At 50.4% G+C, this 69,597-nt stretch overlaps 4 protein-coding genes and 1 long non-coding RNA gene across 20 annotated transcripts; 2 read left to right on the forward strand and 3 right to left on the reverse strand.

Moving 5' to 3' along the window:
• Positions 1-1,787: 1,787 nt before the first annotated feature.
• LOC112590148 (mothers against decapentaplegic homolog 7-like) lies at positions 1,788-39,365 on the reverse strand. 3 transcript variants are annotated; one of them, XM_025305938.1, is made up of 7 exons: positions 38,764-39,365; positions 38,381-38,595; positions 31,056-31,264; positions 28,778-28,830; positions 21,101-25,552; positions 12,662-12,712; positions 1,788-3,270 (listed from the first exon to the last, which is right to left on the reverse strand). In XM_025305938.1, exons 5-7 carry the CDS (start codon positions 22,209-22,211, stop codon positions 3,092-3,094), a joined length of 1,341 nt encoding a protein of 446 aa, XP_025161723.1. In that variant the 5' UTR covers positions 22,212-25,552; positions 28,778-28,830; positions 31,056-31,264; positions 38,381-38,595; positions 38,764-39,365; the 3' UTR covers positions 1,788-3,091. The 3 variants fall into 3 exon arrangements, with proteins under 3 accessions (XP_025161723.1, XP_025161724.1, XP_025161725.1); XM_025305939.1 differs by lacking the exon at positions 31,056-31,264; XM_025305940.1 differs by lacking the exons at positions 38,381-38,595; positions 38,764-39,365 and having other exon boundaries at positions 31,056-31,429.
• Positions 39,366-47,151: 7,786 nt separating this feature from the next.
• On the forward strand, positions 47,152-54,684 carry LOC105184635 (xylulose kinase). 2 transcript variants are annotated; one of them, XM_011143530.3, is made up of 12 exons: positions 47,152-47,502; positions 49,973-50,055; positions 50,131-50,284; positions 50,688-50,867; positions 51,629-51,730; positions 52,284-52,415; positions 52,800-52,953; positions 53,057-53,201; positions 53,292-53,581; positions 53,700-53,797; positions 53,867-54,007; positions 54,131-54,684. In XM_011143530.3, exons 1-12 carry the CDS (start codon positions 47,443-47,445, stop codon positions 54,209-54,211), a joined length of 1,620 nt encoding a protein of 539 aa, XP_011141832.1. In that variant the 5' UTR covers positions 47,152-47,442; the 3' UTR covers positions 54,212-54,684. The 2 variants fall into 2 exon arrangements, with proteins under 2 accessions (XP_011141832.1, XP_011141834.1); XM_011143532.3 differs by lacking the exon at positions 52,284-52,415 and having other exon boundaries at positions 54,131-54,309.
• A 615-nt stretch (positions 54,685-55,299) lies between these two features.
• On the reverse strand, positions 55,300-59,787 carry Sac1 (phosphatidylinositol-3-phosphatase SAC1). Of its 2 annotated transcripts, none has more exons than XM_011143529.3 (8): positions 59,404-59,787; positions 59,198-59,289; positions 58,783-59,123; positions 58,579-58,690; positions 58,148-58,491; positions 57,518-57,826; positions 57,029-57,196; positions 55,300-56,951 (listed from the first exon to the last, which is right to left on the reverse strand). In XM_011143529.3, exons 1-8 carry the CDS (start codon positions 59,439-59,441, stop codon positions 56,673-56,675), a joined length of 1,683 nt encoding a protein of 560 aa, XP_011141831.1. In that variant the 5' UTR covers positions 59,442-59,787; the 3' UTR covers positions 55,300-56,672. The 2 variants fall into 2 exon arrangements, with proteins under 2 accessions (XP_011141831.1, XP_011141830.1); XM_011143528.3 differs by having other exon boundaries at positions 57,449-57,826; positions 59,404-59,784.
• A 310-nt stretch (positions 59,788-60,097) lies between these two features.
• Rheb (Ras homolog enriched in brain) lies at positions 60,098-63,364 on the forward strand. 12 transcript variants are annotated; one of them, XM_025305933.1, is made up of 6 exons: positions 60,098-60,116; positions 61,577-61,691; positions 61,868-61,939; positions 62,054-62,261; positions 62,349-62,478; positions 62,556-63,364. In XM_025305933.1, the coding sequence occupies exons 2-6, from the start codon at positions 61,637-61,639 to the stop codon at positions 62,643-62,645; spliced, it is 555 nt and encodes a 184-aa protein (XP_025161718.1). In that variant the 5' UTR covers positions 60,098-60,116; positions 61,577-61,636; the 3' UTR covers positions 62,646-63,364. The 12 variants fall into 12 exon arrangements, with proteins under 12 accessions (XP_025161718.1, XP_025161715.1, XP_025161721.1 ...); XM_025305930.1 differs by lacking the exon at positions 60,098-60,116 and adding an exon at positions 60,384-60,598; XM_025305936.1 differs by lacking the exon at positions 60,098-60,116 and adding an exon at positions 60,399-60,598 and having other exon boundaries at positions 61,577-61,695.
• LOC112590147 (uncharacterized) lies at positions 60,231-60,962 on the reverse strand. Its single transcript, XR_003114034.1, has 2 exons — positions 60,899-60,962; positions 60,231-60,282 (listed from the first exon to the last, which is right to left on the reverse strand). It is a non-coding gene; the product is annotated as an uncharacterized LOC112590147 (long non-coding RNA).
• Positions 63,365-69,597: the final 6,233 nt, after the last annotated feature.

The raw sequence follows: 69,597 nt of genomic DNA on the forward strand, positions 1-69,597 counted from the left end.
CGGAGCGGCGCGACGGACGTGGAGAGAGCGAGAAAGAGAGAAAGAGAGAGGCGAGCGAGCGAGTGAGCGAGCGAGCGAGCGAGCGAACGAGCGAGGTCGAGACACGCGGCAGCTGTCTGGCGCCAGGGTCCCCCTGTTCCCTCAAACAGTCGCGCCGAATGCCACCCACCTTAGTCGACCTATCGTGCCATTCTCAAACCTGCATCCCGGGAGCCGGCTTTCCCTCTCTTTCCTTCCTACCCTTCCTCCTGCGACGGCCTTCCCTCGTCCTGCGTCCTGCGACGCACCACGCTCTCGACACTTTTGACAGATCGGCGACTCGCATTCGTTCTCGCAGGCTTAGTTACTTTGGCAGGCCCGGCTTTTTTTTGGGGGGCTTTCTGAAGGATCCGTCTTGTTTGATGGTTCAATTTCTGAGTATCGAGCTATGTCTCGATAGGGTGACGTGGGATACTCGGCGTCCTCATCGTCTCTGAGTCTCCGAGTTATGAGACAAAGGGTCGGGGGGTGTGTGTGTGGTGTGTGTGTGTGTGTGTGTGTGTGTGTGTGTGTGTGTGTGTGTGTGTGTGTTTGGTCGAATTTACGCGAATATTCCCGAGCCGACAGAGTCAAGCCGCGGAATATTTCGATGCGAGGCGGGTTGCGAGTCGGAGGAACTCGCTCGCGATCGGCTGCTGATATTTCTGGGCTCTCCCGGAAGCAGCGCTCTATCTATAACCGACTCGAATAAAAAGACGGACCGTGCGCGTGTTTATGATTCCGTGCCATCCTCTCCCGGCGACTCTAAACTTCACGTATCGCGTATTATATTGCCTCGCGCAGTATCGCGCGAATATACGTGACGCGCGCTAAGCCGACGAAAGTGCAATCGCGTCGGCGACGACGACGATTCTCGTTTCCGGCAATCGCTGCTCGGCGCCGGCGACAGATCGGGCGTGCGCGATGCGTCGCGCGCGCTCTTAAACCCCGGAGGAATTCCAGCGCGCGAGTTCGAAACGAAAGCCATCTCGGAAATCCTCCGGCACGGGAAAAAGAAAGAGATATGTGCCGTATCCGTCTTTCGTCGCGGTGATCCCCCCGCATTAATCGTCTCTCACGTCGCAGGCGTTTAACTTTGATTACGTACAGCCAGCACACACAGGAGAACCAAAGCGACAAAAAGGAAAAAAGAAAAGGAAAACAATTGGCGAGCGATGTAAACGAAGAGAATGTCGACGACAAGTCTATGCGATTAAGTCGCCGGTCTAAAGACCCCGAGACACAGCCGAAGAATTTGCTTGAAAGCAACGTTTGATAGCTCCGGGCTATTACGGTACGGCGGAGATGTCTTCTCGATTTTGGAACGCCCTAGCGCAAATTGCATTCTACGCCGGCCACTCCCGCGTTAAGCGCGCGTACGAAACGACAAGCGGACATCGTTCGTCGTCGTCGCCGGCCGTATCTCGTTCTCTCGTGTAAAATCGCGAGAAGCTCGAGCGAGTGAGCGCGTGTACGCGCCGGGCACAGACGCAATTTGCTGCCGGCTTGGGAATGTCTGACGTCGTCAGAGCAGTGGCCTTTGCATTGGCAAAGGCAGATAGTAAAAGTAAAGGCCTCCACGTACGGGAGGAAAACTCCACCGCGACGTCGTCAACGTCGCGAACGTTCCTCGCCCGAGTCGATCGTTCGTTCTTTTCCACCGCCAGCGCTGGCGGCTACCACGACGACGGCGACGACGACGGCGACGACGATGATGATGACGACGACGACGATGACGACGACGACGGTGGGAATTCGCAATCGATCGAGCATGAACAAACGCCACACGCTCCAGGCTTGAACCCTTCCACCACGGATCAAATTATGTCTGTTCAAGGTACGATCGACGCTTTATCCATTAAAATACCTTCCGAGCGAGCCTGATAATTATAAGTAAACGAACAATCGTCTTGTAACAATGAGGTATAAAACTTCCATCGTACAAAATTTTTTTCTATCTCTCAAGACCGTGTCTCTCCATGCTGCTCGAATCGTTCGCGTCTCTGGTTTGCGTAGCGGTGAAAGAAATACCGCTGTAGTAGGCTTAATAATTACACAAGTAAACGGACAATCGCCTTGCGAGACGTCGCTCCCCGTCGTACGAATGTTTTTCAACACACATTCAAGACCCGTCGCGCGTCTCTTTTTTATTATTGTAATCGTCCGTGTTTCCAGTTTCCGTCTCGTCGCGAGAGAGAGAGAGAGAGAGAGAGAGAGAGAGAAAAGTCCCGCGACAACGGAGAATTATCGAACGACGTCGCGAGCGGAATGCAACGCGGGGAAACGAGCGTGGTCGTCGGGCAGTCGAGGGAACAGCGCGTTCGTTCGTTCGTCGCTCGCTTTCCTCGTTCTGACCGGGGCCAAAAGCGTTTCAGGCGTTCCACGAAGCAACGCGAGAGCGCGAGAGCCCGAGAGCGGCCCGAAAAACGACGAGTCCGCGATCCGCGCGGTGCGTCATGCGTGAAAACCTACGCGCGCGTCAGCCCCGTGGAACGTGCGTGCTGAGGAAATTTCTTCGGTGCGTCGCGCTGCGCCGCGCCGGCGATGCATCACTCCGGCCTTTCGAGAAAATTTCGCGGGCCGATGGGCGCGGATAAATCATTGTCGCAATCGTAATCGCGTGTCATCGAGCGCGAAATTGCCAGACCCGTCGTACTCTCCTCTCCCTCGCCGCTACTCCGATACCGGGGACGTGAATTTTTTCCTGCTCTTCTCTTTTTTTCCCTCGATACGGACAATTCCGTCGCCCAGTGGTACGAGTTCGCCCTCGTGAACTTCCGTCGCACGGATCGCCCGCCGGAAAAGAAAACCGTCGCGAAACGCAAGAAGAGATCGATCGCGGCGCGTCGATCAAGGTTACCCACGTGGACAGGAGCGTGGCGCCGTCGATCAGTGACGTAAAGCGGACGAATCTCGTGCGCGGTTGAGCGATCATTCGCGAGTCCAAGGCGAGGAGAGAGAGAACAAGCGACACGCGCGAGAGATCGTTTCGCTTTTTCCTGAAAAAGCTGGTCGATCGAAATCCGACGATCTCGACGATCCTCCGCCGCCGACGTCGTCGTCATCGTTATCATTATAAAGACCCTCGCGGGATGCTTCGTATATCTCTCGACGCAAGATCCGAGAGCATATGGGGGATACGTATAACCTTGAGGACATAGTTACCTTCTCCGTTGGTGGTAAGCGAGCCGGGAAGTGGCAGGGGCGTGCTGTTTTTGCACCGACGTTGATCCCCTTCGCTGGGCGCGCGATCTGAAAATAAACGGCAACCCCTTGAGAAGCTTTCCTCGCGCGAGGGACTATTTCTTCTTCTCTCTCTCTCTCTCCCTGCCCCTCATTTTTTCTCTTCCTGTCTCCTTTCCCGCGACACACACACACACACACACACATACACTCGCACACTCCCGTCTTCTCCCTCGCTTCTCTCTCTCTCTTTCTCCGCAAAGACGAAAGCACACATGCGTGATCGACCGTTTGCAATCGATCTGGAGTGCCCAAGGGAGACGAGAGGGGAGAAAAGGACGCGCGAGAAACGAAGCGGCAATCGCACGAGCAATATTGCAACGTAATGCATCGTCATTGCGTATATGACAAGGTTTGTTGTCGTACGCGAAAGAGGCTTCGATTTGCGCGCGGAACGCGGAGAATCTCGCGTCGCGTGCAAGACTTGCCGGCGAAAATACCGGCAGCGAAGTTCCACGTGGTGATCTTTTGCAGATGCAGTTAATTAATAAAAATAATAATAGACCGCGTCGGTGCGACTGGAGGAAGTAACGTTAATAATTACAAAAAAAAAAAAAGAAAAAGAGACCATACACATATTGTCGTGATAGACACTAGTCGCGGTGTTCTTTCTTCGCATTATCGAACGATCTAGATTTGATTCTTCTTTGCGCGCAAAGTCGCTAGCGATATTCGTCTGTGAGAGGCGCGTCGTGTCGAAAATTACAGGAATTCTCAGCGGGTGTTAATAACGCGCCTTGATACCGCGGACGCGCGAGGTCGTCGGCGGGAAGGCGAACTGAGCAACGAATTAGATGCTTCTCTCCTTCTCTCTCTCTCTCTCTCGTCTATTTATCGCAAAGAGAAAAACGATTCAACGCGGGACTTGCTACTCTTGATTCTCCAGCAGTGTCTTCGCGTCGTCGTCGCCGCGATTAACGGCGTCGACAATTCGCGAGAATTCATGATCGCTCGTCGCGGCGGGTGCGCGGCGCGGCGCGACGATAATTAAGCGCGACGATTTTCACGAGCCGAGACAGAAACGGCCAAGGTAATCGCGGACGCGTGATTCATAGTCCTCGCGAAAATTCGAGCGTTTCTCTCTCTCTCTCTCGCGCGCGCGCTCTCTCCCTCCCGCGCCGGCGGCACAAAGGAGGTGACAGAATCGTCCAAAATAATGATTCGCCCGGGACGGATAATTTATTCGCCGCGCGCCGTGGCAAAGGTCTCGTGTGTAACGGACGGGACCGACCGGCTAATTCGCGCGAAACAATGCTAATCTATCCGTTTTCCTCGTAAACGGCCCGCGAACGCCCGATTTAATGCTCACCGACGTTCGTTTTTGTTTTTCCTGAACCTCTCGTCGCAGCACTCCTTCTTGCCCTTTAATTCAGCCCACAATAGTCCTTTCAACGCGCTGAACGAAAGCCGTTTGTATCATCGCTTACAATCGCACGTAGCTTACAAAATTTACTTCGTCAGAAATGATGAAATTGCAATCGCGTGAAATTAAACGTGATAATTTCATAGTCGACGGCTGGGACTCGAGATGGTTGCGGTTTAAGGGTTAAAACCTAACCTGTTAAAATGTGTGAGATGTTTCCAAAATAGATATCTCGAAGGAGAGCGTCGCGCGAATAGCGAGGCGCTTCCATGAGAAAAGGTCTCAGGTCTCAGGACAAAAGTTGTTTTCTTTTTCTTTCGGCCTTTTCGAGGATCGATGGCACATTAATAGTTTTAGAGATAGACCATAGAAGGCCGGACCCATTCACTAAAAGAGAGGATGACGTCAGGAGAGACAAGTCGAGCGAGAGGGCGGTCGCATACCTTTTGGATTCCACAGGCTCGTTCCTGCGGGAGAAGCATTTCCTGCCGTCGCGCCCAAGAACATTAGAAAGCGATGAGGACGGGGCGAGAGCTAAGAGCGAGAGGGCTTCAAGGATCTTAGAAGACAGTCCTCTATTTTTAGGACGGAATTATTCGAAAACGCGCCGGCCGTGCCGCTCGTCGACGCAACGGGCGAACTCTCGGAGGAGACGACGACTGTCGTCTCTTCTTCCTTCTCCTCCTTTCGCCAAAACACCCATCCTGTTTCCCACGCGAGCGCCTGTCCGCACGGTTGTTACGTAAATAGAACCCGAAACTTACCCAACTCTTTCCCCTCGAGCGAATTTCTCCCGTCCCCGTCGCGACGAAATTAACTCCGATAATACCGAATCTAATAACGATGAAACGGCTGAAATGTCGGAAACGTATCGTATTATTCATCGGCGAGACATTTCTCCGGACGTCTTCTCATCTCTTTAAATTGTCTTCCATATTAATCTCTCAGTGATTCGAAACGATAAAAAAGAAAAAAAAAAAAATATTCCTCCGGACGAAATTACCTCGGCGAATTTTACGAGATTCGCGACTGCGCCTTGCGCAGACGGATCGGACTTGCGCGCTTTTCAGGATTTTCCCGAGTGGCGGAAACTCCGACGCGCAAGCCGCGGCAAACAATCGAAGAGGTGCGCGCGCGTGGACGATCGATGGCGCAAATATTTGTCCGATAAGGAACACAAGTTGACACGCGAACCCGCGGGCTTTTATTATACCCGGTGTCACATCGGTGCGGCCGATGCGACGACGCGAGCAAATACAATTTATTTACAAAGTGGCCGACGGGAGAGCTCGCAGCGCGGTTTTGGCACGCGCGTCACTCCACAAAGGGAGCGTAAATATAATTCCGCGAATTACGCGTGTCACCGTAAGCCGTTAAGTGCCGCGCGAATCTGCGAGATAGTGTCACCGCCGAGTTTGCAAAAATATATAGCCACGCGGAAGATTCGGCGGCGGCGGCGGCGGCGGCGGCGGCGGCGACGGCGACGGCGCCACCGCGCGCGCTCACCCACCAAGGTGAGCGGATTCGTGAATTATGAGCTTTAGCTTGGGAAACCGCGGCCGGAGGAGGAGGGAAGGGACGTCGCGATGATAATTTCTCTTCAGCGACGGCGACGACGACGTTAAGTATCGTTATTCGCGCAGATCCGCTGCGGCCGAAACGTTGCGCGCACATGAAAATTTCGACTCGGGTTATCACTATACGCTTCACGGAAAGTCACTTCTAAAAATACTCGCGAGTATCGATCTCGCCTTTTTCCCCCAAGATATTAACTCAAGAAAATGTTTACGACAGCACTGCGATTATACTATCTTTCGGTTGATCAAAAGATGGTATAATTTTATTTTTAGGTAAAAAGTTTTCTTTTTTCTTTTAATAAAAGAAGACTTTTGAGAGAGACCGTTTAACGCGTTTCACGCGACTGAAAGTGTCTAAGAGCCTCAGAATAACCATCGTAGATGTTCTCCGTTTTTACGTGCAAACGATGCATACATCTTGAGAAGGTAACCAATCGCGAGTTGCCGTTTCGCTAAATCGTGAGTATCGTATCACAACGTAAGTCGTTGTGAGGCTGAATGTCGTGACATTGGAGACTGACCGACGTCACACATTATAATGCGCCGTGGCGTGCTTGCGCATCGCGTCGTCGTCGTCGTCGTCGTCGTCGTCGTCGACAACGAGCAGCGGGCAAAGCTGCATCGAATTAGGATCTCGCCGGCGGATCTTCAAAAGCGTACGACGACGGCATCATCTCGTCGGGCTCCTGCGATCCGGAAATCGGCGAGCGAGCGAGCGAGCGAACGCGCTCTGTCTCTCCCTCCCTCTCCCTCTCTCTCTCTCTCTCTTTCGTTCTCTGTCGGTGCTCTCGGTCCGGTCACAACTCGCTGCCGGCGCGAGATCGGTACGGCGAAGGAGGCAGCGGAATGCGAGAGAGCCACTCCCGCTGATCGCGGCGATTCATGGCGGTCGAGCGGAGACGAGAGGAGAGCGAAAGGAGGATGGAGCGGAGAGGATGAGGGAGAAAGACGGACAGAGGGGGAGACGGAGACAGAGAAAGAGAAGAGAGAGAGAGAGAGAGAGAGAGGGAGAGATTTCATTATACGGAGTATGCAGCTCCTACCGCATAGCTCCGTCAATAACAGACTTCCCGATGAATTTCAGGTCAATCTTTTCTCTCGGCGAAGTTCGACGATAAGCCGCGATCGGTCGCGATCTCCCCGAGCCCTCGTGTATCTTTCGCGCGGCTCAGGCTACGCGACGTTTCACTCCGAGCGAAATCACCGAGTTTGTTTAGAGCTTCGTCATCGGCGGAATAAATGGAAGCTGCGTGCGCTGTGTGCTCGGACGGAAAGGTAAAATCAAACAAACCAACGCGCGCATGACGGAGAGGAGCGTGCAGGGAGACAGGAGGCCGGGCGAAACGAGGAAGAAGACAGAGGGAAGCCGAAGGGTCGTGTGTGCAAGGGCAGAAGGGACGAGGGGAGAATGCGTGCTTGGGCTTGGGCTCTCTCTCTCTCTCTCTCTCTCTTGATCAAAGTGGCCAAGGTGCTGAAAGACACACACACACACACATACAGAGAGAGAGAGAGAGAGAGAGAGAGAGAGAGAGACGAGGCGAGCGAAGCGAGAGCACGGAGCAGGGGAGAAAGGGGGCTCTCGCTAGAGAGAGAGAGAGAGAGAGAGAGAGAGAGAGAGAGAGAGAGAGAGAAAGAGAGAGAAGAGGAGAAGAAAGACCAGCGAGGAGGAGGAAGGAAGGAAAGAGGGAAGAGAGAGGGATGTATCAAGGACGCCGAAGGAGCGGGTAGGCAAGCGTATAAGAGCCAGGCGACAGGCGCCCACCGCTCCGTTCTCGGGGCCTCGTATTACCGGTGTACGTCAGCCCCACCCTTCGGCCGGCGCTAAGGGGCCCTATACGTGCCCTTAACCTCTCGCGGCGCGGCTTACGTGCGGGGACTCGCGTTCTCTCAAGGTTGTGTACGAAAGTACCGAACGGTCGCGCGCGCGCGCGCTCGCGACTCTCGACAGCGCCGCGATCTCTATTAGCGTCGTCAATTCTCTTATCGAGGACGCGCGCGCATGCGTCTGCTTTGCACGCGCGCATTTCATTCATTTCGTTACCTTCTTTCCGGCGACGAGACCGGCGGCGGCGGCGGATCGTCCCGGGAAATTCATTCAGCGACGCGGATTTTATTCCCGGCGAAGTATTACGTCGATCTTTTTTGGGATCGTTTCTTTTTTATATTCGCGTTTTGTTCGTTCCGGTCTTCAAGTCGGACGAGCGTGGACCGTTCAACCGAGCGCGAATTTTTCTCTTCGAGTCCTTCATGTGTGAATTACGCAGTGAATTTTGATCGAGATGACGAGACACGCTCTTCGGAATACGTTTGATCGCATTCCTATTCTATTTTGATTTCGTCTTTCCGCGAGACAAAAGATCGTCAGGTCACGCGTGGAAATTTATCCTTCACGCTTCTACTCGCGTCACGGCGGGACGCTACGAAAATCAGACAGCCTAGTGACGCGAATCACGGAGGGACAGAGAGAGAGAGAAAGAGAAAGAGAAAGAGAGAGAGAGAGAGAGAGAGAGAGAGAGAGAAAGATAGTAATAGAAAAAGAGAGAGGAATTAAAAACACGAGCCGCGCAGCAACGCCAGCACGCAGCTCGACGACGCTTGTCCTCGCGCGCGTTTGAAAGGGACTGTTCGTGCGGCGCGCGTTGTCCTTCGTCGTATTCGTTGAAATTTGCGCAATCGCCGGTGGGACTCCGTATCTGACACGGAGCGGACAACGCACGAATATCGAGTCATCGAGTCGCGAACACCCCGCGAGGATCCCCACAGTCGTTTCTGCTTTTTTCCGGTAATAAGGACACGCTCTTAGCGGAGACGGAAACAGGACAGCCGAAAGAAACGTCGTCTATCGATTAAAACTGCGCTCAATTCCCGCCGAGATTCGCAGGAAACATCGTCGCGGAGGGGGAAAGAGGTGGTTCTTGGAATATACCCGGCAGATAATGTTATCTATTCCATGTCTAATTGAATAATAAAGATACGCGGGATTATAAATAAATAGCAAGGAATCGGTAAAAGTGCAATTACTTGGAAGCGCTCGCGCTCGGAAAAGCGCCGAGGTGATGGCCGCGTGTTTTTCCCCGCCGGCTAATCCGCCACCCTCTTTCCCCCTCCCTCCGACTCTTTGTTTCACGATGAACGCGAGAAGGCGAGTTTCCTCGTGCGGAACCTCTCCGTCGGAACGCCCTCCAGTCAATTCGACTGAATCTCCGTTTCGCGGTACGAACGCGTCGCGCGCAGCAACAAGTGGCGGCGGCGGTGGCGGCGGCGCGGACTTTTATCTGTCGCCGCCGCCGTCGTCGTCGTCGTCGTCGTCGTCGTCGTCGTCGTCGTCGCCGCCGCCGTCGTCGTCGTCGTCGTCGTCGTCGCGCGCCTCGGCGATGGCCCAGTTTCCGCGACCGGGCGTAAATTCGCGCGGTCGAAAGACAGATTTACGGCGGAGTCACTTTGCTCCCGAGACGCACCGCGTTCGCTCCGCTTCCCTCCGCACGAGGACGAGAGGAGAGCCACACTTGGCGCGCTGCACGCCCGCGTTTCCCGATGCTCCAGCGGCTCAACGTCGTGTCGCAACGCGGCACGCGCGTAAAACAGCCGCGAGCAGCCGAGCGTTCGCGGCTGTTTGACGAACAGCAGCAGCGTGAAGAAAGCAACCGCTTTTGTCCGTGCGGTATATACTATACGCGGAGCTCACGACGCTACGTAGACGTACAATGTAGAATCGACGGCGAAAAATCGACATTGGAGAGGAAGCTCGATTCGCGAGGAAAAAAAGAGGGCCCTGCAAATTTCGAAGTCGCGCAGCCGAGCGAGACAGACGTTCGGTCGCGACCGTTTAAGCGCAAGTGCGCCAACCTCGATCGGGGCGACGACGTAGGCGGCCGGGTCCGTATTTATAACGCGCCCTGCGGATTTAATAATACCTTCAAGAACGCCGGACCTACTCTCTCGCGGCTGGATCCTCTTTATATAAATACGCGGGGAGCCGCGCGCGCGGTCCTCTCTATCGACAGGAGGTATTGACCTCGGGGCGGTACACACCGCGCGCGCGCGCGCGTACTCGGCAGTATTTCTCCGCGCCGTTGTGGGTGTGTGTGTGTGTATGTGTGTGTGTGTGTGTTGGTGCGTCCGACCGTAATCTATAGACGCGCGCGCGCGCACACACACACCACACACACACACACGCACGCACACACACACACACGCACGCACGCACGCACGCACGCATACACGTATATCACGTCGGCGAACGAACGCGCGGTTCTCCTAGCTGCAGGCGCTATTATTTCGTCATATTATGCTTGGCACACAAACGCGCCAGCGGTAACGCCGACCGGACGGAGACGCTTACGCTATCGACTATTTTTCACGAGTAACAACCGTCGAGGATGAAATAGAGAGGAAAGGAAAAGAAAGAAGAAGGACAAGACGATATAACGCAATACCCTCGCACGTCGCCGACGTCCGTTAGTCGATATCTGTAGTGTGGTTTAACCTGAGAGTACACAGCCGCGACGACGACAACCCTGACGACGTTGGACGTGTTCGCTCGCTCGGTTCGATCGCACGCAACGATATTTCGGAGGAGGACACCGGGATGAATGGGAGGAATCGGGAGAGGACGACAAGTGGTTACACTTGCGTGTAATTGCGCAACCAGCTCTCTCGTGAGAGAGAACCGCCGCCGCAGCGGTGAGATTTCTCGACGAACGAAAGAGGCGGCGGCGGCGGCGATGGCGAATCTATCGATGACCGGAGAGCCGATCCGCGCGCGCGCGCGCGCGTTCACTCGCTCGTTCGCTCGCGTCGATCCCGAGAGAACCAGTTTAGGATCGGACGCGGATGGAGAGAGAGAGAGAGAGAGAGAGAGAGAGAGAGAGAGAGAGAGAGAGAGAAAGAGAGAGAGCGAGCGAGAGGGAGAGAGAGAAAAGGGAGAAACGCAGGAGGCGGCAGTCAAAACCAGAGACGAGGAGAGCGCGCGACGGGAGAGGAGGAAGCGAGAAGGAAGAGAGGTGGACGTAGTCGGCAGAAAATATCGCCGCGAACATCTCGCTCCGGTGTCTTCCTGCGAGTTACGAAGCGCGGTTCCTCGCTGTTTTCGCTTTTCGCTTTCGCGCTTTCGATCGTCGGCCGAATTTCCGCGGAGGAGAATCACGTCGGCAGACTTGACGAGCGAGTCGCGATGTGACTTTGAGCGTCGGTCGATTGAGAAAAAAATATGCGATAAACTAGACACGAGGAAACGCCGGCTAAATGTCGGGGAACACGATCTCGCGATTTAAGAGGTCTCGCGCGACGCGGGATAATGTTTCATCCCGAGACTGCTCGCCAGCGTAAAAGGGTAAAAAGCGTGAATTTACGTCGCGCTGAATATCGATACGCTTCTCGCATCATCACGATGCTCGCGCTCGCGCTCGCGCTCGCGCGAGCGCGCGTGATCGGTCAGTCTCCAATCCGGTGGATCGATATTGGCTGGCGGTTACATTGATCAACCGCTGAAACGGCGATACCATGAAACCTATCGGCGTATCGCGATCAACAGGATCGGCTTACAGCGGCGCGTACTTGCGATCGCGAACAACCGCGCGAGCAAGTGTGTACGCTGCTGCTGTTTCTCGATTTTCGTTTCAATCGTTCGCACTCGCTCGACTTTTTCCCACCGCACCGCCGGTGGATTCCCATGAGGATACTCGCGCTCGTCAGTTTTGCAGTCGCGCTTGTCCGCGACTTTTCTCGAGCGCACCCGCTGTGTTCTCATCAAGGATGTTTGACTTGTCGATTTTGGAATCGCCCGCAAAGCGTGGCGCTAGGAGGACACACCCCGTCGTGTGTGTATCCACGCCGCGGTGTAGATTCTCACGGTGTCGCAGCAGTGAGATGCGCCGAGAGAAACGCACCGACACCTGCGATCTTGTTTATCGAGCTCTATCGATGCGCGCGAACGCGAATACCCGTCGGCGTGCTAATTCGACTCGTCAGCGACCGTATCGGAGGAAGATCGCGAATTTAATGTGAGTGTTAAGAGAAAGACGAAAAAGAAAAGAGGAAAGACGCAACGATCACCGCGATTAGCAGCAGTTTGGTCTCACCTTCTTAATCTTGTTGTGAGAATGACCTCACCATAGGGTGCGATATATTACACGTCGACTTTGTAAGCCGGGATTTCACCGGCGCGAAAAGCCGAGAAACAGAAATGGTGTCGCGCATTCTCGTCCCGGATTATCCCTAACCTTGCTTTGGGCTAGGTCGTGAGACACAACACGCGCTAGGAGAGACGAACCTCGCTGCTTGTACGGTAAACGTTTACAAGCAATAAACATGAGTTATCGCCGGCATGGTTGCACGAAGCACACGCTCGCTGCACGCGCGCGCATGCACACACCACACACACACACACACACACACACACATTCATACGTCGCAGGCACTCCTGATTACGGCGTGAAAGACGAGAAGAAGACACACTCACCTTCGGGTCTCAGTCTGTCGGTGATAAGGCAGTACGGGGGTGGCGGCGACTCTGAAATCAAAAGTGACAGTTGCTTGCATCGACACGTCAGAAATATTCAAGCGAATGAGAGAGAGAGAGAGAGAGAGCACGCTATCATTAATCTAGATGTAAGGTGCCACCTTATTTCGCGTATGCAAACAATTTTATCTCTATTTTAAGAGACTTTTTTATCTGTAATCTGTAGTACAAATCTGGTCAATTGTCAGAGGAGAAGGAGGGGGCGGCGGCGTCGTTAAACGATTTATATAACGTGTCTCCGGGCCGCCCGTATATACTACCGTTTCCGTCACTTTCAGCCGAACTTGTTCGGTGTCTGGTATCGGCCGCTCGCGGAGGAGGAGGGCATTGAGAAACGGACCCAAGGCCCCGCGGCTTTCGATTAAATCGAATTAATGGCATACGACGGCGGAGAGACGGAGCGACGTAGCGAAGTATCACGCGCGCGCGCGCGCGCGCTCGACGACGACGACGACGACGACGACGCGGTCGCCCGTTAGAGAGAAGTCCAGCTCCAAAAGCGGCGAGGGGTTCTATTATTGGCGCAGCGGCGAAACCGGTATGCCATTTTTCGTCCTTTTACGTATCGCCCTGAAAGTATAGAGGACAAACCGAGGCGCGAATATCTCAAACGTCAAGGTAACCCGACGCTTCGTACCTAAGAAAACGGAACAACGGGCCGCCGCCGTCGCCGTCGCTCGCAGCACATGGCCGAGATACGTACGTACAGGTAATTGCATCCTCGAGGAACTCGCCGTCGCGACCAAAACGAGCTCGCTACTCAATTAGCCTTTATCCGGACACTCGACTTTGCCTGAACAATATTTCTTCGCGCAAATACGAGTGTCCCGGTGAAATGAATTCCGCCGGAAAACATGCACGACGCCGATAACACAGATCGGCCACTTCATCATGTATTATCGATGTTACAATCCGAGCGTTTTACAAATCCACAAAAAAACATGTCTAAGGAACGAGGGATGGATCGTGAGTACGTCACTTCGAAGATTGGCTTTGTTCGAAGACACGTTGCTTCAGAGCATGAATACCTTTGAGTTCAAAGTCAACGAAGATCGATCGCTCTTATCGGTCCCGCTTCGTTCCCGCGAACAGTAACAAGCGCCTCACCGGATACACAACAGAGAATCATCCGGGGAAGTTATCTCCGGGCCCGAGCGCGCGGCCGGCTATTCGAAAAATAAAGAAAATACGAAATATTTGTCGAGCGGTGCGATACGACACGAAGAGTGTCGCCGGCCGCGTGCGTGAGTCGTCGCTTCTTGCAGGCAGGAGAAATCGCGCCGAAATTCCTAGACGATAACGGGCGCGACGGCGTCGCCTCGCGTCGCGTCTCGCCGACGCGTAATGGCCGCGCTTGACGCGCCTACACACACGTGGGAGATCGTCTCTCTTTCTCTCCTTCTTCTCCCGATCCCTCCAGACTCGCGGAGAAGAGCCGACCGGCTGCCGCCGGCGTCGTCGGGCTTTAATAAAAGCCGCCGCCGGCGGCGGCGGCGGCGGCGCGCGGCGCGCGGCGTGTCACTCATCGACGCACCTCGAACTTTGAGCCAGAGTTGGCACGATTTGAATAACAAGATGCGCAAGAGTTAAACGGCGATATTTTAGCCTCTAATTAAGGCACTTATAATAAACGCGGCGCTCCCGTGCCGGCTTATGTAATAAGCCGGCCGCCGCGCCGAGAGTGTCTCCGCCATCTCCTCCTCCGTCGTCGTCGTCGTCGTCGTCGTCGTCGTCGTCGAGGAGACTCTCTGGGCGAGGAGACGCGGCTCTATAAGCAAACCATTCCTACGCCTGTTTACGCGATTGTCAGTCACGAACGATAAATGTTAATGTACTTATTAACCTACTCGTCCCGCCTGGCGTCACGTATCGATTTCAAAGCACGAGAACGTCGCGCACGTGCGCGACGAGACGGCGATCAATAAAGCGAAGATTCGTGACACGCGGACAGTTTTGCAAAATTCGTCGGGAACGACAAAGAGCGCCAGTGGAGAGAGCCCTTACGTTATCGGATCGGTATTATTTTCAATGAATAAAGAGGATCATGGATCCTTTCTTTTTTTTCTTTTGGTGCTGAGATGCCGTCTCCGTTTTTCTCTCCGATGGAAAAACATGGAGGAATGCTTCGACGGAGCCTCGTCGCTTGCGAGCGGTCGTCGAAGACAGGTCGCTGTCGTACGCGCGCAGAGAAACGGGAAAAACGGACACGTGGAAATCGCTTCCTCGTGGACTTTCGGACATGAATGAATGCACGCGCCGCGGCGAAAGGGGGTGGAGAAAGTCGCGTACATTACGACGCGCCGGAACGCGGCGGCGATATAAACCTGCGCGACGGTTTGCGTAACGACGACGGCGACGAAGACGGCGACGGCAACGACGACATCAGCACGCCACCTCCACCGTCGCTGTCGCCGCCGGCCGATGATAATCGATTCGCCGGCGTGAATTATTAACGGCCGTCTCGGCAATGTTCGAACGCCGCCGAATGTAAAAACAGATAAAGACGGCGGCGCGTTACGAAAACAAGGCGCCACCGCGGGAGCGATTTACGCGGCGATAAACACACGCACGCACGCACGCACGCACGCACACACGCACGCACGCACGCGCGCCGCGATCCGATACGAAATTAGCGTACGCTATCGACGATCGCTGACAATGGCCGGTGGTCGTTCGGTATCCGAGTCGATGTTGCGCGTAAATCGAGCCGTCCTGAGAAACAGAGACAGACAGACAGACAGACAGACAGACAGAGGGAGAGAGGGGAGAGAGAGAGAGAGAGAGAGAAAGAGAGAGAAAATGCCGCCACCGCGATTACTTCGTCATCGCGCATATCGGTTATGTGGAACGGACGCTTCGCTCTTTGTTGCATCGACTACACGACGCGATACGAATATGCGCACTATTTCGAGCAACACAGACGCTAAATTAACCGCGTATCGCACAGATCTGTGTTAGCGTCGTGCGTGTGGGTCACACTGAAATATTCGCGGAGATCGAATCAAATCGTTTAAATCGACGAAATAAAATGTGTGTCAAGTACACGACGAGATTTTCTCGGGAGCGCGCTTGCGGCGTGTTTTTTTTTTCTTTTCTTCTCAAAGATTTATTCGCTTTTACGGATGAGAAGCTAAATCACGCGCTTCTCTCCGTCTCTTTCTTTCTCTCACAAACGCGCATTTCCGAGCCGCATACGCCACGGAAATGATATCATCGAGAATACGAACATGTGGATAGTCAACAGTCGCGCGACGAAAGCTCGTTTGGCGTGTGCGCGCGCGCGCACTCTCGAGGTCTTTGGTGTTTTGAACAAGGAAGTCTGATTTAAGTACCTACGGAATTCGCTGCGCATCGCGTACGAACGGCGCCGGCGATGCTCAATAATTCCCAGGAAACCTATTCCCGATCCGTCGAAACTACCAACACACACGTGTGTCCCAGAGAGACCGAGAATATAATAACATTCGGTAGCGGCCAAGATTCCCGACGCCTTCGCAGCGCCCAACTTTCGGTGAATCACAAAAATTTCAACGATCGAAGGTCGGCGTCGCGCGAATGGGCGCGTGTTTTGCGCGAGACTACTCCGCAAAAATCTGCGCGACTTACCCGATTGGCCGAACTTTCGGCCAATTTCTCACTCGCGACAACGAGTGCGCGAGAGTCGAGAATTCGAGAATCGTTCCACGGCCGAAAATTCAGTTCCGTCATACGAAAATTCCAACACGCAAATAATCAACTCTCGTTTCTCTCTTCGTCAGCCCAACAGTCCCTCTTCCCCCCCTCCCCCTCCACTCCCCCCGTCGTTATCGGACATCAGAATTGCAACATTCAATTTTGTCTGTCTAGACGAGTGGCTCCGTCGTGAAATTTTCATCGAACGAAATCGAAAGACGCGCCGCTCTACTTTAACGCGACGACGCATTCCGCCGACGACGGAGGCAAGACTCGCCGCGGTTTCCCGACCGAGACGAGACAAGACGAGACAAGTCAAAGTGCCCGGTATCTGGCTGCCTGCTTTCCTGCTCGTTTGCCTGCTCGCCTGCCTGCCTGCCTTCGTTCGTGGGGTTCGACTCAGTTCGGTCAGCTCCTCGACTAATGCCGGCTGGCCTCGACAATTAGCTGGCGCCAGCAATGACACGCAGCGGCGCCGGGCTGCGCCCCCTCTCTCTCTGTTCGCGTCGTCGTGTCCCACCTCGCCGCCCCGCGCGACGGTCCCGCCGGACGGCCGCGACGGACCGTCCCCGCTCGCGTCGCGTATCTCCTTCTTGCCGCCGCCGCCGCCGCCGCCGCCGTCGTCGTCGTCGTCGTCGTCGTCGTCGTCGTCGTTGTCGCCGCTGCCGGTGCGCCGCTGCCCTTCTTAACCGCACATGCTCGACGACCGGCGCCCCGTCCTCAGTCTGCCACCCGTTCCCTCTTGCCGCTGCGCTCGTCCGCTAAAACTCGCCTCGCGCTCTTTCTCTGACCGTCCGCCGTTCGTTCGTTCGTCTGTCCGTTGCGTTGCTCGTTCTTTCTCTCTCTTTACCTCCTCGTCGTCGTCGTCGTCGTCGTCGTCGGTCGACTAACCCTTCCCACTCCCGCGTCACCGTCTTTCCGCTAGTCGCGACTGACTCGCCCAATGTACGTTTTATTTTTAGATTCATTTCCTTTTGTGGCCATAACTTTGATTGCGCCGCTATTGGTAAGCGCCGCTCTACCCCCTTCTCTCTCTCTCTCTCTCTCTCTCTCTCTCTCTCTCTCTCTCTCTCTCTCTCTCTCTCTCTCTCTCTCTCTCTCTCTCTCTCTCTCCCTCTCTCTCTCTCTCGGTCTCTTTCTTCCGACGTACGTCGCTTTGTTCTCCGAGTCTTTTTTCCCAACGCCGGCGACTCTGTCGTTTTTTTTTTCTTTTTCAATCGCGGTCAGGGTATCTGTCTCTCTTCCTCTAGCTTTCTCCCGCCGCTCTTTCCTCAAATGCCTCGGCTTTTTCGGCATGCGTATAACTCGCGGTGCGAGCGAGCGCACGCTATTATTAGGCGGAGGAAAGCTCAGCGCGAAATCCGAAATATCTCTCGTTATTTCGCACGCTGTTAATTACGAAACGCACACCCATCTGCGCCGCCGTGACTTCATCTCCGGGGGCGCACAAAGTCACATTGCGATCGTTGCTTCTTCTGGCCGGAGGAACGTCGCCGACTCGCTCGTGCCTGTCCGATACGATTTTCCAGCAGCAACACGCTCGATGTTATCGATAAATCGCGCGCCACGGTGCGCTCGACTGTGACGAATCGTGCGTCGTCGCGCGATTAGGCGGCGCCGATGGACTCTCTCTCTCTCTCTCTCTCTCTCTCTCTCTCTTTCTCGCGCGCGCGCGCATGAATGATCGCGTCGCGCTAGAGGTCGTATTTCTCTTGCGCAGCGGTTAGAAGAAAAAAAAAAAAGACGGGGGAAAATAACAAAAGAACACCTTCGATCGTCGGAACGGTCGGGGTACGCGAATCGATTCTTTCCCGGCCGCGATTTTATAATTCGATCGCGTTAAACGTCGGTGAGCGCACAGCGACAGCACGCAACAGCATGCATTCGTGCTCGCGAGCTCGCCGTCGCACGCGTTCGATTTATCGCGACACCGACGTAAACTCTCTATAATCCGTCGCAGAAACATCGCCGGCGCGTCCTCGTCGAAGCGCGAGCGCGCGCCCGCGCCCGCGCCACGACGACGACGATGTAATTAGCTGGCATTATTTATCGGCTCAATTAACGAGGCTTACGAGAATGGATCTCTTATCCGAGAAATAAATATTTATCCGCGCACGGGGCCGAGACGTATCCCCGGCGCCGCCTAACGCTCGTTAATTTCGTACCGGCCAAACTCGTTATCGGCCATTTATTATGCACATCAAGTTTCCTCGACATTTGTAATTCGGAGTACGAAGGCGCGGTGCGCGTGTTGCGCGCGACTCTCGGATCAACGTCTGAGCTGTCTAAGCGTCTCTCTGTACACGTCGCGCCGAATTAAAATTACGGAATAAAGGCTATGCGGTATCGGATCATTGCCGACATTGTTCACAAGCATTTCAGGCACTACTTGGACACAGTGCGCGACTTCGCGAATTCAACCTTGCAACCGACAAATACCGACGACCGCTCTCTCTCTCTCTCTCTCTCTCTCGCAGCATCAACGCTCGCGCTCGTGTCGTTTAAAGACGGCTTACTCATTACTTTAGCGGCTTTGTTACGTATTATTATATATACCCGAATATACAGGAGACGATTCGAAATACCAAACATAAAAGATATTAAACAACCAACCTGCGATGAAATGAGAAAACGCTTCAGAATACACAACGACGAGTCGCTACGACCGAAGCGATATTCTTCGACCCGAGTTCGCGCACCTCGCGGACGCGCGATCGAATTCGCTCTCGTCGAGCCTCACGGCGGGGTAAACCGGGGGGGGGGGGAAGAGGAGGAGGGATCAGCCGGGGTTACGTAAAGTCGCGTTTTGCTGGCGCCTGCTCGCTCCTGCACTTTATAGGACGCGGCGCGACGCGGCGACGCTTTTTTGCGCTCGTAATCGCGTCGTCAAGCGCGCAACACGGACGTCAGCGGCGCCGCGGGACAGGACAGGTTAATACCATAAATATAAATTTATCTCGGAACCAACGAGAGTGCTCTCTTTGCGTGAAACGTGAGACACGCACGGTCGCACGACGAGAGGCACTCCGTTGAGAGTGTTTTTAGAAAAAAGATCTTCGACAGACGAGCGTCGAGGATTCCGTCATACGTTGCTCGTCAGTATCGAAATGCACGAGATGGACGTGTGATCATTATCAATAACCATGACGTGTTCGGGCATTGTGAGTTAATGAAAGAAAAAACTTATCGTGATTGTAGATTCTTTTTTACAGGGTAAGACATTTGTATCCGTAACGCGCGCACGTAATCGTCGCGACGCGAAAAAAGAACAAGAGCGCCGGTATTTTTCCTTTTTCGCGTCTATATTTAGAAGGGCGCAACTACGCGCAAATCTGTTGTCGTCCCGGACCGCCGGCTGAATGAGTTCCTGCCCGACTAGTTTGGCATTTCCGACCGGCTCCGCTACCGCGAGGAAGAATTCCTCGATAATGGCGAGAAGTTCGAAGTCGACCGGTGAATGCCGGCAACAGCAGGCGACCAAGTTCGCAAACAATGCAGGCGCCTCTCTCTCAGCTGGGGAGGACTTTTAGGTCATATTCGAGCACGGTCCCAGGCTCGGAAAGCGCGTTCGGTATGGTGAGAGAGGCGCCGATGGGTCATTTGAAAGTCTATAGCTACCAAGTGTTGCTCCCTGTTGCTCGTAAAGAAAGGAATCACCGAACGCGTGTCGAATGCGTGTTGACGTTTCCAGTCACATTAGATTGCATTATCCGCGTCGAAGTTAATGTCGTAAGAGTCTCGAGCGAGTAATAATAATTGACACACGCAAACGTGAGCGATCGATGCTCGTCCTGAGCCTCGCAGAGTTGCGCGCGCGCGTCGTGTTAAAATTCAAGGAGTGCGATTTATTTTCTTTTCTCTCTCTCTCTCTCTCTCTTTTTTTACGCAAATAACACGTGTCTCAGGCCGCCCGGCGGCTCCTCGGCTTTCGCGTTGTGCTTCGGGAGATTGCCGATATTGACGCTCGACAACGCACTTCGGACCTCCTCGGCAATGTATGTTGCCTGTCTGTGTATTTCGAGTGGAACGAGGTGGAAGACGCCGGGCTAATCCTCGCGTCTATCGGCAATAAATTACCGTTTTACACCGACCCGGGTCTTTAGGCTCGTTAGCGTTACCGAGCGAGACGGCCCAGCTGACGAGTAGCGTTCGACTTGCGGTTTACTGCCGTTACAATGCCGGCTGGCTGTACACGACGCTAAATTATGCCAGTGTCAACGGCTAGACACACACACACACACACACGCGCGTGTCTGTCCGGCAACGCGAAACGCCAGCGCCGCGGGCCCGGTTCCTCGTGTATTTTGGCGATTCGCGACGATGCGACATTAGAATAGAAAAGGCCGAGGAATTTGGAATCGCGAACGTCGAAGCGAAATTCACGAAGTATTCAAGACGCGCGCTCGGTGGCAATTCGACCAACTCCTCCCGACAGGACAGACTCCGAATCATCCGGACTAAAATCCCGCTTTTCATCTCGCTAAATCGACGACGACGAAATTTCGATAAAATGGAAACAAACGACGCGATCGAGTGGTGAGTCGCCGCAACGTTCAGCGCGGCGTTGCGAAATTCGCGACGTCGAGTTTCCAGGTTCATCCCCGGCGCAGGCGGTTCACCTCTCGATCAAAAGGGAGGGGAGGGGGAGTGATGGGGAAGCAAAGAGGATGTGTATCACGAAGATGAAGACGAAGGGTTTGCACTCACCGAGTTTGCAGAGCCGGCTCCAGTGGTAGGGGTTGCAGCATATGTATACGGGGTCTTTAGCGGAATGACAGATAGGAAGTCTCTTGAGCTCCGAGGAGTGCTCGAGATCCGGCCACCGCCAGATCTGGCAGCAGAGCAGGTGCGGGTCGCTCGGTGCGCTGCTCTCAGCCGCCGACGATCCTCCTCTCACTGGCGCGACGACGACGCCGCCGCCGCCGCCGGCTCCCGCTTTCCCGCAGTACCTCTCGTCCGCCGACCTCATCGGCGACGTGGACTCCTCGGACGCGGAGCAGCTCTCCTGCTCGTCCTCGATGGAGGACGAGCGATGGTGCCGGGAACGGTGGTGACGATAATGACGATAGCGCTGATGATGGAAATGACGGGGGTGATGGCGATGCGGCCTGCCGCCGTATTGCTGTTGTTGTTGTTGTTGTTGTTGTTGTTGTTGTTGTTGTTGCTGCTGCTGCTGCTGCTGCTGCTCGTGTTGCTGATCGTACGAGCGGTGGTGATCGTCGGGTCCTCCTCGCTGCTGTTGTTGCCGCGGCACGAGGACGCACGAGCCGAGATCGGCGCCGTAGCTCTCGACGGCGTTCAACAGCATCTCCAGCTGATTCTCCTTGAGCGTCTTGAGCAGCTCCTTGCACCTCATCAATCTGCTGGGATCCTCGTCGTCATCTTGGCTCGAGTCGCCGCCGCAGCAGCCTTGATGGAGCCTGCTGGACGTCGTCGTAGCGGTGCTGATGCGACCGTATCCCGTATGCGCACCCGTTGACAACGCTGCCGCCGCTGCCGCTGCTGCTGCTGCTGCTGCTGCTGCCGCCGCTGCTCCACCACCAGCACCACCACCACCTCCTCCTCCTCCTCCTGCTGTTGCTGCTGCTCCTCCTCGCGCCGCGCTGCTCCGGCTCACTCGACCCGCCGTCGCGTTATTGTTGTTATTGTTGTTGTTGCTGCTCGTATCGTAACCGCCGGCAACGCCGCTCGTGTTGCTAGTGCGATGAATACGTGACGAGTCCTCTTGAGTTTCACACTCGGTTTCATGCTCCCCACGGACCTTGGCCTTTAGCAGACGTTTAGTGAGCACCGTCCGTTTGCTCCAGAACATGAACATGAAACAAGATTTGCGGTACGTGCATTTGGTGGCCAGTCCTTTTCAACGTTGCCGCCTAGGAAAACAAAGAGACGAGGACTAGCGAAGTGGTGGGTTTTCTCTCTTTCTCTCTCTCTCTCTCTGTCGCTGACCACACACGCACGCGGTCGTCGAAGCGATCTCTGCCGATAGTTCTCAGATGTCTCGTAGCCCGAGAAGACCGTAGCCCGCGACCACCCTCTCTTTCTCCTTGAACACCCTCCGCTAGACCTTTCCTTTTCTTTCTCTTCTCCTTCTCAGTTTTCTCCTTTTCCTCTTCTTCGTCTGTTCAACAAACACGAAGTATACGCACTGTCAACGGAAAGCACTTTTTTCCCGCGAGAACGTGCAGCGCACACGCGAAAAACCGGGGGATCACAGACAGTGGAGTAGCACGTAGCGCGCACATACACACATACACACAGATATATATATTATATGTACACACACAGTCGCGCTCGCGTATATATATATTTATTTATGCCCGCGCGTATCTCGCGCGCACTTTGGATCACGGTCCCGAAATAGTGTGACAGTCCACCGCGGCGCAGCAGAGAGCTGCTCCGTCGCCGTTTCGCGTCCCCTCGCGGATCCTCCTGCTCCTGCTCCTCCTCCTCCTCCTCCTCCTCCTCCTCCTGTCTGCCTCTTCCTCTTTCTCTGAGCTGTCCTCCCCGGCCGGCGGCTCGCGGTAGTTACGGAACGATGTGCGTGTCTCCTAGCCGGGAATATTTCCGACTTCTTCCACCGAGAACGACGACGACGACGGCGAGACGAGCAAGAGGAACGTGCGTCGATCCCGTTCGCCTTCTGTCGCTCGAATAAGTTCCTCGATCGCGTAAACGTGCTCTGGTCCAACACCACCACCACTACCGGCAGACCTTGAACTCTCATTTACGCGCCTCTCGGGCCGGCCAATTGCTGACTGTTGTCTTCTTCCTTCCCTTCTTTCGGGATCGTGTCCCGACTTAGGTCCGCCAGTCGCGACCCCTACTTCTCTCTCTCTCTCTCTCTCTCTCTCCCCCTTTCTCCCTCTGTTTTGTGTCTCGGGGGCTTCGTTTTTTTTTCTGAATTATCTGCAGCCTCCGTTGATGCCGTACAGCCTGGCGAAAACACTCGTACCTCTTTTGCTCCTGTTCCACTTGATTACGACCGGCGAGACACCCCCCGCTGTCGCAAACAATCCGTGCGACGTCTGTGAAGGCGAGCGACTGTCGGCATCGCGGCGACGGCGACCCGTAGACGTCAGTCACCGCACGTTGTCGGTCACGGCATGGACGACAATGATGTATGGCTCACAGCACGCGTGTGAATCGACGAGCGAGCGAACGAACGGACGATCCTACGTACGCACGCATGCACGCATAAACGGTGCAACGGTCACCGCCGAGGTTACTGACGGATGCGCACACTGCTACTAGTATATCGTCGTACACTTCTTCTTATCCGTTACATGTACGGGAGAGAGAAAGAAGAGTCGCGCGATGAAGCGAGGGTGAGGAGAACCGGCGGGAGGGGGGAGGACTGGTAGGGGCGGCGGAGGAGAGGGTAGGCACGAAACGAATCGGTCGGCGCACGCACGACACCCGGCCTTTACTTTCCTCGGCCGTCGCGGTATCGAGGGCGACGCGCGGTGCCTTAACCTCGCGACCCGGCACCGACACGCACACACACATACACACACACGCACACGTACAGATGGACGGACGAGCGGCACGTGTGTACGTAATACGGATACGTGGTGCACGTAAGACGTCTGTGCGTGTGTATATACACACACACACACATACACACACACCATACACCGGCGACGTCGCGCCGCGAAAATCTCCCCGCGGCGGCGTCGCTGATCCTCTTCAGGAACTCGCCGGCGCGACTCTCGCCAGCTGTTGCTGCTGCGACAACGATGAGCACGGCGACAACGTTGCCGTGGAGCAGTTGTTGTTGTTGTTGTTGTTGTAGTAGTAGTAGTAGTAGTAGTAGTCCGGCCTCGGACCCGCTCGCGACAGAAGAACGCGATAACGTCGCTCCCGTTCCCGGTGATCCCGCGCTCGTGCCGTCGCCAATGCCGGCAACGCGCCGGCACCGCGTAGCGACGACGACGACGAGCACAACGACGACGACGACGACGACGACGACGACGACGACGATCGCCACCAGCACCGTCGCTGCGACGACACTCTTCTAACAACCTCGAACTCGCGATCGTCGCTCCGTTGATTACTCCCCGTCATCCGTGCGCGCGTATCACCGAGTGACATTTTCCGCTCGCATCGTCCGTCCTTCTTTCCCTTCTTCCGCTTCTCTATCACAGTCTCTCTATCGCACTGTTCCTTCCCTTTCTCTCTTTCTCTCTCTCTCTCTCTCTCTCTTTCTCTCTCTTTCACCGTGACGCGCCGCGATCCTCGGCACCCATCGCCACCGCGTCGGCCGCTCCGCTGCTACTACCGCTCGCGAAAACTCGTTCGTCGCGCGAACCGACCGACCGACCGACCGACCGCGAGGACGCGCACTGTCACATTCTTGAAATCGCTCGGTCGCTCTGGATGGAGAGAGCGCGAGCTATACACCAGCGCGGTATACTCTCACTGCCGAGGGACGGGAGAACGAGCGAGCGAGCTAGCGGGGAAGGGGTGCACACACACCGCGCGCAACGGAGAGATAGTGGGAGAGACCGGCGCACCGGGCCGAGATCGGATGTGTAACTCGACGGAGGGCGAGAGAGGTCGTACGTACGTACGTCTCGTAGGTAGGTGCGTGCGTGCGTGCGTACGCGAGAGAGAGAGAGCGGCACTTCTTCGCTCACCACGACACGATGACGAGCGACGACGTCGAGAGAGAAACGAGATCGTCGTCGGTACTTGCTACTACAAAGCAAATCTATTAGCTCCGTCGATCCTGTCGATCTACGTCGCTCGTCGCCCGATCGTCACCCTCCGCTTCTGCTTCTGCTTCTTCTTCTTCTTCTTCTCCTCTGCCTTCGCTTTCCTTTCTCCCGCAGCTACTCGTTCGCAGCGGTTCGCTCACGCGAATCGAATATAACCGACTAGCTCGTCGCGGGACGAACTGTTGCGCGCGACTGACCACGGCGCGGCAACTCCGACTCGGCTATGCTCAGCAACGCGACTGGCACGCACGAGGTCTCGCACGTACGAGCGTGCTCACCGATTTCCACCGCCGCCACCGCCGTCGCCGCCGTCGCCCTCTTCACCGGCTATCCGACCCCACCGTGGACTTCTTCTCCCACTTGTGCGTCTCGCTTCCCTCACGAGTCGTCGCGTCCCGAGCGGCGCGTCTCGACGTGCCGATACACCGACCGCAGCATACTAAACACACAAAGTAGAGACTGTCAAACATGGCCGCGCTGGCGGCGGAGGCGCCACGGTCGCCAAGTAGCGCGCCGCCGGAGTCTACTCTCGTGGCTGGCGGCTCGTTTTATCGCGCGTGGCGACGGCGCCTCGCCGGCGGACTCATCAAACGTGCGCGCACGAAAAGTCCTTGTCGCCGCCTGACTCGAATTCGAGTAGTCGAAATTCTGATCGCGCGGCCAGAATGAACGATGATGACCCCTCCCTCCCCTGCCCGTGAGAGCGGGATTCTTGTGTACCGTTACGACCGTTTCCCGTTTCTTCGCAATTATCGCGACGAGTTTAAATATCGTTTTAAGTTTACTCGATAAGGATCGCGCGCGCGCGCGCGCGCCAACGTGTCGCGGATCGCACGGTTTCCCAAATGGAATCGTCCTCCGCTCTCGCTTTACGTCCAAACAATGTTACTCCGAGCGATAATTGAATTTTATGTTCATGTTTTCACACGTAATCGGAGGTTTGTTTGAAAAGATAACGGTCATATCGATCATGCATACAGTCCCACTTTTTCGACATTCCGTGTATCTCGAGACTCGGGAGATAAGGCTGAGTGGGCCCGGAACCGATAATAGGCGAAGCTTTCGATCCGGCAATAGAGCAAAGATAGAGGATGCGGAGAAAGAGAGAAAGAGACATAGCACAAAGGTAGGAAGAGGAAACCGTTAACGACGAGCGGTCGCTCGCCGAAGCAGACTGACGCCAGCCAGCGTCTCGACGCGGCAGCTTGGCGTCTCAGCGCAAGTCGCCGGGTTACGTCTCGTCTCGGAGGAGGTCAACATTCCAGGACGAATTTTAGTCACGGTATCTTCCGTACCCAACTCACCCCGACGGTCCCCGTCGACAAAGAAACGTCAGCGAAGGACGGACGGACGGCGAGCTATCGGATGACAAAGGAAATGGCCGGGAGACGCCGGGGACCGGGTCGCGTCGCCGGGAGCGCGCTGTTTTTCGAACGGCACGGCGCGACATTTGCGCCATTAACACTATTACACCGCGATATGGACTCGCCGATTTTTGCCGATTTTCGCCGTTCAATCACGCACGGAAATGGCAACCTTACGCTTACTTCTCGCAGTTACACGTTGCGTACATTAAGCGTTCCCGACGCATTTCTCTCGTCGGCGACGCAGTTCGAAACGCGCCGGAGACTCAACCGGAGAGAACTTAATCAGCGGGAATTTGCATGTACTCGGCGTCGCGAAACGGACGAAAGTCGCATCAAGGACGGTGCCCATCGTGTATCTTTATATGACGCGAATGTTGAATTCGTCGATAAAACTCCGAATTCGTGCTCGGACTTGCCGAATTCGCGGAAAGGATACACCGGACGAAATCGACTGGTCCGTCTTAACTAGAGATGTGCGAACTATTCGAATCCGAATCCCTATGATTCGAATCCGAATAATTCGAAAATCTCGAATCGCGAAGATTCGAATACGAATCAAATATATTAGCGTTTGTGCGTATCAGTTATAAAACGGGCCATCTGGGCCTGTGTATTTGAACCCTTAACTTATATATTAATTAATTATTAATTAATAATGTTTAATTACCGTAATTAACCTAACTTAAAATTAATAACTTAATTATAAATTACTTTAAATATTTAAATATATACTTCACTTTAAGATGATATTACAATATTATCAATATTCCCTTTCATATTAAAATCTTCCATCATTATTTGCACGTTTAATATTCATGTTAAATTTTGTAACGGTTCGATTCGATTTGATTCGAATTCGAATGAAATTTCATGGATTCGATTCGATTCGAATTTGAATTTAAAAAATGAGATTCGATTCGACATAAAAATTCTTGATTCGCACATCTCTGGTCTTAACCTATATACGCGCGACGATCCCCTGCACACACGTATCTACCTCTGAAAGACCTAGTCTCTATACTTGCCATACGTACGGATAATGTAATCGCGCTCGATTCTCGACGCTCGCCATCACTCGTTCGCGCGTGGGACGCACCTTCGACGTGCAAAAAGGACGCTGCAAGTGCGTACCGATCGCGATTCAAGACGAAACCTACATGGCGGAACTACATGAAGTGACGTGACGTCGTGCGATAATCGTCACGAGGTATCGAACATGTCGCCATGTTGACGAGTAAAATACAGCGCGATCGCGATCGCGTGTCGCGGTAATTAACGGTACGAATCGTCGGCCTTTGCGCTTTTGACTCGCCGGCGGAGACTCCCCGCGCTCGAATTGTCATCGTCGGGAATGTCGGGAACAAGTTTCACGCACCCGGCGTATGCAAAATGCGCCCAAACGGCCCCGCTAAAGCATACCTCGTGGAACAGGGTTGTCCAGAGGTGATTGCCGTGTCGTGGAGGTTAGATACCCGCCTTCTACGTTCCGGACTCAGCGAGAAGCAGCCGCTTCCACGAATGACCGTCGCCAAGCGTGTCGAAAGTAAGTCCCGTGCATTCATCGTGGCAAAATACCGCTCAACAGCCATCAAAACGTATCTCTCGCGGGGACGAGGGTGGTGGCAGCCGGTCGCGGAGGTACCGAGTAAAGTGCGATATCGAGAATCGCAATATGCGTCTACGCGTCTACGTTAGATTTGAATTGCTTGCACTTTTGACACTTTTACACTTCACGTTGCACCCTGGCCGCCTCTCTTTAGGAAGAAGAGTTCTCATTGGTTATCGTTCATCGCGTTCGACGTGCAACCGGCATCAGATATAAAAGTGTCAAAAGTGCAAGTAACGCGAACGAACTTAATAGCATAGTTAGTTAAGGTGCGTGCCGTTCCTTTTTCATCGTTTCATCGGAAGGACGCTCCGAATTTTTTCGCGACCCCGGCTCGCTGAAAGCGAGTTTCGCGCTCGAATGATCGTGGGCCAGGAGTGCCGGTAGTGAATGTCGTGCATCCGTGATGATGTGGAAGTCGTCGAAAGTGGATGAATCGCGTGAAATCGGCGGTCGAGCGAGGTGCCGCGCGATTTTCGTGTCGTAGAGGTTAGGTCGCGTCATATCCCGCCTTTCGGAACTAACGGAAGCGCGTCTACGGAATTATTGTCGCTGGATGCATCGAAGGTAAGTGCATCGTTGTTAAACAATAGAGCGCAATACACGAAATATTCGTGAAGGTAAAGACATCGTTTCGAGCGCGTTAGTTTTTGAAATGACCAGTGACATAAATATATCATCAATTACTCACAAAGCTCCGAAGATCCTTGTCGCCCGCACTCGTTGACGCAGATCCAGTCCGGTCTGCAACAGAAATTGACGGCGTGCTTGCCTTTTTATTGAAATAATATTAACATTTGACGTCAGAAGCGTGGTGAAGCGTAAAATTCACGTTGTGAGTCGTAGAAGTCATCATAGAAGACTGACCGAATCGGCCGGGAGTTAGTGGTAGTTTAACTTTCGACGGCGATCTCCTCGTCCGAGCGTCGGGAAAAACTTCCGCTTCGACTTTATCTTCAGCTCGGGCAGATAATGTTGCGTTGTCGTTCGGAGAATTGTTTTCGAGAGGAGATCTATGTATTGCAGCGCACATTAATGCGCACGACGCATCGGACGCGTGCCCTGTTACAATTTTAATTTATTGCCACGCCATATTACAATCGCGCGGCAATAATGCGCGGTTATCGCAACGTCAGCCTATTGTCAGGGAAGAAAATTCAACATTCTATTGTCGGGCCGGAAGTAACGGCGTGCTGTCTACTCGTTGACTCGCTCGTGAAAAAGCTCGATGAGCGGCGTGCGCGCTGACGTCATCCTCGCGTCGCGACGAGAGCTACGAGGGACCTTCGAGACCAAGGTCGAGCGAAAATTCAGAGATTAAATTTTCGGAGGTGACGACAACCAGACAACCGACCGACCGGCCGGCCGAGCGTTGAACTCGGAAAAATTTCGCTCCGGCAGGTGTGTGAGATCCTGCGCGTCCTCTGCTCCTGCTCGCTCGGCCGTTGACTTGGCGCTGTATCGGCGCGTCGCATCGGCCGCTGCTTATAATAACGCATAAAAATGCGCAGTTTATGCTTGCTCGAAAGAGAAGCGCCGCAGCGCGTTCAATTTGGATCGCAGCGGCGTCGGTCGACACTAGAGCATGGCGAGCCAGGTATATGTCGAAACACTGAAAAAGGATCACGAATAGCATACCAGCGCGCGCGCGCGGAGCCGAAAGGATCGTCGCTCGTAAATTTTCTAATTTTAGAAACCCGTTTCGCGATCCCGCGGACGAAATTTTGTAATAGGCTGCATATAGCCTCGCCCAGTCCCAGCGCCCGTCCGGCGACGACTTTATGGTTACGGGAGTCTGTAATTTCGTTTTTCCTCGTCGAAACGCCGTCGTAATATAGCGTAACACGCGGATCGCCGCGGTCTCGCGATATTCCGTATCGGTCACGACGTTTGTGGAAGCGCGATCGTATCGAGATTCCATGAAAATCAGCATTCCAGTCTAGTCGGATAAGATTTCCTCGCGCAAGAGTGCGCTCTGCATGACTCCGACACGCAGGCAGACGTTATTCGGTCGGAAATGACGAGAAACGGAAGACGCGGTTCGCGCAGTGACAATTAAAATAACAGAGACAAAGTCGCGCGGTTTATACGGCGCGCGTACATAGCCCGACTATCTCGATATATCGTTCCACAATCGCCTGCCTTAAAATAGTAAATGACGTTAGATATTTATGCGACGCATAATTCGCGCGTCGCAACGCGCGTAGTTTTTAACCGCGCACACCGCGACTCGACGTGAAGCCGCTTTGTGAACTTGAGACGCGCTAAGCGGTGCGCAGCATCACCGTCTGGGCATATGCGTCCGCGCGAGTGATCTAATTTTTAATAATATTTTAATAATGTAACTCTCGACCCGAGCTTCTGCAGGCCGAATCGTAAATTCAATCATTCTTACTGGACAATCTGGACAAATCACGCATAATATACTACGACACATTTTATAAATGCGATAAAATATAAAATATTCGATATGGGATTAGATATGGGATTATATATATTTGCTATAACATGGAATGTACGATATAAAATATTGATATGATTATCATACATTCCTGTACTGTCTTGATATTTTTGTACGCAATGACATGAAAATTGTGCGACATAGCAGTAAAATATTAGCAGTAAAAATATTAGCGAGATGTTACATTGTATAAAAAATAATACAACCGGCATCGTACTTTTTGACCCTTAATCTCTGCGAATCGTGCAAAATAGCAGTCACAAATTCCGCCAGATTCCGACGCGCGAGTGTCTCTAACCCATTCGGGTCCCCTCTCTGTCTCTCTTCTCGCGACGGGTCGCGACGAGGGTCTAGACGCGTTATTTCACCGTCGGAGCCTGCTCCGAAATGATATAGAATTTAGGAAGTTATTTAGTTATGTACGTCTGGCGTCCTGCGCTGGCTAGTAATCAGACGCCTGGCCTCCGCGAACGCTGTCCGTCTCTCTCCGATTCCTTTCCGCCCTTACCTTCCCGTCCCGCGCTCCTCCTCGTCCCACGCTCTCGTTCCTCGCTCTCCCCTCTCGCTCGTCCGGCCGGTAAAGCTCGCGGTAAATTCTTCAGGGCCGTCCGCGTTCTCGGTGCCTCGATGTCTCGGTCCAATTAAATGTCGATCAAGGCGGCCCTAGCCCAAGGTATACGGACGTTCCGAACAAAAAGATCTCGTTTAGTCCGCACGCTAGGAAAGAAGAGAGAGGAAGGGAGAGAGAGAGAGAGAGACTCCGGATGAGGTGGAGAGTATTCGTTTGTCCGTATATCCGTAACGGGACGCACGAATTATTCCCGCTCTCGAGGATACAAGGCGCCTTTCAGCAGTCGCGTTTCCTTTGACGAATATAGATTTTACCGTGAGAGCAAGCGAGAGAGAGAGAGAGAGAGAGAGAGAGAGAGAGAGAGAGAGAGGAGGAAGGGAAGAGAGAGAAACGACTGAAACCCTTTGGCCGCAATGACAGCCTCTTTGTGCCGTAAATGCAATTTTGGAGGGATAATCGTGTTATTATTTTGTTCCGAGGTATCCTTACCAACGCTGAATTAAATTAGAAATTATTGAATGAGTACAAAAGTTCTGATACTTCTCTGCTCTTCACGATTGTCTGGCTAATATGTATGTGTGTGTGCGTGTGTATGTGTGTGTGTGTGTGCGCGCGAGGGTGATTTAATTGAAATTTCGTCTTTGCAGTGATCAATGAATCATCATTTAGTTAGTCGACGGCAATTACGCGTACGCGTACGTTTCTGCGAGACTCGAGTTCGAGACGCGAGCGAAGCACGCGAAACGGCGCAGGATCGCGCGCGCGATCGTACTTTTATTTTGTTCTATTTCTAAACGTGAAAATTACTCGCATGCCCGCCACCGCTCCGCGGAGCGTGTGGCGCCATTCTTGACATATCGCAACCGATGGCGCCGAGGAATGCTCGAACGTCGTGCTACTCGACGGAATACCGAAATTCCGTCGATACCGAAAAAATTCCGCTTCCGACAGCGCGAACGAAATAATCGCCGGGGCTGTTTACAAAACTGCCCAGAGCTCGCGAGGCGCGTGTGTCCTTAAGTAATCACCGTATTGCATAATTGCTACGTCTCCGCAATCGGGACGAATGAGCGACTCTTCTTAGAACGAACGGCTCGTAGGCGCGATCTCTTCTAAATTATCTGATCGCCAGTTGGACAGTTGGATTTTTCAAACGAACCACATAACAGTTAGAAAAAAAAGCACCGCTCGTCGACGGGTCGTAGTATCCATATAAAATCCGCGTGCACGTGTATGTCGTGTGCTCGTGCGTGCATTACGCTCGTTCTTAAAATGGACATCGCCGAGCCGCGGATCGCGCGAGCCGCGTGGGGACGAGCGACGCCGTCGCGGCATAAGCACCGGCGCCCGCTCGAAACAATGCAGCGCGATAGGAATGCCGAGCTCGCGCAAATAGAATGAGACGAGGGTCGTCTCTTCCCGAAAGGTCGTGATGTCACCTTTCGTTTCGACCGAGCTCGCTCGCTCGCTCGTTGTGTCACTCGCGCGCAACCTCCTTCCTCTTTGCAGGCCTCGTCGCAACCGAAGATTATTAATGAACGGGCCGGTAAAGCAGCCCGCCGCCAATTACCGCCGCTGAACGACGTGCTTTCCGAGCCGGCTCGGAGATTAACGCGCGCACTCTCGCGTATTCGCGATCCGGCCGGGCCGAGTCCGGGATTCCCCATCGACGGCGGCGGCGGCGGCGGCGGCGGCGACTAATCGATCGCGATCCACGAGCCCGCGACGTTCTCTACCCGACGGATAGATAATTGAAATTTCAGCGGCGACCCCGCGACCAATTTGCGAGACGCGTGAGAAGCGGAAAAAATGCGCGAGCACGCTGACGAGCGCGCGTCTCCGACACTTTCCGAGAATACCCGCTCTTTCTCTCTCTCTCTCTCTCTCTCTCTCTCTCTCTCTCTCTCTCTCCTCTCCCTCCCTCTCTCTCTCTCTCTCCCTCTCTCTCTCCTCTCCCTCTCTCTCTCTCTCGGCGGCGCCGAGACCGCGACAAGGCAGAGAGGTATATGATGATTGACGACGCGCTGACGTTGTCACGCCGCGCACAAACGAGGGAGCGGCCGCCTCTCTCGCATGGAAAACATTTTCAGCTGCGGCATTTTTGCCGCGTCGCCATTAACCGCCGCGCCGCGCCGCGAGATTACGAACGGCAAGTGGGTATATCGCGGATCCTACTCGTTTCTCATTTGTGCTCGTTCGTATATGTTATCATAATTATCCTCCGACCGCGCGAGAAACGCGTACCCGAGTTCTGTAGTTTCAATTGCGAATGGAAAAAAAAAGGAAGGAAAAAGAAGGAAACAACATCGTCTCTCGTGTGTCGTAATGCCTCGCGATTAGCGCGTTGAATACCGTGGCGGTTACCGTCGGCGACCGGGGCGCTGTGATATTATCGTATCCGAAAAAAAAAAAAAAAAAAAGAAACACAGAAAAGTTACATGCAAAGTACGATTGACCCCGTCTACGCGCGCTGATTCATAATCGCGTTAAATTAGCAAAAAAATAGAGCAGATAGAAATTTGCTGTTTGTAGTTATTTATCTAGAAAAGTTCCATCGTCGACGCAAAAATACCCAAGTGATATGACCTCGATTACGAGTGAAGGATGTACGCTCATTACCGAAATTACGTCTCTTCACCGTATCTCCGGTGAATCGGTCGTCGACGGAGCTTTCAAAGCGATCAAACGGAAATTAACGCGGCGGCGAACGCATTAAAAAACGGCGCGTTTCGCGTTAATTTTACTCGACCGGAGGGCACGGGCGGATATCGAAAAGCGCTCCGAGATAGATAGAGGGAAAGAGAGGGAGAGAGAGAGAGAGAGAGACATGAAGTGTCTCTCTGAAACTCTCTATGTAGGAGACCGTCGGCGCCGATGTCAACGCTCCAAATTCCGAGCGAGAGAGCGATCGTCGTCGTTCTTCGAAGCGGCAGTGGCGGCGGCGGCGACGATGGCGGCTTTGCGAGCATCCCGCTCACGATTCCGCTATAATTCATCTTCCGCGAAGCGCAGAGACGTTTCGGGCTATTCTCGGGGCAGGCGGAATCTTTTTCAGCAACTCCCCGATGGACCGAGACGACACGTTGGAACGCGTGTCGTCGGTGGTATGACCAATCATTCGGGGCTTCTAGCTGTTTATCACCGTGTGCTGCATTGTGCGTGTGTGTGTGTGTGTGTGTATATTTGCTACGCGTACCTGCGTCGAACGTTGCGGAAAACTTGGACGAGCCTTTATAGCTAATAGCGTATTATTATTACGAGTCTCGTCGCACGCTAGTAAACACTTTGATCGTCCGATAAACAGATCCCACGAGAGAAACGTGTATATTTATATATATTTATATATATTACACTCTCCAAATATCTCTCGAAGTGAAGTCTCGCCGAGGATGCGAGGGAGAATTCAATCGAAGCCTAATTAATTCTAGATAATCACTTCAGGTGTCCACGAGGGCCAAAATCAGAGCTTGAATGTCCTCCGAACAAAATGAATAATCTCTTTCTCTCTGTCTAAACCTCGTCAAACGGAAACTATAACTCTGTTCAGTTTTATATATGTATATATAATCCACAGTCTAGTGATTTTGTGTTAACAAAGTCACTCGAAATCGAGTGAGTCGGCTGTCGGTCTAATTCTCCGAGTGGAATTTCACTCGCAGAAATCTAGAGAGTATTCCGCGCGAAAAGCACACGTGACGTTGAACGATTCGAATTTCAGTCCGGCGTGTCCTCAACGCGTCCGCTAGACGAGTGAGACGTCGGACGTGCCACCGACATTACGAAGCGTTCGTAAAATTTCTCTCACAAATGACAGAGAAAAAGCGTCAAAAAGAGAAAGATCGAGAGAAAGGGGTACGTCCATTGTAAAGTTGATGCGACCCGAGTCTGTGAAGGATAAAACGAACGCGCGACCGTAACGGCGCCTCATTGTTCGCGCTCGCTGTGTTAACAGCGTTTCGCACACCTGTCAGTCAGCGGGACGGGAGGCTTTGTGCCGGTTATGGAAATTCGGCTGGTATTAACGACGATCGTTTGTAAACGGGAAACCCGGTCGCCAGGTCCGTGGCAGTGTGTCGCGACGCGACGCACGCAACACGACGCGACGCGACGCATTGCACGCTCGACGGACTCCGAGGACTCGGTACGTAATCGTCTGCATCGCTGGCGCCATGTCCCTACTTAACTCGTCAGGGATTTAAATATATTCGATCAAGTGGTCGCGCATACGATTAACGATTGTTCCATAAAAACGGAGCGCACGGGTGTGTACGCGCGCGTGGAAAGCTGCCGATGGTAATAGCGCTGGTGGCAGCAGTAGCAGCAGCGGCAGTAGTAGTAATACTAGTAGTGGTAGTAGTAGTAATAGTAGTAGTAGTAGTTCCAGCTCTCTCGCCTCGCCTTCGTATTCGAGATATTTCTGCCGGTGGTTGCCACGAGGAAATACGCGCGTTTAAGTCGCAGCAATAAAGCGTAACTCGAGTTAATCTGAGCCTCGCGCTAGAGAGAGAGAGAGAGAGAGAGAGAGAGAGAGAGAGAGAGAGAGAAACAGAAAGAGAGGAGGAGAAACGCGAGGTAGAAATATACACGAGGTACCAAGATTCATCAGAGACTTTCAAATTCATTGTTAAAAACACGCCGAGATTATTACAAAGAGTAATAAGAGAAACCAGCGGCAATAACCAGTTTCCCCGTCGACGACCACCGCCGTCGTTCGATTGAACTCCGAACGACGTCGCCAGCTCGTGGCTCGTGAAGACGATCTCCCTAAAACCGAGCGGATATACGGCCACCCGATCATGCCTCTCTCTCTCTCTCTCTCTCTCTCTCTCTCTCTCTCTCTCTCTCTCTCTCTCTCTTTCGCCCCTTTTTTCATTCCGGACACGACGGCTGCCAACGGAAGTCTCCACTTTGGCGCGACGCGAAACCGCCGGCGACCGGGCGGCTGCTCGGCGGAACACCTGCGACGAGCGACGACGTTCGTCAGCGGCGTTGTGTCTGTCGGTGGGCGCGAGAGCGTAGCAACGACGGCCCTGCGAAAGCGGCAGCGGCGACGGCGACGAGGACTAGCGAGCGCGCCGGCGACGTGGAGGAGAGAGACGAGAGGGGGGGGAAGGTATGACGGGACAGGTGCGGCTCGTAACTTCCTGGATGATATCGGCCGGTCCGGACGCGCGACCGGCGCTAACGCTGACGCTTACGTTAGCGCTGGCGCCACTCGGATCCGCGCCGTAGGCGCCTGTCCGTCCCGCTGCCTCCCTCCGTGCCCCGCCGCGCCCCTCTCGCTCGATCGCTCCCCTTCTGCCGCTCTCCGCACCGCCGCAGTCCAGCATCCGTCCGTACCTCTTTGGCCCGCGCCGCAACCCGCCCGGGCCCTCCTTCTCGCGGCGAGCACCACGCGTTCGGGCCAAGCGAGCGGCGACGACGGCGACGGCGGTTCGCTCGCGCGAGAGCGAAATCGTCGGCGAAGACGACGCCGCCACCTTTAGCCGTGCGCGCATCGGGGCCCGGTCTCGCGTCTCTATAGATGCCGAATTAAATATGGGGGTGGATAGATAGGTAAGAGTAGTTTTTATCAACATTCTGGAGGCTTCACTCTCTGAGAACGTAGGTTACACGCGAGACAAAGTACTTGGGACAAACATGAAGAGACGCGGAAAGAAGAATATGAACGGAGGGGAAAGAGGAAGAGGAAACATCGTCGGCTGAAAATCCCTACGTACGACGTAGGGCGTAATCTATTCGGGCGCGCCGTTGTTATGGTCGAGAGCGCGGGGTCGCCATGAGAAGCGCCACGACAAGCACGAGCGCGATATCGGGGGACTGAATTTTCGGAGATGACGCATGTGCGAGCCGGGAGCTCGCACGCTGGGAAAAACCTCGCGGCACGGCGCGCGGCCAGAGGTGGGTAAACGCGCCGCTCCCTGGCAGGCGGCGGCTCGCGTAAAAAAAAGGTGTATCGTGGGATACACCCACGTCAAGGCGTCGTCCGTCTAAACGTTGAACTCGACAAGGTTCGACGTTGGCGCGTTCGACGATAACATCGCGTGTCGTCTTGGCCGAGAACAATGATCGACGGACGCAGCGCGTCGTCGTTAATGCAATCGGCGATCTTACCGCTGCTTCGTGCACTCTGTAAAGTCGTTTACAGTTTAACGCCAAAACTACCGACGATCAACGACCCGAGGGCAAAAAATGTTTTTACTTCTTTGCTTTCCTTCAACGTTGATGAAAAGCACAAAATGCATCGTTACAAGTTTGAGCAACTTTCCCGAGAAAATCCACCTTGACTTCTTGGGTGCTTTGAGTGTGAAAGAAAGTCTCTTGCTCGCACAGTTAGGACAACCAAATAGCTAATCCTGCGAAGGCACCGGGGATGATGACCGTTGGACCTGGGGAAGGTTTCGGCGGCACGACGAATCAGCCGTGCGCCGCGGAGCGACGTGTTTCCCGGCCGATCGCTCCCGCGAGATGCGCCGCTACTCCGTGCCGGCGCGATATGCGCGCGCGTTTAAATTTACACACGCTAAGTCTAAATACGGCGCGTCCATCACAGCGCGGAGATAATGGGGATAAAATAGAGTCTCCCGTGGCGGATGATATTTACGCGTCGGCTTGCGGCATTACTATATTTACACCTGCCACTCATGCCACCTCGATTGACGGAAACTATGCGGGGTAACGATTACATCGATCCACCTTCGAAACGCATTCCGCAATCGGCGCCTGACGCAATCGCGTCTTTATGCGCGCGCGCTCGCTCGCTCGCTCGCTCGCTAATCGCGCGCGATTCGACGTTGTCGCGGCGACGTTAATTTATGCGCCGGTTATTACGCAAGAGGGAAGAAAGAAACACGACGATGCTCGGCATAATTATCGCTTCCCAAACGCAGCGAAATATTTATTCCTCTGTCGCGGAGAGCCCGAGTCCTTCTCCTTTCGGCAACCTGTCTCCTGTTCGTCAATTAAACGATAATGTTGCAATAATCATCTGTGCTCGCTCATATCCGTTTTTCTCCTCCCGTATCGCGTGTCGTTCGCTGAGTGTCCTCGGCGGGGGGGAGGGGACAAGGGAAATCCGCGGACGCCAGAACGACAATGGCTGAATTTTCATTCTCTCCGTAGTCGCGTGTTTTTTTTTTCTTTCTCTCATTTTCGGACACACTTTCCATCCATTTAGCTCTCTCCCTCCCTCTCTCTCTCTCTCTCTCTCTCTTTCTCTCTCGACGTTCCCGTAATATCGCTGAACTCACGTTGTCTCTTACCTGTTGCCGACTTTCCACTATTGGTCGAGATACCGCGCACGTGCCACGCCGGCGTACAAAACACCGCCGTCGCCGTCGCCGTCGCCGTCGCTGTCGCTATCGCTGTCGCTGCAAGATCTCTGCCGCCGGATCACGGAGAACTCCGCGGGTAAAGCACACCGCTGAATTTTACTACATATGTTCGTTATCCCGCCGATCTAACGAGGCACACATATCTGAAACACATGTCGATATTTTTCCTATAATCAGTCCGAGTTCTCTTCATGCGGGGTATATCTTGAGTTGCGCACACAAAGAAACTCTCGCGGAGCGATCAACTCGTAGCGTAATTGACAAATAGCGAATTATTTACATTTAGTATTCGAGAAAATACATCAGTTTACCCTATGTCCGATCGTTCGTGTATCCTTTCTCCGATAAGACGAGCATCGAGGTACAACTTTGGCGTCGAAAAGAGTGTCGATTAACTTGGATTTTAAGTTCCATCGGCGAAAAACAGCGGTATCAAAAACCTTTTGCACTCAGTAACTTGGCGTGAGAAGGCCAGAGTAGAGAGACAGATAGAAAGAGAGAGAGAGAGAGAGAGAGAGAGAGAGAGAGAGAGAGAAAGAGAGAAGGAGAAACCGGCGGCGAGCGAGTGAAATTGGCTCGGCTCGAAAGCCGAAAGCGCCCGGGAAGACGCCGCGGAATAGCGGAGAAAGCTCGCTTTTCAATGAACGCGCGCTTCTTCGGCGGAGTCCGCCGTCGAAATTGCTCCTTGTGCAATCTCCCATTCGAGGCGCAGAGAGCCCTCGACGAGGAAGAGGCTCGATGCGCGCTCACGTTGGCGGTGCGGAAGACGAGTCTCGCGCGATCAGCCAACGCAGCACCCGACACGACTCTCCGGATCGCCAAGCGTCGACTGGCCGCGATCACGAGAGTCGCGCAATATGTAGCGCGTGCTGAAGCGTCCGCGCCGTGCGGACGACTGGAGCCGGCGGTCGGGTCGTCTCTGCTCACCCCTGCGGCCATCGTCGTCGTCGTCGTCGTCGTCGTCGTCGTCTCCTCTCGTCTCTAAGGGCGGCCGCTGTGTTGCCGGCGCGCGTAGTGGCGCGACGCGACGCGACGCGATGCGACGCGACGCGACGCGGCGCGGCGCGAATCCGCGGCGACACGGCGAGCGGCGGCGCGCCAGTAACGTGGCGACGCGGCTCCTGACGCCACTCGCCGCCGGCGACGGCGGCGACGGCGGCAGTGGCGGCGGATACGCTCGCGCTCCCCGTCGTCCGATACACGTACATGCATACGGACTCGCACACATGAGGAGGGCCACACGTGCGAACGGCGTCGCTTTTATGTGTACTTTATGCACGTGTATGTATGTATGTATGTATGTATGCACACGTGCGCGCACGGGAACGACGCCGGGCACCGTAGTGGCGGCGGACGTCGGCGAGAGCGAGCGGGGTAGTTTCTGGCTGGCGCGCATGCATGGCCAACGAGGACGTTGAGACTGCTACACACACCAGGGTGCTTGACCGAGTCAAGCCAAACGACCGCCGCCGCCGTCGCCGACGACGACGACGACGACGACGACGATGACGACGACTCCGGTATATATATATATATATATATATATGTTTCGGGCGTCTCTTCTTGCTCTCGCGCCGGATAAACAATGTCATTTGCAGCGGCGGCGGCGACGGCGGCGACGGCGACGGCGGCGACGGCGACGGCGGCGGCGGTGGCGGCGACGGCGTCATGTCCCTTCGTTGCTCGATATTTCGCGCCCGAGAAGCCGGAAGAGCAGCGTCGACTCTGCCTTGCGTCGCCGAGGATTAGAGTCGGGGTGCTATAGTCGGATAGCTTGTGGTCGATTACGTAATCTCCATCAAGCAAGTTCTGATGCCGGGAGAACTCGGCTAGTAGTTCGGGGTGAATAATTGATCGCCGTTTCGAAAATATCGGAGGCCTTACTGCGAGAGCGTACTTTGTGTCGTCGCTTGAACTTTTTGTCCGCCAATCTCCACAATTCTTTCTGAACGTGATCGTTAATTGATAAGCAGTTCCTTACCTGCTGCATTTCTCTTCGGCGCTGTAGAGCACATTTATCGCTCGAGAATTATCGCTCCTTACTACGCGCTGATTGTTTCTCCTCCCTTCAGCTTGGCAGATGCTGTATATACTGTCATGAAATTAACAATCAATTATCGTCGTTTGAGTCATTTTAATCAAGCAATGTGCACTCTCGTTTCTTTATATAATTGTTTCCTTGATCGATTCCTTAATGTTCATACTCGACTCGAGAGGCGGATTTGATCGATCGAGCGACTTTAGCGGCGACGAGATTATTTTCGTCCTTCGTCGCGTCCCGATCGATGTCTGCAAGTCGCGCAAATGCGATGTGATCCGAGAGACATTAAGGGTGATTCCTGGATTCGATGTGTATCCTTGATGCTGGTGCTTTACGATGCGCGAATTAAACGGTCGGTCGCGACGCACGAGCGAGCGAGCGAGACTTCCTGCGCCTTAATAGCGGGAAGCGAGTAAACACCGGTACCGTTCTCGTTTTCGTCGCGTTGCTGCGCGAAGCTCAGCTCTATTTCCGTCAAGTATGTACACTTAAATCTTCCTCCCTCTTCGCGGATTGTACTGTAAGAGAGGAACGCGGATAACGACGAGAACGAGGTGAAACGTAGCGGAAACGATCATTAGTGTTTCTGGCTTTCTCGGAATCTCGCGTGCGTTCTTACAAAATTCTTCGCGTCAAATTCTCAAAGAAGTCTCAAAGAAGAGAAAAAGGAAACTGGCGCGTCTCGCATTCATTTCGATGCGAGATATCATAAAGGCTCAATTTCAGGACGATAACTTAGCTTCACGCGAGTCGCGCGGCACGGAAGTCTCAAGGACAAAGGTCGCGGATCGCGAGCGAAACTAATCGACACGTTTGGACGGTCATCAACAGATTCTCAACATATTTGGCAGGAAAGAAATACTCGAGAGCGCGGTTTATCTTCTTCAAACGACCTCACTTCACCTTCCATGCGGACGCAGCTCGCCCGCCGAATTATTTACGAAGAGCGAGTGTGGAAAATGACTGACGCCGCGACGCACGCCAACACGTGCGTGCCACACGCTGTTAAGTCCGCGTATCCTCCTGGGCGAAGGAGGACGAAGAGAACGGCTTCGAAGTCTCGACGGTGACACTTCTGCTCGAGTCTGTGCGCCATGACCCGAAATTTCCGATATCGCGGGACGCTCGAAAACCGCGTCTCCGGCGCCCCGGCACCGTCGCTAACGACACGAACGGACGCCCCTCACTCACTCTCTCTCTCTCTCTCTCTCTCTCTCTCTCTCTCTCTCTCGCTCTCTCGCTCTCTCGCTCTCTCCCCCTTTCCTCCGGGACTCGCGTTCAGGACAACAAGTTAGAAAAACGGAATGACGCCGTAGTGTCAGGACATCAATTCTTTCGTAATGACACGGGCGCAGCCAGTCGGTCGGTCGGTCGGACGTCCGTTCCACTGTGGCGGTGGGCGGAGGGCGACGGTGATGATCCCGGGTCCGGCTCCGCCGGCTCCGTTCCTCCATCCCGTTGTTTATCAAGTTCCCCTTCGCATAACAAGCATCAAAACACTTGGCGCCCCACGCTGGAGCCGTCGTAGTCGTCCTCCGTTTCTCACCCCCTCGCCACCGATGCCGGTCGCTTGTACTTTTCGCGGATGTTGCCGGGGGGTAGGCGCTCTCTCTGGCATGGGTTAAAACGGCGGGTACAGAAACGAGGGGTGAGGAAGAACAGGAAAGAGGGAAGGGTGTCTCTCTCTCTCTCTCTCTCTCTCTCTCTTTCTCTCCCTCTCTCTCTCTATCCACACAGGCGCCGTCTATACCGACCCCCATCCAAAAAAAATGAGTTATCGTCCTGGATCTAGGAGCGCGGTGATTGCGATCGCGCGTCGGGATTTCCTCGACTTCCCTTTGTAAAGTGCGCGCGATCAGCGGGAAATTATAGGGTTTTGCTGTTTGCGGCGGATTAAGTACGGCGCCGTGAGCTCGACTGATGCGCGGCCGCTTGACGAGACAAAAGACGAAAGAATGGGAGTGCGAATGCGAATTGCTGCGCATACTAATTAATTTTTAGTCACTCGCGTCGTGTCAGCGTGCATCACGATCGTTGATCATTCAACGACGACGACGACGACGACTCGACTGTATTATTCAGAAATCCCGGAGTTTGCAACGTAAAAGACCGCATCGTACACACGCGGGAAGAACAAAGACGTTTGACACGTGGCCTCACCGTATGTATCACCGTTGCAAAATCACCAAACGATCGAACGTATCGACGTATAATTAGGAGCTCTAAAGTTACAAATCAAAATGGCAGGCGTTACCTAGCAGCGAATGCAAAGCTATCTGGCGGATAAAGTTGTCCTGCAGAAAGTTGTATCCGAGATCCCGCGAGAGAGATTCACGCGCGCGTATCAAAGAGAATTCGAGTCGACGGACGCGTCGTAGGGCGCGACGAGGTCGTGGCGCGCTCGAGGGGAAACAACCCCTACTAATTTGCAGCCGACCACCGTCTCGGACAAACAAGACGCCTCGTCGTTCGGTTCCTCCGTCAATTATTCTCGTATGGAGCTCGATGGCGCTATTGACATCGGGGATTTCGGATGACAATATCGTAGAGGGGCAGAGCGAGGGTGTGAGTGCATCGTGAAAGAGTGGGAAAGAGGGGTCGAGGGTAGGCGACGAGGCGTCCCCCGGCTTGGCGTCCGACGACTGGGACGCGTCCCACCCTCTCGACCGCCTCGTCGTCATGGCGGTGCCAGAAGAAGTATTCTTACATTGGTGGTGGTCGTCTTCGTCGTTGTCGTCGTCGTCGTCGTCGTCGTCGTCGTCGTCGTCGTCGTCGTCGTCGTCGACATCACCGTCGTCGTCGTCGTCGTCGTCGTCGTCGTCGTCGTCGTCGTCGTCGTTACCATCACCGTCGCCGTCGTCTTCGTCGTCGTCGCTCGCAGCCGATGGCGGCGGCGACGTCGGCGACGCCGCTCCACGCTTGGCGTCGTGGTTAGCGCCGGCCGGTCGCTGGAATCGGCGCCTGGCTGTCTCTCTCTGTCCTTCTCTCTCCCGCACGGTTTCGTCTGTCTGCACGGGGGAGAGCCAGTCGTCGTTTCATCGTCGTCGTTCGTTCGTTCGTTCGTTCGTTCGTTCGTTTGTTCGCTCGCTCGCTCGCTCGCTCACTCGCTCGCTCATCCGTTTGTTCGTTCGTTCATCCGTCCGTCCGTCCGTCCGTTCGACGGCGACGACGAGGCTCTGCCTGCCAGCCGGCTGTCGCCGTCGCCATCCGCTCTCGTGCACGACCCCAACCCTTCTCGCTCGGTTTCCGGCACCCTGCCCGCTCCGCTGCCTGTCTCCACCGGTCTATTCCGCGACGGTGGATGCGTTTAGGGTAATGAAACGCCGTTCTTCGAAAAATTGCTGCGCGCTTACGCACCGCGCGTCTACGCGTCGCCTCCGTTTAGCGAGCGTTGAAATTACCGCCGATGCGTGTCGTATCCGCCGCGCCGCGCCACGACCGCCGTCCGACAAATAACTTTCGCGAGCTCTCGATCGAGTCGCTTGACTCTGAGCGGTGCTCCCTTTTGAAGAGCGCGACGGAGATTCGCTTTCAGGCACCTCTTTGTTCACTCCTGCGATCGATGACGCGATGTTTCCATCGAGGACAAGCGATATGTCAAAGAAATGAACTTTGGCTCGGTCTCCCGACCGAGAATGAGTCACCTTTAAGCGTTCTGTCAAATTCGCATCATCGCGATACGTTTAATCAACGAACGACGAATTGATAAAAATTAATCTTCTCCAAGAAAGAAGAGTAGAAAAATAGCGAGGAAAATTAACGTCTTATTAGAGATGTGCGAACTATTCGAATTCGAATCGAATCGAATCGAATCTAATGATGTAATTCGATTCGATTCGAATCCGAATTCCTATGATTCGAATCCGAATAATTCGAAAATTTCGAATCGAAGATTCAATTACGAATAAAATATATTAACGTGCATTATATTTACATGCATCAGGTGCAAAACGAGCCATCTGGGCCTGTATATTTGAACCCTTAACTTGTAATTAACTCAACTTATAATTAATAACTTAATTATAAATTACTTTAAATATTTAAATATATATTTTACTGTAAGATGATATTGCAATATCAATATCCCCTTTCATATTAAAATCTTCCATCATTATGTGCATGTTTAATAGTCATGATAAATTTTTTCATGATTCGATTCGATTCGAATTCGAATGAAATTTCGTAGATTCGATTCGATTCGACATAAAAATTCTTGATTCGCACATCTCTACGTCTTATCATTCTCATTAATTTCCCATGCGCTCTCACCTCGGACTGTATAAAACGCACCGAGGCCTAATTCCGCGACGAGATGTCGAGGCGGATCGTCATAGCAGTCATAGCAGCCGCGCCGGAGCGACGCTGCCGCAAGCCGTTCGCGTAATTAGATCACGATCCTGCGGCGCGTAAGAGGAGCCGAGAAGAGCGAGGATCGTTTGGTGGCCGAGGGTCAGTCAGGTAATGGGAGCTCTCGCTGAAACCGTGACATGATTCGGACGGCGGCGAAAGGATTCGCCCGATCGCTCTTCCCGTCGATCGTCTTCCGTCATCATAGCCCGCAAATCGGCCCTCCGAAACTATGCGGCTTATGTTTTATGAAGGCAACCGCGGCCTGTCCCGGCGCCGCTGTCGGCGGCGCGTACGCCTTCCTTTTCTCTGATCTCTCACTCGCGCTCGACGTCTTCTCCCCGGTGCCGGTCCGGCGTGGCGTGGCGTGGCATGGCGTGGCGTTCCTTAACCCAAACCATTATCCGTATGCCTCACGATTATAGGGCAACGGGACCGACAAACAGGCATCGGCTAGATCCATAGGCGCCTGTGAGAAGGGACGTGTGCGCATTCCTCGTTTCGTTCGTGGAAATTGATCGCGCGAGCAAAACTTGTTGACGAAATCCCCCGGCGAGTCTCCGCGAAAATGAGCGGACGAGACGCGTTAGTGGGGGGAGGGGAACGGAGGTGCCTACCACGGGAAAGTCAATGGGAGAGTGTTCGGGAAATCTGCCGAATCCAAAGTGATCTCGATACCAGGAATTCGTCGGATCTTTCGACGCGTCGATCTTGTTACCTCCGTGGAAAGTTTTCAGCGGGATCTCGCGGTTGCCTCTCGTCTCGAGAATGCCGCTTTTGACGCCCATGGCGCGGCACCCCCGGCGTAGATGTTCCCCGCCCTGCGTGCGCCGGCACATACGGTCCTCAACTACGCAAACAAACTCGCGCACACTGCGTGTACCGGCTAACAATCTCTGCCTCTCTTCGGCCCTCGTCGTTTGCAACGCGCTACCAGGACCACCGCCAGCAACCCCGGCGCTTGAATCCCCGTCAGGCCCTTTATCTTTCGAGTATTTATGCCTCAGGCAAAGTGCCGAGACGCTCCGCACCCTACTTAAATGAAAGGAGGTAGGGGGAGGGAGAAAGGGGGGGGAGAGAGAGAGAGAGAGAGAGAGAGAGGAGGGGAAATAACGCGATGTATAATCTGCAGCTGAGGCAAAGGAACTCGATTAGCATCGCCGCCATCGCCTCTTGTTTATAACTTCATGACAGTGCTTCCCATGTAGCGACGCAGGCCGACGCGAGCGTCATCCTGTCTCTTCGTCACTCATTGAGTGAGACGGAACAAAGACGGGAATCTTCTCTCGTAATCTTCCAGCAGTCGAAGAAAATCCTGACGGAGCTTCCGCTTCAAGTCCGCGACGACTCGAATCCTCTCGAGGCATACTCTCTGAATTTTTTCGAGTGGCGTCTCATTGAAAACGAGCGAAGAGCCTCACTCGAGCTCAGAGCGGATTCTACCTGCTGATGTGCGAACGTTTCAATCGATCGAAAGCCAAGCGAAAATGTCCTTCAATACCGCGTGAAAATACTCGCCCGGCAGTTCAGCAGCGGAGAATTCGCTCTGTGCGCGAATGAAGAATCTCGCTCGAGCTCGAGTAAAATTTCATTCCAAGACATTCCAGTTTTGATCCGGCAACAAGACTTTGCCGTTTATTACGCCGCTGACGTCCGTTCCCAGCAAGGTCGATCGAACCTTGAGCTTAAAAGCTCCGTTCAGACTCGAACTCAGCTCAATATTTAATCGACGTTGATAGAAACTGGCGCGCTTCCAGTCGCTCGCGCGATTCTAAGACAAGCGACATCTCGGCAATGTTCCCGGGAAAATCCTTCCCCCTCAGGATCCGCCGCTCCTCTCAGGATCGACGAGGACGCACTCTCGCTCGGATTTTCCGTTCACCGTCGCGACGACCTGGGTTACCCACCAAGCCACTTCTCGCCAAGCTCCTCGGATAACAGTCGCAGCTGCAGCTGAAGACAGGTGAGGGCCGCAGGTGATACACCTACGCAAGGTGTCGGTAAAGCAGCTCTCGCGTGATATCCACTCTCCTCTTACCTGACCTGCGCCCTGACACGTCCGCCGCCTCCGCCGCGACGTGACCGCTTTACCTCAGGCTGATGTCGATTCCGGGGAGATACGCGAGGCAACGTGTCCGGGGCACAGTATCGCCCGGCGTAGTCGCGCCAGCGATTTCCAAGCGGATCCGGCGAGAGCGCGTTACATAACGGCGGGCCAGCCTCGCTCAGTGTAGAAAGCACGATAAGATTCTCCTGGCAGGTCACGTTGCGTACGCGCGAAACAGCGCGTAAAGTAACGACCGCGACCGCGACCGCGACGACAACGACGACGACGGCGGCGGCAGCGACGACGACGACAACGACGACGACGACGACGACGTCTGGTCACGCCGAGGATGTACGTGGGCCACGCACAGGCTGGCGCGTTCGCTCGCACTTAGTTTCTCGTGTAGCAAAGCGGCGCGCAGACACGCCGCCGCGAGCGAGTGTCGTCACGGCGGTCTCGTGTGTGTCTTCCTGCCGACGAGCCTACGAAGATCCCCACGAGGATCCCACAGCTGATTTGTACCACGCTACACGAGGGTAGACACCGAAAGAGACCATGGACGCGGCGGAGCCGTCGACAGCGACGTACCTGGGCCTGGACTTGAGCACGCAGCAGGTAAAATCGCGCGGCGACTGATAAGCGACTCCTCTCGCAGTCGTGGCTCACTGCTAAGACGCGCGACGAGACATGTTCAAAAATCGAGTTGCAGAAGCGGTGTGCACGTGTACGCGCGCGCGCGCGCGTGTGTGTGTGTGTGTGTGTGTGTATATGCGTCGATTCGTCGCAGTCTTCTTGTGTCCCCGGTGACAGTCGTCAACGTGGGTTGACAGCGCGGGCTAGAGCGGACGACGTGGCAGCGCGTGCGGCCGCTGAGATCGGAGATCAGAGATCGCTTTTTCAAGTACGTCGGCTGCGTGTTTGCCCGGAAATAGGAAGAGAAACACGCAAACAGCACGGCCAACACTGGCCGATGCCAGGCTGGAACGGTAAAAGTGCTGGAACGTAAGATCGCCGGAGGTCAACAACTCGGCGGATCAGCCGACTGAGCGATCCGGACTTATTTTGTCGTCTTCTTTCTTATTCTTTTGGAACCCGCCTTCCTAAGTTCATCGATAGTCGTCGATAGACGCTCGACCGTCAATCGTTCTCGTTCCTCGAGAATGACGGGCGAGAGACGACGAAGAATCGCAAGGATCTGATTGATCCGAAGCGCGCGGCGTTACGCGCTTTTTCCGAAAGAGACAGACGAAGTCGAAATTGGCGCGAATGAAATCAGATTTCGGTGAATCGGCACATCGATGACGCGACAGTCATGTTTATGTGGGGACTCGCGATAACGAAGAGACGCAGGATATACCGAGCGAATCATCTAATGTTAGCTTCTGAGGTGTTTGTTGTTTTTTTTTTTTTTTTTCTTTTTTTACGTCAGAGGAGAAAAGGTTGGAGAAACACAAATTGTGTGGTTGGAAGAGGCAAATGTGGCCCGCATTCCAACGGTACGACTCATTCTTTACGAATTTTACTCTGGTTTTGGAATCTAACGTTAGGTTGACTCATCCTGTACACATTGGCACTCGCATCGTTGCAAATTGGCGCCGCGAGAACTTCGCGTCGGTCACTTCCGTTCCGAAGAAAAGGCGATCTCTCTCTCTCTCTCTCTCTCTCTCTCTCTCTCTCTCTCTCTCTCTCTCTCTCGTGATCAAGAATCGCGGGAGAATTTCCAATTAGGCTCGCGACACTCGACTCCCGGCTGCGCTCGGATATTCGTAATTAGATCGAACAGATGCACGCGATACAGATCTCATTTCCTCAGAACGGTATTACCGAGGAGATTACTGGCAAAAAAGGAGCGAGTGTGTGTTGCGCGGCCGCGGTACTAATTGGCTCCGTGAGAACGCACGAACTTTCGTGAAGAACGTCGTGTTCCATCGTAATATTTTGCGCCGTAATTCAGCCGATTTGCTCGAACCGACGAAGAGACCCGAATCGATCGTTAAAGTGTCTCCGCTTAGCTTCGTTTCGATTGTGTAATTCGTCGAGCGCGGATATTAAAACGCTCGCGAGATCTCTCTCGATATTTATTTATTCTTTTCTTTAATTTAGCCTCAATTGCATCACTCACTGAGCGCAAATATCAAAGACCGCTGTTTTTTTCGTTTTTTTCTTTATTCTACTTCTTGATTTCTGTTTTCGTCGCAACGGCTCGATTCCCACTTGCTCCGGAAATACGGGCGACATGAGAGTTTTCTCGGCGCGCGTGTCGCGTGTTTGAAAACATTGTCCGACGCGACGCATCGTTTCGCAAGGTATTCCGCGGTTCTACGCAGAAAACACGAGCGAGAGCGAGTCGAGTCCGGGGCGCTCGGCGAGGCGCTCAGACGTCTATTCGCCGGGTCACTATTATCTAATAGCGCGATAACACGCGCCGTCAGCAGATACGCGCGAAGAGAAGCGCTATCGCGCGAAGCGGCAAAAGTGCGACGCGATAGGAATATTGAGCCTCTCGATAATTAATATCGCGGGGGCACACTTTGACATATTACCGTAAAAATGCGGTAGACGGAGCGAGAGAGAGAAAGAGAGAGAGAGAAAGACGAAGACGGAGGGAGAGAGAAAGAGAGAGAACGAAGCGGCAAGAGGAGAGGAGAGAGGGCGGCGAAGAGAGAAAGAGCGCGCGCGTGCGAGGATCTAACTTACAAGTACCGCGTTGCACCAGCGCGATAATATAAATAGCTGCGTGTTAGTGCACGTCCCTCTATTGCACTGTTACGCCACGATATTATTCTCGTTTATCTGCACGTACAGTTACGAGAGATATTTTCGAGAAGCCGTCTGGCGATGCGCGAGCGCGCGCGTCCGCGTACGAGGCGATCGATCACGATCGTCGGTAAACTCACAAACGAGAAAATAAACACACACTGGACTGGACAGCGCGGCGGCGTGGATTTATTTGGGAATTTTTCATCGCGCGAAAGCGAATGTCGGTGCGGTGAACGCGCGCTGATCAACGCGCTCCGGCCACTCACTTCGGCCGAGATCACTTCTCTCCCTTCATTGAGCCTCCTGACGTTTGATCTAATTTTAGCTGAAAGCTGTGGTGGTTGACGATGATCTCGCCGTGCTTCACGAGACCAGCGTGCAATTCGACAATGATCTACCGGAGTTTAGGTACGTCCGAGCGAGAGCCCAACTTGCGATCAGCTTGATCCTCTTTGCGGGTTCGCTCACTTTCTAACGTTGCAGAAGCTACGGAGGAGTCATACAGAGCAAAGAGGTGCCTCACGTCGCGGTGGTGCCCTCCCTGATGTGGGTGAAGGCCTTAGACATGATACTCGACAAATTACGCGTGTGCGGCGTGGATTTTAGCAAAGTAGCGGCCATTTCGGGATGCGCGCAGGTAATAGGCGCTCTGAGTTACCGAGAGTGAAATCCCCGCGAAAAAAGCGAGTGACGAGTCAAGCTTGATCTCTCGACAATTTTTCGAGAGAATCGTCATGAGGAGGAGGTAATTGGGACTTTGCTGTGCGACGATAGAGTACGCCGCCGCGCCGCGGTGGGATTTATCTTTACTTTCGAATACGAACGTTCACTCGGCGATTCAGAGTGGAGTATTCACTCGACACGAAAAAAAGTTACTCGACTCGGAGCGACCGGACTGTCACTCCGTTTTCCGAACGGACTTTCACTCGAGGAAATTTCGAGAGCGGCTGGATGCTTCGAGAGTAAGACAAATTACTCGCAAAGCTCAGTGACAAGCGACGTGCAATATCGCATTGCACACCTTGATGATTGAATCACAGCAACATGGCACGGTTTACTGGGGCAAAGGCAGCCGGGATCGCTTGCAGCGCTTGGACCCCATCAAATTCTTGCACGAGCAATTCGCCACGTCGTTTTCCGTGACCCATTCGCCCGTGTGGATGGACTCCAGCACGTCCAAGGAATGTAGCGTTTTGGAGGAGATCGTGGGCGGCCCTCACGTAAGCATTCCCTGACTTGTCTACACGGAGAGAGAGAGAGAGAGAGAGAGGATAGATCGTACCTGCTACTTCTCTCGCGACGAGGCGAGATACACAAACGCGAGTCTGATCGGATACGTTAAAGTTCCTGTAAACTCAAACACGTTGATTGGGCAGCAGCGAGTTTCGCGGCGAGTTATCTTCCGTGGCGCGAAGTACGTTCGCGAGCGACCGACCGACGTTGTAACTAATGTGAAAAATAAGGAAGAGAGGAGCGAGTCGGCCAGATATTCGAAGAGGTCGCTTTAGACTAGAGTGTAACAAAGATATTTATATTTCTCCCGACTATCCCGTGGCAGTTGTAATGTCGCAAATCTCACACAACAGCGTTAATAATAATATTGATAATGAGAATGGTGATGACTGGGCTTGCAACGAAGGTGGGGTTATAAAAAATTGGCAAAAAGGGTCAAAAATTCTTTTTTTTTACATTTTCGAAATTTTGGAAGTTGCACCGGATTGTGCTGGTTAAGCCTGAAAACTTTTTTCAATGGTAAAAATGATACTGTGAGATACGTCAACGGTAATCATTTCTCACAGTATCAAGCCAATCGAAAAGCCAACCCAAAAAACGGCCTTATTGACACCTATTCTTTCGTAAAAACAGCTTCAAACATGTTACAAGCTAGTACGGTATACTTGGTCAGTGTGTTAACGAATGTTAACAGCTCTCTGAGAAATTCTCCACGTGTGTATACCCATAAGTTCGATGATGATTCCAGAGATTGGCGGAGATAACGGGCTCACGCGCATACGAAAGGTTCTCGGGGCCGCAGATAGCGAAAATAGCGCGCACCAAGCCGGAAGCTTACTGCAACACTGAGGTATACTCACTAATAAACACTCGCCGCTTCCTTCGACTCGAAAGAAAGAACAAAGAAACGAGAGCGGGGCGATCAAGCGTTGCGAGGTATTCGTTGTGTCAACGAATTCCAGTTTTGCCGATTGAGTTTTTCTGTTATCACTGTTTACCGTTACCGCTCCGCTGCAACGTGCCGCTTCTCTCTGAGTTTGTCGTTTGGTTTCGAAGTGTGTGTGTGTGTGTGTGTGTGTGTGTGTGTGTGTGTGTGTGAATGTGCGTGTAACGCTATTGTGGCTTCGTTATAACAATCAGTAGTCGGGAATTCGCACACAGATCCACCGCCGTTCACCGCCTCGCGACGCGCAAACAAACGCGCGCGTGTCTTCTCGATGACACTTCGAGCGGCTCGCGTCGGAGGATCCTCTTCCGACGTAACCGTAATCGTGTGTGATTTAATGCTTCTAATTATATCTCGATGATCGAAGCCGCGTGCGTGCGTCACGCGCCGCTTCCGAAACGCACGCGAGCCGAGTGACATTATCGCTCTCACACGCTTTATTCTCCTCCGCATGCAGAGAATCTCGCTGGTGAGCAGCTTCCTCGCCTCCTTGTTCCTGGGCGATTACGCGCCCATCGATTGGGCGGACGGCTCGGGCATGAATCTGTTGAATATCCGCACCAAAGACTGGGACGATATGCTGCTGGAGGTAAAATTACGAGTCGTCAGACAAACAATGCGACTCTGTGTTGTCGGCATTTTTTTTAGCGTATCATCGATTCGGCGAGTAACCGCGTTACCGCTACCGCAAGTCACATGTAAGGAGTGACTTCTCCCCAAGCGCGTTAAGAATTGACTAAACTGAACGACGTGCAATTTAATATCGATTACTACGAAGATGCGAGGACGACCTGTCGTCGAGGCGGCAGCTTTACGTTAATGTCGAGAAACGGACGCGCGCGGTTGTAAAATACTGTTAACTCAATTATACCGTGCGCGTTGAGGCTGTTTTCTTCCAGTTATTGCACGCGCGTGCACGCGTGTTTGCGCTCAACGTGGGCGCATTGTGTTTAACGTATTACGTGTTCGACAGACTTGCGCGTCGGGGCTGAGAGAGAAACTGGGCGAGCCTGTCTCATCGTGCAGCGACATCGGCCCGATCTCGCCTTATTTTGTGGAAAGATTCGGCTTCAACGAGAAATGCCGGATTATCGCGCTCACCGGCGACAATCCAAGTTCCCTGGTGGGTATGTAATGCTGCGCGTATATAAACCCGACGGCGGTTCTCCATTAGCAGCGGGAATGTCTCGCGTGCGAACAATTGCTCTGACGGTGAAAACTGATACGTAGGTATGAAGCTGAAACAAGGTGATATCGCTTGCAGTTTGGGCACGAGCGACACCCTATTCCTGTGGCTGAACGAGCCCAAAGCCACAACGGACGGTCACGTATTGTGCAATCCCGTGGACGATCAGGCTTACATGGCGTTGCTCTGGTAAGCGACGCGCGTTTGCCCGGTTTGTGAGCGCGCGATGACGGCACAGGCATGATGCTGACGATTTACGGTTGTTATATGTTTGCGCAGCTTCAAGAACGGTTCGTTGACGCGCGAGAGAATACGGAACGAAGCCGCTCAGGGCTGCTGGAGGATATTCAACGAGTTGCTGGATAATACACCGCGAGGGAACTTTGGCAACTTCGCTCTGTACTTTGACATGCAAGAGATCCTGCCCTTTGTGATCGGGGATTACAGATACAACAAGGCCAACGACGAGGTTTGGCGGTACAGCTCGAAGGAAGTGGAAGTAAGAGCGTTGATCGAAGGTCAATTCGTCGCGAAGAGAGCGCACGCCGAGGACTTTGGATTTGTCGTCGGTGAGTCCTTCTTTCTCTCGCGGATCTGTCATCGCCATCGTACATCGCCTCTTGTTGTTGTTGTTGTTGTTGTTGTACCATCGAGAACTTGAGTCTTTTCTTCCTTTTCCTTGCGTAGGACCTAACACGCGGGTAATCGCAACGGGAGGCGCGTCCACCAACAAAGCTATGTTACAAGTTCTCGCTGACGTTTTCAATTCTCCAGTCTACGTTTTGGTAGGTGTACAGCGATAATAATTCGTCAGTTATTTTATTCTTATCGGACACGTCGCAATCTCACAATAGGAAGCAGCTAACTCGGCTATGATGGGAGCAGCATATCGAGCGAAACATGGCTTGTTTCGGGAAAGCTGCAGTTTTGACGAGATCATTCGTTGCTTGCCAGAACTGACTCTCGTGTGCCAGCCTTACGACGACGCTGAATCCGTAAGTTGAAACAGAAAAAAGAAAATATATATATATATATATATAAAAATAAATTTTTTAAATTAAACTTTTCGCGATTTTTTGTCATCGTGATCGATGATCTTTCAATCGATTTTCTTTTAGATCTACAAACCAATGATGATACGTTATCGCAAAATTGTGGATCAGATACTCAAGAAGAAAAGTGAGCAGAAGCATATGTAAATTTTGTAAATAACAACAAATTATTCTAAAGAAAGAGGCCTTTCTCAAGCGATGTATCCTAACGGGAGTACGAGACGATGGGCTCGCTTCGCTCTTCGATAGGTACACGATGGATTTTTCTATATACATATTGTTAAATTGTTAATTAGGATATTAAGGTTTATAATGTACTTTATCGGCGTATCTCTTATTCGCGCGAGCAACGCTTATGCGAGAATCTCTTGTGCATTTTGTACGAATGTGTATATCTTCGTCTCCGCGCACATCAACTGATATTGTAATAATATATAATCATGCATTTATTTTTCGAAAGCTTTATAAATGCCAACTGACTGTTGCGATATACGATAAAAGTATTTGTAAATAAAACATCAATTCTCTCATCTCAAATTATTCGCGGCAATTTAATAGATTTATAAAAATTTTAGGCTGAAATATTATGCAATATCGAGAAAAATCGAGCTTAGAGATTATAATGAAATTATATTTAATCTAATATTTATTAATTTTTTTTATATTAAATTATATTAAATAATCTGCTGTATATTATTCTATATGATTACATGCAGGTTTTTAATAAACGTTATATGTATTATGTATATTCAAATATTCTATTTTCCTTGTACTTTAAATATTTATAATTAATATTAATTCATGATAAGGATCAATAATTATAACGTTTTAAGATTGTACAGTGCTTGACTGTATAATTTACCTATTTATTATTAACATCATATTATAGTTCGAAAATCCGCAAGAGGAATAATTATTAACACTTGTCGACGGATAAACCCCGCCGTCTACTTAAGGTTTCTTTTTCTTGTTAACGGCGGCGTACCTCTGAAATATTAAAAAATACTCTCTCAATGCGTGATATATTCCTCGTTTACATCTACATAGATGTTAATTCATAAAATTGCGTTATATAATATATATAATATATATATAATATATATATATAATATATATAATATATATATAATATATATATGTATATATATATATATTATATATTCTAAAAACGTTATGCGCTTTGGCTTTCATAATTTTGTATCTACGGAAATTCGTACGTTCTGGTTTGGCTTCTGACTTAACGTTAGGTTCTACTTTATACGAAGCACTTTGCGAATCACGAATACCCGTACAAACAAGTGATGCATTCGGTTCGTTTATACGAGCTTATTTAATTATAAAGCCTTTTTGAAAACTTTCACAGGTTTATTCTACTTTCCGATAACGAATAGTCAATTGAAAGAGAATGTACAATTAGACTAAGATTTATTACGAAAAAGTTCATGTTGTTCATATATATGGAACCTTCGTTCACACCAAGATTTTAATTATTTTTCTGCATTATTTTATACTTTTAGGAAACTGATTATATTCGTGTGTGATTCATAAACAAAGGTTCCACCGAAAGCGATATGTTGGAATCTTTTCCGTACAGTTGATTTATAAAATACAAAATTAATAAAAATGAATAGTCTATATTTGGATATGAATAGTTTATATTTGGAAATAAATATAAATTCTATCGTGGTACTATTTGTAAATCATTATTATAAAATTATTCTTGTGATTTACCTATATCCTTTTAAACCGTGAGAAATATTATATTTCAAATGAAAGGTATAAACATGACATAATTCTAATATAAAAACTCTGCAAACAGAGAGATATTAAACAGGAAATGTTTATTTTTCAAGATCGCAAAATATTTCAAAGAGACAACAACGAATATATATCTGTACGCAGAAGGTTCCAACTTTACAAAAGTTCCAACGACCAACAAAAATCACAGAGATCGGAAACGATTCTTTCAATCCCCGGTACAGCCTGTATTCATTAGTCTGCTCCCGTCTGACAAATCGGTCTCACACTGCAGATGGTTATCTATGGACGGTGGGCACCCAAGCACGTTCTTTGCGGTCTGGCTTTGTTCGCGGCCGCCCTGATCACACACGCAAACGCTGCCGGAGAGACTAGAGGCTCGAGCCTCTATAATATGTTACAAGAGCTCGTTACGAAACTCTGAGAGAACTGTGTTACTCTACTACACCTATTATGCGGAAAGTGCAAAAATCGCCGTGGCATAATAACATAATAATGAGACACCGACACTTCTCGCGTAGACCCTGTACCGCAAATAAAAATGCCACTCGACGAGGACGACGACCTCCTTCAGTCGGTGTTACGGAAATGCGGACACCAGCAATATCGAATTGCGGAAATGGAAATGTAACGTGTGCATGCGCACACATACACATTAATCACCTTGATACAATGTTAATTTGCGGTGAATAAGCGTCGTTAGTATGTCACACGATGAAATCTACCTATTTTCGTATGATACGAGAGCCGAGATTTTGACCGATGATTAACCAAATGATAATTCTACGCGCTTATCGCACATCATTGCTGCATCGCATAATATACATAATTTGACATCGTAGAACCGTATCTAGAGTAATTTCGGCTTGTCGACGTATTGCTTGCCGTGATGGATAATCGTAGCGAAGGTGCCAGCTACCATGCCGGCCCAGAACAGCATGTACAACAAGACTTCCGTTGTGTAACGCGACGGCAAGATTACGTGCGCGATCAGCATCGAGGATGCGACCATGAGGACAAGCGGGAATGTAGCGTAACGCCAGTTTCGCTCGGACTCCAAGGGACACTGCACGGTGGTGCACTCGCCGTCCTGGACGATGTAGCGGCCCAGAAAGAGCTCCAGCGAATCCTACGCGACACGAGACGTAATTGTAGTCTCATCGGAGACAGATACTCGACAATTTCTCCGAAAGATTCTCCACTTACCTGTCTGAATCCGTCGGCGAAGTTGTTCTTGTAATACCTCGTCAGCGAGTTTAGACCGTCTTTCATAGCACCCAGTTTAGTGCGTTTGCCGGTGCGCGTAAAGTCCGTCTTCAGCGCACCTGTGCCGGAATATTGTATGCTCACTACATCTGCGTTATCGGCCCAGACCTGAGAAGAAAAATTTCGAAGAAAAATCTCTTTCGATGCGTAACACTTGCATCGTTGTTGTTATCAAGTGATAATTTTTTTACTCTACGTCTAAATTAAGCCTGTTAAATAAAAAAACATAGAATCCGTGGAGGACGGCTTAATAGAAGATGGTAGCAAAGATGTGTTAAAAGATACTAAATATTGGAAATACCAAGAGAAGATTGTGATTCCATTATATTGTTTGAGAACATGATCTAACATCATTAGCACCTGTTTGAAAAGATTCTCAAACGCAGGATGATCTTCCACCTTCCTGAGCACTTCCAATCTGCTCAATACCTCGTTGAGAACTCGCTTAGCCAGCATGCTTTGCACAACGTTCGTCCGATCCAAGCAGTCAATACAATTTGTACGGAAAACACCGTCCTGAACCGAGAGCAACGCACCGTCCCTCATCAACAGGAAGTAACCCATCTGTTCTTGATCGTGCGTTAATCGGTCCATTAAATTGTTCAATCTATCCCATCTCAATCTTCGGCATTCCGCGTGAAAATCGAAAGCCTCGTATCGAACGTTTTGGTTGTTGACTCTTTGGACTAAATTGCGATATGCCTCTTCGAGAAGAGCTTCAGGTCCATGTTGATCGATCTGCTCGAAACATTAATAATGTTCACGTTTGCGCGAACATTCCTTAGTGGATCATTAACAAGTGAAGCTTTTTTTAATTAATTTACTTTTTTAATTTTCGATGGTTTTAATCTTTTAGTTAAAAAGAAGAAAAAAAAAAAGAGTGAATATCTAAGATGTCGAACTTATGTACATATATATCCATTAAGAGATTGAGATTAGATAAGGAAAATATATGATATATGACACATCCATCGGATGAAATATGGCTACTTTAAGTGATCCCCTAATTTTGAGCAACAGTCAATTAATTACGTAATACGAGAGAGAAAGCAAACTCACCAGATTTACCAAAATCTGTCTTCCATAATGAAAGATCTGTACATCGAAATGTCGAGCGCAAGCGCCCTGATGGTCCTCGTGAGGACTTATCTGCGGCTTCGGCTTGTACTTCAAGTTCGGCGCTTGATACCAAAACAGAGGAATTGATCCGCGCGTCTGCACAAAGGAACTACGATCACCGTTCACCTCGACCAGCTGCTCCGTCTCCACGTAATTGGAAACGTTCCCGGTGGAATCTATACCACGCGAGAACAGTCTCGTGCCAGCGCGATGTATACCGCGTCTAGAGACGATACCCCAATTGAACGCTATGCCATTCACGACCACCGTGTTTAGCGAGATGACTGCATAGATTTCAACGTTAAGGTCATGGAAGGACCATGTGCATCATTTCGAATTCACTGCACGTGTGCACATATATCAAAGGATACAGCCGTGAATAATGGGTAAGCAGAACTTGTACTGCTCTGGTCTGGCACTTAGGTCCTGCAACAAGTAGGCATTCCACACGAACCTAGGATCTGCTCTGTCATGAAGCGGCATCTAGATAATGACATGGTTCTATTGTCATCCTGCTTATTTGTGATATCATACAGAGTAATTATAGACTTGTGTTCCAACGTACGCATATTTACCTGTAAGAACTCAGGTGTTGTGTTATGAAGTCTCTGCATGGTGTGGCTGAGATCATAGGTGTAGCTGAAGTAAAAGTGCGGTGTATTCAAGACAGACTTTATCATCTCCATGTATGTGGAATTACTTTGAATTTCCTTTAAGGTCAAGTGGAGAGATGACCTTGAGTAAGGTATCATGTCGGTTGAGGATATTCTGAAAATCTGATGGCCCGCTATAGTGCCGCACATTTGAGCGTCCATAATGACGATGAGGTAACGACACGCCAAGAGGCGTATAGTTCCCACCAATCCCCATATCTTACGGCGGCTGGCAGTTGTTGGAATTTGACTAGCTGTGCCAGCTGCGACAAGAATGTAAATTTGCCATTAATTCGCTTGATTAACACAGAAGGCAAACAGTCAGCTATTAATTAACCTTGCGTATAAATCTGCTCGCTCACTCTATCGACCACTAGCAGGACTTTGGTCCCAACCGGCTCCACAAAAAACTTCTCCGGAGTGACGTACCTTCAGATGACAGATAAGATTAACAATTAGTTCGAAATATTGAGTTAACAACTTTATCGAGCGTATACTTGATGTCGGATACTGACAATGTATCGTAAAAATATGGATACTCACAGGTACAAATTGTCATAAACGTCCGTGTTTGGCATCATATCGTCAAATGACGAACAGGTCGCAAATTGCTAGGTGGACAGTCGTGCGGACGAGATAATAAAATAATACCGTAAAAAAGAAACTACAATAAGCGGGTGAAACGTGGCCCATATATGTATACATACATATATATTTACGCGCGCAAAGAATATTAACTAAATATGGACTAAATCAGATGAAATCGAACTACAGTGTGAGCTGTCAATCTTTTGTCAACTCTGGTTTAACATGATCGAACACTGTCACAGCATCAAGAATAACCTCCCCGTTGGCCAACCATTGCATATCGGACTATCTTTTCCTACAGCCAGACTCGCTCGTTCATATCTTCAAGACCCGTATGTATGTCAACGTTTGTAACGTTGCAGGCAGAGATTTCATGAGCATGCGGATTGCCGCTCGTACAGGGAATTATTGATTTTCCCCCGACGAAATGTTTGGGAACGTTCCTCGAGTGATCAATTGGCAACGAGTGAGAAAATTTTATTTTTTCTCATTCTAATTTATTGTAAAATACTTTAACAAATATTTACATACCAATATCGTCCTGCAATTACTTACGAATTTTATCTTACGAATAAAACTATTACTTCTAACAAAAGAAATACTTCTAGGGTCTCTAATACGCGGAGGAAAGTCGGTGTCACCGAAAACACCGTGTGGGCCACTCTCAGGTTCCTCTCTGCTACATACGATACGGAGCGTTTTAGTATGCTGATAATTATCATTTTTACTCGATTTATAACCAATTCTGGTTATACCGCCGGCATTAATTATTGTGCTTCTAGATTCCGCACTCGGTCTTTAACATTCTCTTTCTGCTGAAGTACGGCTGGCGATCTGAAAAATAGATTGAAAGCTGATTGCTCTGTTCTACACTCGTGTAAATCAGAGTCATCTCATTGCACCCGACTGACGCGTACTTTTTACGCTCAACATAAAATATATAAAATTGAGCTTTGAAAGAAAGGAAAGGGGTCGTGTATGAGAAGCGTGAAAGGTGCAACCGCAGAAGAGCGTTCGCCTTCGCGGATGTGCTCGCGTTAGAAGTTGGACAAGTCCACGGACATCCGGTGCGTCGTGTCCGTGCGTGGCTCAGAAATGCACGCGTAATGATACGGCGGAGTGCGCTATCAGCAAAAGCGAGACGTAGCCTGTACGATCATTGACGTCATCTTTCTCTTTTTCTCCCCCTCTCTCCCTCTCTCTCTCCCCTCTCTCTCTCTCTTTTTCCCTCCTTCTCCTGTCTCCCTCTCTGTCGCCCCACGGGCATTGCAAACGCGTGCATCCGTACGTGCATTAAACAGTGCGTAGTTGGGAATTAGTAGTTGGGAACGTATTTGTTTTTCTACGGGGCGGTGTGACTCCCGTGTTGTCGATCTATGCGCAATTCCTCGGGAACGTCGCCACCGCCGCCTTGTAATCCAGGATCGTCGTGTACCGATGTAAGACGCACCTCCGCCGTATACGCGTGTATCGTCTGTTTCTTTTTATTCTCCTTTTCTCACTCACGATCTGTACGCAGCGATCGTCGATATATACACCGTCATGTTCTCGCGTCGCAAGTGGACAGCACATCTGTCGCATTCTGTCGTCAGTAATAAACGTCGATCATTTTCGCTCGGCGGGTGAACGGACGATAAACGTGTATAGGATAGTTTCGCCAATATAGGAAAGCATTGCTTGTGTAAACGGTGTCGCGGTTAAAGACAGATTGTTCGCAGGCGCAAGCAGTGTGTAACTGTGACTCTCTCTTTCTTTCTTCTCTCTCTCTTCCACTCGATCTCTCTCTCTCTCTCTCTCTCTCTCTCTCTCTCTCTCTCTCTCTCTCTCTCTCTCTGTTTCTCTCTTTCTCCTCTCTCTCTCTCTGTTTCTCTCTTTCTCCTCTCTCTCTCTCTGTTTCGATTGTCGTTACGTCGTTAGAACATAAATATCAAGTAAACGATGCGTTTGAACTCGTTTACATTACAATATCAGCTGTTATATTGTTGTCCTTCGTCAGTGAGAAGAGTATCACATAGTAACATTGCTATGAATGTAAAATACAGTGCCTCACAATAGACGGCTTTGGAACATTTATGTATCTAATAATAAGGAAACTCTGCGGTCACACAAAGTTTCCTGTTATTTACAGGTTTTAACTGGATTATGCACCAGCTTTCATCAAATATCCTTGCTGCCTTTCAGTTTGTAAATGCTAAAACATGCCGCCCAAGCAGAGGAAAATAGCTATTATGGGCTACAGATCTGTAGGTATGATTAATTTTTAATAATTATACTTGTATATTTTACAGGTATTTTTTTGTTTTTATAGACAATTCTCATAATGTTGTTATGAGTGATTGATATAAGATAACACATGAGCGCCAATGTATATTTATTAGTGACTTTTCCGATATCTTAATATGCATTAAATTTTTAACAGGTAAATCCTCTCTTAGCATACAGTTTGTGGAAGGACAATTTGTGGACTCGTATGACCCTACAATAGAAAATAGTAAGAGATATCATTATTGTATCGTTATTTTCTTCTTGGATTTTAATGATATATTTGTAAATGCTCAGATTACATTAAATAATTAGGTATTAACAGATTCTTTGTATATTGTAGCATTTACAAAAAGTACACGAGTAAATAGTCAAGACTATGAACTTAAGTTAGTAGACACAGCTGGTCAAGATGAATATAGTATATTTCCCACTCAGTATTCAATGGACATCCATGGCTATGTCCTGGTATATAGCATAACCAGTGCAAAGAGTTTTGAAATTGTACAAATTATTTATGACAAGCTTCTCGACATCACTGGAAAGCTACAGTAAGTTTTCATTATTACGAAACATTTGATGTTCGTATTTTTTTGCTGGAAAGAGGAACAAAGTATAGATCACAATATTGTCCATAGTGTCCCAATTGTACTAGTGGGCAACAAAACAGATCTATACGTAGATCGTATGATCACGACAGATCAAGGAAAGCGCTTAGCAAATTCCTGGAATGCGGCGTTTCTTGAAACCAGTGCGAAGCAAAATGAGGTAATAAATAAGACAATGAGATCTTGTTTCATAAGTTTTTATTGGAAATTTTTATATGTCAATTTTTCCTTCCGTAGTCTGTTGCAGATATTTTTCACACGTTACTGATCGAGATCGAGAAAGCTAATGGAAATGTACAAGAAAAGTCGAATTGTGTTATTTGCTAAGTTGGTTGGGTCTATGTCATTTAACGAAAATGTAAATGTATAAAATTGGGTAAATGCATTGGCATTATTTCTGGCATATTTACAATTGCACTGAAACAAATACAATGGTGTCAAAAACGTAAAGGAAAAAGCGCGTGTAAAACATCTCATTACATTTCATTTCGTCACACAAAATACTATGAATAATTGAGATCCGGATACACATGACAAAAATAATATTTACACATCTAACTATTGCGATATACAATTATTATTTTTATGGAATAATCGATACCTACTTACGTTCCGATTTTATATTCTGCTTTTATAATTAAGCCTTAAGTACTCGTGCGAGTAGAGATACGTGTTAGCAAGATGAATTATTCCTTCCTATTCAGCAGACTTAAAGTTAAACTTTTAAAGCTTATTTGTAAAATTGATCCAATACGAGTACTTGAGAATTAAAGTTACACAATGCAATAGATTGCTATTTTTATTTACATCTAATTGTATTCAAGGTGTTTCAAAGTGTGGCTAGATTTAGAATTTATCGTTAAGATACATCACTAATTATAAATTAATTTTAGTTTCCTAAAAAAGTCCTTTCTCGTTTTAGTATGTACAGATATTTACGCATAAAACGTATATAGAGAATCTAGGAATAACTAAAAGATCTACATTACACAGAGTAGTTCTTTGATATGCAAAGATATGTGATTATATACAATATATATATAAAACATGACTTTGCTTATTTTAGTATACAATTATTTTAAGTTACAATTTATATACATACATTTATTTTAACTTAAATTTATTAAATCTAAGTTATACTGATATGAAAGTAATAAAAATAATGTAAAGATACGATGAGAACGGGAAAGAGAGAGATATATAAACGCGTTCCTGTATTGGTGAACAAAACTACCTGATTGATCAAAATTTGTTATAAATTTCTTATAATTATTGTTAGTAAAAAATTTGTAACTTTATTAGAGAATCACGAAATAGCGTATTTCCTATATCAGCAGAAAGAAGCTTGGAAAGGGCTATCCTGGTTCACTTGCTTCGCAACCGCCCGCGGGGCGATGTCATTGGTGCGAGGCTAACCAGCAAAGCCAGTTGTGAAGCAAGTGAAGCCGTCAGTGACCATGTGTTTCAGTTTAAAAAGATCTTCGAAAAAAAAAATAGATTAGATTTCATTGTCATCAATGGTCTGTTCTTTTATTCTGCACCGCTGCACTGGTGCATTAAATTAAATTCAATTCAATTCAATAGATGGCTCTGAGCGTGTGGGTTGCCGTAGAGTTCCTATAGTAAGAGCAGAGAGTAACCTGAGAGCGGCCAATACGACATTTTCTGCGACACCGACTTTCCGCACTGGGAAAGGACGCCATCTGCATCCATTTTGAGAGGGGAACTACGATAGTACATCCACTTTCAGGTCTCGGTGGTAAAATCTGCATATGGTGGAAGTCCATGCTACATCCACTTTCAGGCGGTTTATGTCCGTGCTGCAATGACAGTCTCTGCCATCTCTATGCCAGACTATGCCCGTGTGGTCTAAAAAGAGCGGGGGAGAGGGGGGGAGGAGCAGAAAAAATAAAAGTACGTATTAAATGTTAAATCTTCGAATATATATTGCCGTATCAAAGTCTCTTCTATAATAAACAATTTGACATGTATGGAGACGCATGATGTATCGTTGTCCGCGTCCCGTTCACTTCGTCTTGTTTTTTAATTCAGCATCCCGTCCGCTCCGGACATTCGCTCGTGGCACTGACAGTGACCGTCGGTGAGCATTCGATCCGCTCGGAGGAGCACGTGTTATTCACGTAATTAACGTGACGAGACTCCGATTATAAATATCCCGCGAGTCGACGAAATATTTGAACTTTTAAAAAAAGCATCAAAGAAAATCACGTTAATGTTGTCATGGGTAAAATCTCACCCCGGTGTATATTTTCTTATTTTCGAAATAAAAAAAGCCAAACGAATGCAATTAAATGTTATTTATCATCATTGAATATTAAATGAAAAGTAGAAGAGTTATTGTCCGCAGCGGATAATCTCCCTGTATAAAATGTCGAACTGAAACATATTAAAAAGTATTGACATTTTGAATACGTCTGAATTCTGCTTTCTGATCCGAAGAAAGGGAAAATAAAAAGTATTAGTTCCCATTAAATTTCACCGCGCTAAATGCGAGATGGCAATAGTGAATGCTTCGCATTAACAAGGATTCAATTCATTTCAAATATGCCTTGTATTCAATCGCAATCGATAATTTTTAAATGCGAACTTTCGTATTGAAAAATATTCACTTCTCCTAATCGTTTTCGGATTCAGAGGCATACAAGATTTTCACGTTCTATTCCCCGTCGCATGAAAAAGTATTCACCCGCGATCCAATCTGAGAGCAGAATTCACGACAAAATCTCGTGAATGCGAAACAATACTTTTAAATACGACATTTTATATAGGACTAATATTTAATAAGAGCGCGACTAAATTCGCATAGGAGGAAATTCCATTCTTTAACGCTACCATGACCTTTAATTATTCTCTGAAAACGGCGTCACAACAACTTACACTCTGTACAATTAGTTGCTAACACATTTTCTAATCGTATACATTCCTTTTTAATTAACGTAAAGCTAACAAATGTCCGATGCTTCGACAGAGTAATTTTCTTTATTTTCAGTAATCAATAAATAGAGTGCATCAATGTCGCGTACAGTTGAAAGGCCTCCTCGCATTCCCCTCGTCGTTCCGAAACCTTCGAGAAAACAAGAGACGCTCAAAGGCAAGTCTCTCTTGCTTCAACCGTCGCCGAGCCCCGCAATGTTTACATCGCGCCAATTGTGTTGATCGGCTCGCGAGCGACGACACTTTTTGCCCTTCGTATTATAATACTCGCGCACTCGCTCATGTATTCGACCTCATTCCATCAGCAGCAGCCGTGCGCGACGCTCTCGTCACTTCCGTCTCGTGTAATTAAAAGAAATATATCTCGTCGGTCCTCGAGATACTCAATCGGCATCGCGTCGGCATCTCATTCATTAACTTTACGGTCGAATCGCGAGTATCAGCATTAGAAGCGTGAGCGAGTGAAATCCGGAGGACTTCAGCAGTCGAGAAGCAGAACGCCGGCAGCGATACGTCACGTTTCCAGGTATGTGGAATCATTTATTACGCGGGTGGTCTCCGATAACGAGAGCGTACGTTTGACGAATTTTCCGGGAATAAGAAGTCGGAATTTCGCGCTCGGCATTCACAATCCGTCATCATCCGACTAGTAATCATCACTTTATGAATTTGCAATTACTCTCGTCAATCTCTGTCTGTCTGTCTATTTATTGCGTTGTTGTATTCAAAAGATATTGATCCAGACAGAGACGGATAACGGTCCATGGACGTGGATCTCGAATTCATCATGTTCTCAATCAAACATTCTGAATCATTCCCAATTCCTGTGTGAGAATATTGGTCTGTGTAGAATATTCAACGTCATATCGCTTCTTAGACTGCGACCTTTTTGTTTTCGGTCAGCGCTTCTTTCAAGTTTGTTTACTCTTGTTACGGGATCTGAATTTAAATGTCCATCCGTAAAAGAATATTTTCGAGAGCACACAACTGTTGTCTCCGCTTCTTATTGTCATTTTCTTTCGTCAGCTCTTTCAAGAGCTCCTATCTAGACATTCAATGTCAATAAAGAAAAAAAATCGTAGCGAATATTCTCCACTCATCCCGACCAACCATTTTTTCTCTACCGCAGCTTACCAACCAAGAACGCTAAATTTTTGTTCCAGACGTTGCGGGAAGCAAGTCCGGCGGACGCGGATGCCGCACCGGAGGATCCGGTTCGGGCAGAGCAGGGTCGGCCGGAAGGTAAAGTTTACAAGTTTCCTACACATCTGTGTTCAACTCTTTACGATCTTTGCCTTTGTAACTTGTTCCTCATCAGCTCTCTTGAAAGCTTCAAGTCCCATTTAAATTTTCAATGTTGGAACAAAAATATAAAGATAAAAATTCCGTATCAAAATATATCCGTATTTTCGATTGGTCCCGATCAAAGATATTCTCTCTCTACCGCAGGTTATCAACCGGGAAAATGATTTTTCTGTTTCAGTTGTTGCGGAAAGCAACAGCAATCCGGTGGACGCGGATGCCGCACCGGAGGATCCGGTTCGGGCGAAGCAGAGTCGGCTTGAAGGTAAGTTTACAAGTTTATTATAGTCCTCTGTTTGACCCTTGGCGATCTAGAGCTGGGATATAATTTCCGGCTCGACTTGAATTACGATCGCAAAGGGTAAACTACTCTTTTACTCGCCTGCACTCGTTGGTACAAATCTGATGAGCGAATGTGAATTTTTTGTTACAGAGTTGAAGCGGAACGTGGTCGGCTCTGACTGCAAGTCGTTTCGGTGAGTCAAAATAAAAAGAGAAACAAAATTCTGCATGACGGATGTGGGACTAAAAAATATCGTTCGAGTCAATGCAAATTGCAAATAGATTCTTGCATGTGTGTGTTTGTGACGTTGAATAAAATACATTGCTCGAAACAATTAGGGGATTACTTGATCAATAGCCTGCATTACATACGAGATTTAAAACACTGAATGATTCTCTTTTGATGTTCAGTCATCTGAATAAGAGATATTCATATGTACAAATGCGATACATGTCATCAGCTGCTTTAATTTTATTTTTCAAGCGGGTCGCAGAATTATTTAACGATTTAATTATTTGACAATATTCAATTGTTCGTGTAAAATATATTCATACTCATAAATGCCGATACGGTTGGCTACTTTTCTTTTATTTGTAAAACAGGCTGTAGAATTATTTGACAATATTGTCCATTCATTACGATCCCTATATTGTCTCGAGTAGCGTATAATGCGCACAGAAATTGCGCCAGTGCACGCCGAGTGCATGCCGAGCTTGAGGTATCCTCGCTCGCGTGCCTTTGAATACCGCGACCGCGGTTATCAATATACGCGTTTTTATCCGCGCTGCTAACAAAGAAATCTTAAATTCTCATTTCGCCAAATTCTCATATCGCGAACATAAGCTTCGTCGTAACAGAGCTATAATGTGTGAAAACTTTGCCCCGCTCCTCTCTCTTTGCGCTCCCTAAGGGGGACCGGTTTCTGATTGTCTAATCTTTCCTCGCGTGCATTCGCGTCGCGAATATTTCACTCGTAGATATCGATAATCCCACATTTTCGCGACTTTTCAGACGCAATCGTGAAAAGCACCGTAAAAATCCGTTGGACGAGTCAATAAATTTTCACACGGTTCTTACTCATCGCCGATCGAGTTTATAGAGTCCGTTTCGCAGCGCGCAAAAAGTTTCCACCGATGGCGAGTAAAACGTTCGCTAATTGATGTAAATATCGCCGTTCTAATACCGCGTATCGATCGCGTCGCGGAAGTGTGATGAAAGTGTAGCGATCACCGTGGGACGCTGCAAGATGGATGTTGCGCGACATGGAGAGCGGCAGCGGACATGGGCGGACATTGGTGGATCTGGTTGGATGCAACAGGACATCATCAATATCATCATTGGTGAGTGTCTGACTCAAAGCTCGCAAAAAGAACTTTTATTATTACTTTATTATTACTTTTATTATTACATTGTGCATGCCGCAAATTTGCATTGACTCTTGTAACGAAAAATATATTCCATGAATTATTGTCCTATATTATTGCCATATGTTGTTGCCACATATTGTTGCCATATATTGTTGCCATATATTGTTGCCATATATTGTTGCCGTATATTATTACCATATATTATTACCATATATTGCCATGTATTCTCGCCATATATTATGGCCACTTGAAATCGCGCGAGCAATCAAGAAAACTGAATTTATCAGTAATCGCAAAGGCGCGGCAGACGTCACAAATGGATGTTAGCAGCCGGTCTCAGGGTTGACCGATAACAATACTGTTGCTGCAATTTAACTTTAAACAACAGCGGCATCAGATCGCAAGAAACTATTCATCGCGGACTAACCTTTCGAACGGAATGTTCCTGAGAAGCGCTCTTCAGATAAACGGAAGTCATAAGCGAACCTCATCGATAGCATATTTAAACTTCAATATCTCCTGAAGGTCTCAAGGTACAGGAACGCCCTTTTGAAATATAGTTCTATATCAACCCTACTTTGACCATAAAGCTCGACTTTCAATTCATAGTAGAAACGGAGATATTAACATCACAAGTTAAAGAATTTAACTTACTATATCTCCTAAACGGTTTAAGATACAGGAATGCGCTCTTGCCACAATGTAGTTCTATACCAACCCTAACCTTACCATAAATTTCCACTCTCAATTCCCAGTAGAAGCGGAGATATCAACGGAGAAAGGCTGGAAAACTTTAACCTTCGATATCTCCTAAACGGTTAGAGATACAGGCCTGATTCTGGCGCCAAATTAAAGTCATCTCAAAACCCTACATTTCAAACGACTTCACTCCCATAGAACGGAATATCAACGAAAATGGAAAATTTAACCTTCGATATCTCCTAAACGGTTAGAGATACAGGCTTCGGACAAAATAAAGCCTCAAAACCTACATTTGCACAATGAGACTCTCAATAGAAGCGGAGATATCAACGGAGAAAGGTTGGAAAACTTTAACCTTCGATATCTCCTAAACGGTTAGAGATACAGGCTTCGGACAGGTACCAAATTAAAGCCCTTTCAAAACCCTACATTTTGGACTACAATGACGACCCTCTACTCCCAATAGAAGCGGAGATATCGACGATGAAGGCTGGATATCGACGGAGAAAGGTTAGAAAACTTTAACCTTCGATATCTCCTAAACGGTTAGAGATACAGGCTTCGGACAGGTACCAAATTAAAGCCCTTTCAAAACCCTACATTTTGGACTCAATGGACGACCCTCTACTCCCAATAGAAGCGGAGATATCGACGGATGAAGGCTGGATAT

This window comes from Harpegnathos saltator, unplaced genomic scaffold (assembly GCF_003227715.2).
Source record: "Harpegnathos saltator strain DR-91 unplaced genomic scaffold, Hsal_v8.6 scaffold726, whole genome shotgun sequence".
Classification (NCBI taxonomy): Eukaryota; Metazoa; Arthropoda; class Insecta; order Hymenoptera; family Formicidae; genus Harpegnathos; species Harpegnathos saltator.

Excerpts from the sequence above, each read along its gene's own strand:
- LOC112590148 (XM_025305939.1), bottom strand. The coding sequence starts at position 22,211 with ATGTTCATGTTCTGGAGCAAACGGACGGTGCTCACTAAACGTCTGCTA. Across the intron at positions 12,713-21,100 it reads GAGCCGGCTCTGCAAACTCG|AGTCGCCGCCACCCCCGTAC; the intron begins GTGAGTGCAAAC and ends TTTTGATTTCAG. Across the intron at positions 3,271-12,661 it reads CGACAGACTGAGACCCGAAG|ATCGCGCGCCCAGCGAAGGG; the intron begins GTGAGTGTGTCT and ends GTTTATTTTCAG.
- LOC105184635 (XM_011143530.3), top strand. The coding sequence starts at position 47,443 with ATGGACGCGGCGGAGCCGTCGACAGCGACGTACCTGGGCCTGGACTTG. Across the intron at positions 52,416-52,799 it reads GGGACGATATGCTGCTGGAG|ACTTGCGCGTCGGGGCTGAG; the intron begins GTAAAATTACGA and ends CGTGTTCGACAG. Across the intron at positions 53,798-53,866 it reads ATTCTCCAGTCTACGTTTTG|GAAGCAGCTAACTCGGCTAT; the intron begins GTAGGTGTACAG and ends ATCTCACAATAG.
- Sac1 (XM_011143528.3), bottom strand. The coding sequence starts at position 59,441 with ATGATGCCAAACACGGACGTTTATGACAATTTGTACCT. Across the intron at positions 59,290-59,403 it reads GTTTATGACAATTTGTACCT|GTACGTCACTCCGGAGAAGT; the intron begins GTGAGTATCCAT and ends TGTCATCTGAAG. Across the intron at positions 58,691-58,782 it reads CAACACCTGAGTTCTTACAG|ATGCCGCTTCATGACAGAGC; the intron begins GTAAATATGCGT and ends GTCATTATCTAG.
- Rheb (XM_025305933.1), top strand. The coding sequence starts at position 61,637 with ATGCTAAAACATGCCGCCCAAGCAGAGGAAAATAGCTATTATGGGCTA. Across the intron at positions 61,940-62,053 it reads TGACCCTACAATAGAAAATA|CATTTACAAAAAGTACACGA; the intron begins GTAAGAGATATC and ends TGTATATTGTAG. Across the intron at positions 62,479-62,555 it reads CCAGTGCGAAGCAAAATGAG|TCTGTTGCAGATATTTTTCA; the intron begins GTAATAAATAAG and ends TTCCTTCCGTAG.